Genomic DNA, 72,089 nt, shown 5'->3' with positions numbered 1-72,089 from the left:
CAAAGGTGCACAAAGGTTGCATGATGGGACAAATAATGAGGTTGAGGCACAAGCTGCCTTATTAGCAGTGGAGTTAGCCAATAACATGAATATCCTGAGAGTGCATCTTGAAGGGGACTCTCAAGTGGTCGTGGATGCAATTGTGAAAGGTGTATCTCTGAGTTGGCGACTAAATAAATTTATATCAATTATTTGCTCAAAATTGAAGGTTTTTTAAGACTTTTCATATTTGTTATATTAGGGGGGGAGGGAATATGGTGGTGGATGCTTTATCCAGTGTGGCGTGTGAATTGGATAGATGTGTGACGAAATGGTGGGGGGGTGATGACAATATCGTCCAATGGCATTCTTAATCGGTATGCACAGTTTCGTACTTGTTTGTTAATGAAAAGTGTGTGTTGTGGACGCCTAGTTCTCCTTTTGAGAGCATAGGCTGGCTTGCTTGAAGTTGGCAATTAATGTCGATAATTTATGCAATGGCGGTGGAGTCTGAGGGGAGTGCATTTATGGAGAGAGTGGGGAAGTGTGTGTCGGTCCTTGTGTATTCAAGAATATTTTTGGCCTGCGAGCGAGGCTTTTCATCATATAGTTTTGAGTTTGGCAACCTGGTTTTTCTGATCACAATGGAGGCCAATTTTACATTGAAGACATACAAACTTCTCATTGCCTTTTAGAGACCGGTCTCGGAGCGGAGGTTGAAGAACATGTTTCGTTCGAAGGACTCGTTGTTGATTAGGAGTGTGCAGTTGGTCCTTGGGGAAGATTTGGGTGTAGTTGGTCATCGATATCGGACCCGCACAAATTTATATTCCCTTAATATGGCATGGGGACTTGAATTGGATTCTTCCCGCGAGCAGGTCCGAAAGGTTTTGAAGGCAATTATTTCAGAGGAGTTTCTTGTAAATATGGAGTCGCTTTTGGAGTGGGTCATTCCAGGCGAAGGGTTTGATGTCTCTGAAAGGGTGTTGGAGGTCCATCAATAATTGAGAGGTAAGTATATCCCCTTTCTCAGGCAACGAGAGGCGGTGAAGGCTATATATAAAGAGGCGAGGAGGAGAGGATGGGAGGCGTTGAAAATGTTCGCACAAATTATGAAGCTGGAGGATGTAATTCAGCAGGCTCAGGTGGAAGTAGGGGACGAGGAAGGGACGAGCCAAAGGCTAAGGCCGAGGTCTAGACGCATGAAGACGATGTTGGCGGGTAGGAAACAAACCCTGACAATCCTTTTGGGTAGTGTGTGATTTGTTTATGTTGTTGGTCTTTGTTTAGGAGTTTATTCCTATTTCTTTGTTACTCAGACTGTTTCAATTTTGGTTTTCATGTTTAATATCGATTATTGTATTTGCGCGAAGCGCTGCTATAGATTGGTGGTCTGAACGGTTGTTTTGGGTAGGCGGTTTTGTCTAGGTTGGGTAGTTTGGGTGGTTGGTGACTGTTGGTGGTTTCATGACAGAGAACTGTTTCTTTTTTTGAAGTTGTAAATTTCCTTTTCCTTTAATAAAATCTAATATTATTGATGAAAAAAAAACATAATACTAATATAAGATAGTATAATAATAATGTAATATTAATTATTACAATATAATAATATAATATTTTTATTGTAATAATATAGTGATAAAAATAATCTAAGATAATATAATAAAAATAATATAACAATAATGTAAAAAATTAATAATAATATAAGATGATATAATAATAATACTAAAATATATTATATAATTATTATATATATATTATAATAAAAATATTAATTATAATACAATAATATCATAATCATGTTTTAAATAATTCATAAATCTCATTGTATTTAATAATATATAATGACACATTGTTTAATTAAAAATAAATAAAATCTCTCATCTATATAGTCCATAAACATTTAAAAAATAAAAATATCTTATAATTTTGTAGTTAAAATTGAAAAAACCCTCATTTTCAAACTCTATCAAATAGATTTAGTAAATAAATACAAAATATTGAAGAATGTAGTTATCATCATTAAAATGAGACCATTAAAAAGTGGAGAGCACTTAACGATAGAATTATATTATCTTTTACTTCGGTTTTCCAATCAAGTATTTCAGCAATGATTATGATGGCGATCGCTTTTCCTTGTAGAGTGATGGTTGGTCATGGGTTCAAACTACAGTGCAACTACATTTGTATCGTACGCATTTACATGTGACCTATTTAAATTATATTTATCAGGAATGCACAACAAATGATGGGGGGAGGAAACATGGAAAAAAAATATGAGGGAAGAACTGGGGTACATGTAACCTATTTAAATTATATTTATCAGGAATGCACAACAAATGATGGGGAAACAGGAAAAAAATATGAGGGAAGAACTAGGGTAGAGACAAATCTTTGAAGGAAGGAAGAATTCGATCATATGATGTGTTGAAGTGAAAATGGTGTCAAAAGAATTTCTTTCTTTTTAGATCGATTATCATTAGAGAAAAGTTTTTTTTTTATAAGTATTACACTATCGGTGCATTTGTAAAGTTTAGAAATTTAGCTTTATTTTGGTCTATAAATAGCTAGTTATCATTTCCAATAAAGCGACCATCCTTTTTCTGTCATGTCAAATTCCTTAGACAACTCTTAATATAGAGTCTTAAGAAACCATTCCCAACATATAGTTAGGTATTAGGAGCCAATTCCACACCTCTTAGTTGTGTAAGATTCAATGCTCAACCAAGATTCTTTAGGCTGAATATATAAGATTTGATGGATCTTTTAGTAGGCACTCAAGAGTTTGTAATGTTTTATTTACAAACTATCGTAAGTAAATTATTATCTTTTTGATAGATACAACTCATATCATGTCGAGACTAATCTATAATGAGGTTTCACTCTTAATTTTGTGTTCTCAATCTTATTAAAGATCTAGCTAACGCTGTATGAAATAGCTAACATATATTTATTCATCATGCAAGTTTACTCTCCAACTTTAGTAGTTACTAAATCTGCACCTTTTAGACATTCAATTTCACCCTATCGATGCAAGAATGTTGCAATCCCTTCCATTTTATAGTCTTGTGCATCAACTTATCCATGCTGATTAAAATTGCTAATTGATCATCACTTTGTTAGCCCAATTTGTTGTCTATGACATTTGATTTAGTTTTTTCATTACTATAAGCTAGTACTTGATTGATGCTTATGATTCTAAACCCCTTTTCTTCTAGATCTATGATCAACCCACCTACCTCCTCAAATGAATCAATCTCCTTAGGAGTCGATGCTTATACTGGATTGAGATCTCTTTCTTGATTGGTACTTTCAAATCTTCTAATCTATTGATATTAAAGACAAAGATAAAAGAGTCTTGACCATATAAGTGAACAAATATAAAAATAAATTATAAATACAAACTATTTGTTTATATTGATCTTATTGTAATACCTTTATCTTGGCCATATTATCAACGATATATTTGACTTGCATTTCATTCTAATGATAAAAGGATGAAATCATTATTAGAAATGCAATTAGTACATGAATATGTAGTGATTTGATAGTATAAGAATGATTGAAAATTAAAGCAAATGATAGTTAGCCGATAGGCTATATATATGGTGGGAACCTTCCACTAGAAGTCAGGTGTCTCACGTCGACATTTTTCCAGGGATTAGGTTTTGATGACACACCAACTATTATTGAATTCCTTCTTGTTGCATATTGTGCACATTTTTATTGTTGTCCTAGTTGGCACACACGTTTCAAGAATGAAAAAAAAACTACTCTCAACGAGATTTGATAGTGCAACATATTAATTAAATATATTAGTTTCATAAACTACGATGCTCTTTCGAGGGTATTAACGCGTTAGAAATGTTGATGAGCTATAGAAATGTTTTTTTAATTTTTTTTGTGAGGCTCTATCAGGAAATGCATGTCAAGTGCCCAACAAAAAACTACATATCTCTATTTTCAAGATGCACATACAAAAACAAAAATTTAGGTATCTCCATTTGTGGAGATGAATATATATGTTCAACAAAAATTCAATGTCTCCATTTTATGAAAATGAATTAAAAAAAAATGAATGTTTGATCAACCTCATTGCATGTTTTCATTTTGAAATATACAAATGGCTATCCCAAAAAACTGGTAATTTTTTTTTATCTATTTAACTTATTTGAAAACACTATTTATAAGGCCCTATTTTAAAGAATGAATATGTTTGTCCAATTGAAAATTGCATGTCTTAAATGATAATTTATTTTATTACAATAATTTTAAACTTAAGCTAACATGTTTTAAATTTTTTATAAAAAATTAACAAATGGATTGTAATATTGAGAAATACATTTTTAAAGTAAATTAAAACAGTTTAATATTTTTTTATTGGTTTGGTTATCTTTTTTATAATAAATTTAAAATTAATATATCTATTAATTAGTTTAATTTTAACTTTATAGTTATTATAAAACATGTATTGACATTTTTTGTTTGTTTGTTTTTAAAAGAGATTTAAAATATATGTACAATTGAAACTTTAAAACTAAAAATTATAACTAAAGATACCTCTAATTCTTATTTCATAGAATTCTACATTTTACCTTTTTACTTAACCTATATATTCTATTCTAAAATTTTACTCTCACTCTATTTATCTGATAATTTTGGTTTGGCGAATTACATATTAAACATTTTTATAAGTAAGATTTATAAAAGAAAAGAAAAAAAAAACATATCTTGAAATCCTATTTCTTACTTTTAAATAAAAAATATTATAAAAAATTATAAACAAATTCGTAAGCCATTTGAAACACCTATAAGAAAACTAATAATTATTAGTCCCTGCTTGTTGGAACTACAGTGAAGGGGGCATCTTTTAAACAGTAATTAATTGACATTATGATAACCAATCAAAATTTAATATTCTCAAAGACTTGTTTCTGTTTCTAAGTTGAAAGAGTCAAACTTGACAAGTTTTTTATACAATATAATGATCATATATTTTTTGCCCTCTCATTGGATTTCATTTGTGGCTGCAGGTGCAAAATCGAGGCAAGCCCCTAGAGCCTAGTATGCTAGATTAGATAAGTACTTGATGAAGTTGGGATTTTGTAAAGGTACTATTGATATTAATTTATACTTTAAGGTTGATAATGATAACATTTTGATTGTTGAAGTCTTTGTTGATGACACTATTTTTGGTAGAGATGATGACTTGAGTGTGAAGTTTTTTGATGATATGCAAAAGGAATTTGAGATGTCTATGATAGGTGAGGTGAAATTCTTTTTAGAATCACAGATTACACAAATTGACAAAGGCATTTTCATTTCTCAATCTAAGTATGTGAAGGAATTGTTGAAGAAGTTTGGGTTAGCTAATTCTAAACCTATTGGAACTCTTATGGTGACTAGATGCAAGTTGTCTAAGAATGATGAATCTCATAAATTTAATCAAACTTTGTATAGATCTATGGTTGGTGGATTGTTGTACTTAACTCGGACTAGATCAGATATTGTGCATGTTGTTTGTCTTTGTGCTAGGTTTTAGGTTGATCCTAAAGAGACTCATGTTACTGCTATGACGAGGAATTTTTAGATACCTAAAGGAAACAATTGACTATGGTTTATGGTATCTGAAGAATGATGATTTTATATTACGTGCCTATACTGATGCTGATTGGGTAGCTGATGTTGATGACCAGAAGAGCACTACCGGTTGAGCTTTCTTTTTGGGGAAGAAGTTGGTTTCATGGGCGAGTAAGAAACAAGATGTTGTATCTCTATCTATTGTTGAAGTCGAATGTATTGTTGTTGCTAGCAACTGTACTTAGGAGGTTTGGATGAAGCAAATGTTGAAGGATATTAGAGTTGTGTATGATGAACCTATTGTTATATACTGTGACAATTAAAGTGCTATTAATATTTCCAAGAATATGGTACTACATTCTAAAACAAAACATACATCTATCAAGTATCACTTCTTGAGGGAGAAAGTCAATGATGAAGAAGTCAAATTGGAGTATGTATCTACAAAGGATCAGATTGTAGATATTTTTACTAAGCCTTTTCCTGCAAATACATTTGTCTATTTGAGAGACAAGTTAGGGGTCTCTGCCCCTCCTAATGAGAACTAGATGCATTGAGATGCATCAATCTGGTGGACTTTAGAGTCTTGTCTTCTTATTTGGATTTTGATGAGTTGGTGCTACTACTCAGCCAAAGTAGTCAATGAGTGATTCAGATGTTCAGTTGTGAGTTTGTCCTAAGGGGGATACATCATCTTCTTTAGAGGGAGAGAAGCATTGTTTTTATTTTGTCTTTGGCATTGTTGTCAAAGGGGGAGAGAAGCATGTGAAAAATTGCCTTATCTTTGGAGCTTTGTGTGCATGATCTTAGGGGGAATTTGTTGGTGATGATTTATTCCTTTGCATTGATTGTTTTTCACATTTATATGTTTCCATCAATGCCAAAGGGGGAGATTGTTGGATATTTTTGTTGCTTGGATATATGTTGTTGTCATTGATGTCAACATATTCATGTGTTCTAGTGTTGCAAAGAGTTGTTTTGGTGATCCAGTGTTTGCAATGAGTTGATCTGGTTGGCTTATCTATTTGCTATGCTGAATCAACTAGAGATACCCCATTCTTTATTGATTTCATGATGATATATGGTGGTTTGATCGATTTGTGGATTCTAGTATGGAAATTGGTTTTCAGTGTTTAGTATTGCAATGTTTTGATGATTGATTCATTGAGTTTTGATATGATCATATCTTTGTGGATTTAGGAAAGTATTTAGTATGTTCATGTGTATCTGAACTTTTCAGATGGTTCGTGATCTGGTGCTCTACAAGTTATCTTTCGTGTTCGAGTTATTGTTGTTGAGTGTTGTTGAGTGTTAGCGTGTTGATCGATGAAGATTTGATTAAGTGGTGTTGGTGCAGCTATTGCAGATGGTTCTAATGTGCTTGTTGGTGTTTCTTGATCGTGTTTTATTTGTTTTGATAGTCCACATTGATTATTGTGCATGGTATTGAAGATCTTATGGTTCTGGTGATATTCTTTGTGTTATGCGGTATTTTTGGTGGTGTAGCATGTTGCGGTTGATCTTGGAGAGATTTTTGGTGGTGTTGCATGTTCGAGGATTTGATTTAGGTCCATGCTATGTTGTCAATGGCATTATATTGGTCTGGTGGTTGATTTATGTATCGTGTGATGTAATTTTATAATTAGGTGTTGAGGGTTTGGCTGACCTTGTACTCAAGGTTGATGATTTGTATAAATAGGTGTTATATTCATGTAAGTTAGGTATGGGTGTTGTGTCTGCATTATTAGAGAGTGGTGTATGTGTGAATAAGCAAATTTATCTTTCAGTGTGGTGTATTGAGCAGAGATTGTTGCAGGGCAAACAAATGAGCTTAACCATAACTGTCATCAGGCATTAGGAGATGTTATTCTTTCAATTCATTATAACCAAATTGTAGTTTGAATACTATTGTAAGGTAGTGAACCTTCCCTGAGGGTTGTAGCCTTTCGGGTTATCATATTTTGAGCAGTGAGATCTAGGAAGTGTCTCTGAATGCATGTGCATTCCCCATTGTAATATTTTCACATACTACTGCAAAGCATCATCTTATTGTGGGTAGGTTCCCACCATGGTTTTTCCCTTAACCGGGTTTTCCACGTCAAAAACTTGGTGTTATGTGTGTTGTTGTCATTGTGTTTATTTTCATTCTTGATGTAGTTGATCAGATATGAGATTGTGCTTAAATTGATTAATCTGGTGAAAATTGATTCACCCCCCCCACCCCGCTCTCAATTTTCCTCCATTGTTGTTGCCAACATGGTTGTGCAGGGAAAAGTTTTGACAATTTATGTGGTGGAATTTGGAAGAATGTTGTGAAGATGCCTCATCTATCAGAAATTGTTGAATACACCCTTGATTAGGGTTGTCCAATTTCACGCTTAGGTTAGCACCCACCTTAGTGTGTTGCATTTTGCATTTTAAAATTCTTCTAATCATTTAATTAAATCTAAAGCCCTCTCTTATCATTCCACATTAGAAAATTGGGCCCTTAACCCTAAGTGTGCCCCTTTTAAAAAAATAAAAATAAAAATAAATTAATTAATTAAATCCTAATAAAGTCTTATTTCAACCTTCAAGGTTCATTTTCGTATATCTAAACACCTTGGATTGATGCACCGAGCTGGAGTTGACTTTGTAATCATGATAGCTTGCATCCCTAAAAATTTGGAAAAAAAGTTGATCGAATCGGTGTGAACCACACTGGTCCCAATTTTTTCTCTTTGAATTTCAAGATCATATTTTGGCAATATTATAATGTTCAAATCTTGCTTTGTGCGAAATTTCATCAATTCTAGGTTAGATTATAATTAAAATTAAAGTTAGGGTTTCATATATAAAACCTTTTCTTTCCTAATTTGAGGGATCCATTCTCTAGCAATTGAAGGAGACTTTTTATGAAGTGAAAGTGCAAGTTTTAAGTGAAGTCTTGAATCAACAAATTCAAGAATTCATCAAGTCTTCATCAACCTTTGCATCATCAATGGAAGCTTAGGAGATATTGAAGAGTAATAAGGAGATCACCAACTATTGATTGACTTGTACCTCTCCCTTAGGGTTTGGTATGGTTTCATGTTATTTTCATATCTTCATGCGAGTTTTCAAATCTACATATCATTCATTTTCAGATTTACATTATTGCTTTAGGTACATATTGAATTTGTGATTTGAAGTATTTACATTATGTTCATTTAGGGTTTTTACTCTAAGCATGGGGTAGAACTCTAGTTTTGCATTCTAGCTCATTAGGATCATATAAACACACGAGATTCTAAGGCACATACACTTTTCTATACTTTATTGGCTATTTGTGGAGGTGGAAATCACCAAAAAAAGGGGTTTGACTAAGGTAAAACCCTATATAGCCACACATATACCTTTTTCCATCTTGCAGGTATATTTGTAGGTTTTCAGTGGAGCTGTTGCAAACTTTCGGGAAACTGAAATCAATGGAAATAGATCTAGATCTAGAAGAAGGCCCTAGATCTTTGGGATTGGGGCGCTTTGGTCCTGGACCAGACTGCCCAACTGCCCGGTCCTCTATATTTTCTTACGGGTTTTAGCAATTCAGGTTTTGAGACTTCAATTTGTAGATTTCTGATTTCCAGTTCAGTACAATGATAAGAACCAAAGCGCCCAACGCCTTGGTTCGACTTAGTCAGGCTCAAATTTTGACATCAAGTGCACATCAGAATTCCCCTCTCAGATCTGCTTTTCGTATCTCATTTTCATTCCTCTATCAGTTTGTTCTTATAGTTTATTTAGTTGATTTCATACATCCTATTAGGTTAGTTTGTTATTACTTGGCATTTAGCTCATTCCTCTTTCAAATTAGCAAAGGAATAAAAACCCTAAAATCATTCCTTGAATCTCTTTCACAAGTGGAAGTCAAAGTGAATCACTTCTTTAGGTTCTTTCATATTCCAATGTATGAATGAGAGTGGAATTAGGTCCTACTTTACCTAATTCTATTTTCATCCATCATAGTTTTGTTGGTCTACGAGGGATGATTAATGTCTCTCTCTCACACATTTAAACAAAAAATAAAAATAAAACTAGGGCAGGGTCAATGCAAACCTTATTTTGGCCTCTAGCACCAATCATAAATGAAAATATGATTTCTATAATCAACAAAGCCTGAGTGCAACCACATTTTTGGGCATGTATCTAACAATATGGCACTTTTTTAGCTTGAATTTTACAGTATCTCTCACCTTTTCAAGACGAGTGAATTAAACAATTTCTGCACTTTGTGTGCTTTCATGTTTAGAATACAAGTCTATTTTTTTAATTTTGAACTCATGATGTTCATGATCATGTCTCACTTGCACCTGTTTCCTAAATTGTCCAAGTTTGAACATTGGAAATTATGGGAGTTAGCTAAGCTCATACCCACCTCATCACCCCTTTTCCTAAATTGTCCAAGTTTGAACCTTGGAAATTATGAGAGTTGGTTGAGCTCATACCCACCTCATCACCCCTGGAGTGTGCAACCAAAATGGTTGCATCCAATATGAATTGTATCAACCTAAATAATTTTCTATGCTAAAGAAAATATCTCAAATATTGGATATCTACGAAAGCACCTCAATTTTTGTTTGCAAGTTCTTTGATTTTCTAGGTAGAACTTCATTCTTCTTGAGATGAGATTCTTTTTCATCTCTCTGTAGCCTTTTCTTCCACCGCTTAAAAGGAATGAAATTAAATATGCCTACACTAATACAATTTTTTGTCAAGAGTGCCTATTTATTTTGTTGTGTTTATTCCACTTAGCTAATGAGGTAGTCTCCACCTCTATGATCAAACAATTATGATAGAAATTAAACTGGCCTTTTTGCTCATTGAATATACTTGGCAAAGGCTCCAAGCCCATGGAAGATAGTTGCTTAGGGACATGCACAAGTTTTATCAATATGTTAGTCTTACCTTCAAGTAATGAGTACTAGGAATATGGATATGCCATCTTCTAAGTGTCCCTCAATCATCTTTTCTTTGCTGCCTCTGTAGCTAGAATGAACTAACTCCATTTAGTGCATCCATGATCTCCCTTTAAGCAACTATCGGAATGGTAACAAGTCTTAAATTATCAGTAGGATATTTTGAATATATGTTATATTTGTTATAAACTTTCCATAAGTAGATGAGATATAATATCTCTTTAGAATGTAACATTTGCAATGAAATCTATGTTGTTGAATGGCTGGAGAGATGACACATTTCTGTTGTGTAGGAGCAGATAGGATTGAGAGGAATGCACCAGCTGAAAAATGGAGGGCTAGACTAATGATGATAGGTTGTACTAAGCATCTACTCAATACTTCTGTAAACAACACAATTAGGTCACAACTACAATCACACTGCAATACCTACAATCTTAAGGAAGGAGGAGGAGCTCTATATTTTGGATGCTTAGACTATTAGTCGTAGCTATTTTGTCAATATAGGAAATGACAATGCGCTACCAAATTGTTCTATTAATCATTGGCAGACACTTTGTTGTCCTACAACTCTTGTTTTAAATAGAAATTAGTGTAGGCATAAATTTCAAAGTTGACCAGTATAGAATATGATAATTAGATACAATAATTAATTGATAGAAAATTTAGAATGAATGTCATGCTGGTTGCCTTGAAAAAAAAGAGGACTGTTAGTGTTGAAATGTGGTGACTGATCAGAAAAGTACTGTACACTCAGCACGTATCCTCACCGGGGTCTGGGGCCGGGTCGGGCCCTAGGCAGGGGTTCTGGGGCGGCAGCCCCCAAGAAAATTGGGGGTTCGGGGGCGGGAGCCCTCGAGAAATTTTTTTTGGGGTATTTTTTTGATGAAAACTGACATTGTAATAAAACCCTAAAAAGGCCGACTTTGTTTTTGCCCTAAAAATGCATGTTATAAGCGGTTGGGATGCTTAAGGCATTGTAAGGTTGATGTACCATTTTTGCTGGATAATAAGAAAGATTGGACGACTGTGTATGGTGGATGTAACCCATTCTGGGTGAACCACGTTAAATCTCCGTGTTATCTGTGTCTTGTTTTATTTCTTTATCTTTTGTATTTAAATCTGCATATAATTGTTAGTTCATATTTGCTTTGGATCTGCTTGAAACCCCAACAGTTAGTTAGATTAAATTTTTGACTAGGAAAAATATATGTTTATTCTTTATATAGTTCTTTTAGATTTTTGTTCGTTCGTGTATTTAATATTATAAATATGAATTAAATTACACCATTTATACTTTACTATTGAACAATGAGATAAATAACTCTTTTTTAAAAATCAATATTTGTGTGAATTAATTATAACATTCAATGTTACAATTTATTTACTAATCTAAATATAATGCATAATTTTTTAGTGTAGATTGTATGCATACTTTAATAGGATTAAAAATTCAATTATGCAAATTAATTCTTTTTTTTTTTTTTTTTTTTCATTTTTTAGAAAAGTGATGTTACATTTCTAGATTTTATAATTTTTTCTTTAAACAAAATTATATGTGACATATTCTAATATTTAAAATAAATACTTTTGAAAGTTGACATTATTTAAGTTTTTTTTTCAGTATGTGAAAAATATAAAGAAAAATTTTAGATTTACTTTTTTATTCTTTTGATTCTTTAAAAATGTGATTGAATATGCGTCACTTTTTTTTTTCCACATATATATGAACTTTTTTTTTGCTAATGCAATTGGGTAGGTTAAATATAAATTTGTATGTTTTTAGCTTATAAAACCCAAAAAGATTTTGGAGGACAAGAGAGAGGATGAATAAGAGTACATATTATTGAAGTTAATAGTACTAAATTTTGTATGGTTTTTTATTTGTGATAGTTGTAAAAAGGATATCTCAATAATCAACATCACATATATTTAATGAAGTCTATCTCCGAAGCTAATGAAATGCATGCATTATAAAAAAAATTGTATTACAAAAACATTTTTTATTGACATTGTTACATTTCAAAATCTATTCATTTTTATTATAAATAATCATTGCCAACAAATGCACTTTTCATTTAATTTGTTCCCTCCAATATATTATTTGAAGTATATTTTACTATCAACATAACCATTGCACCTCTTTTTGGTGAAGTGCTACTTTAGATAAGAAATTGGGAGATGAAAATGCATGTCTATGTTGTAGTGAGACGATTGGAATAAGATATACCCACTGTGAGAATTTAGGATTGTTATCCCTTTAGATAGAAAAGTATATTTTTTCCCTTAAATCTGTTGAATTATTATATTCAATTTAATAGTAATATTATTGAAATTGAAGAGAGTTCAATTATATCTTATTCTTCTCTTTTGATGATATATAATTGACGTCAAAAGAGTTTTTCCATATGACTTATAGATTGAAACATAGTAGTATTGATTTATAATAAATAAATGTATTATAGTTCACCATTATTAATACTTGCCCATGTTCTAGTTGGTAGCTAGGTCAAGGAATTTTTGAAGGGGTAGGTAAGAAAATTAGCCCTAGGGACTATCTTCTTGTTAGCATGTCTTGGTTAGGCTTAGAACTAGTAATAGAGGAGTTTTGCTTCATGCTTGGATGAAACATTATAAATTGGGGCTTGAACTAAATAATCTTTTATGCTTAAAGGAATAATTTGCTTTATAGTTAAATGACCCTTATCCTTCTATACCATTATCTTTAGAATCATCTTTGAGTTAAACTATCATGAGAATGGATAGAATTAAGCTAATTTACACTTCATTCATTGAATTTGGATTACTTGAATAAGAATTAGTAAATATATTTTGCATGTTATCAAGGAAATTAATGCTTATCTATACTTCGTTTATTTTACATGCATTTGAAAGCCTTTTATATGTTCATGTGCAAATTTGATAATTTTGTTAATAGCTTTCTTATTTAATATTGTGTTTGAACTAGATTTTATGTGTGTATTTAAATATCCAGTAGATATGCATAGATTGAGCTTTTACTTGTCAATAAGAAAATGTTTTGATCTATTATCTTTCATTACATATATCAATGTATATTTAATTGTCATGATGCTTTGAGTGCTCAAATCAAACAATCTTGACTTCAAGAATAGAGTACATGGTTGTAATCGTGTGACTTCATAGATTGTTTTATGTGTTTTTGGACAGTGGTAAATACAAAGGAACAAATAAGGATAAATTATCACCTTAAATCTATCTCTCGACAAATGGCTTAAAAAGATGCTTTGACCAAAGCTTGTTTGATCAATTTAATATTACTCTATGTTGCTAATTTTGATCGTTGTCTCATATTATTTGCCAAATCATGATATTGTTACATTAACATTAGAATGCAAATATATCATTCTACACTTCCATTACTCCTAGTTTCAGATTGCTACCATCCTTATGCTAGGTTGGGTATTCTTCATATTAGGAAGGATTCCAAGGGAGTGTTAAAGATTTGTGGTTGGGTGGATAAGTGCTTTGACAATGATCTCATCCATGGTGTGCATGTGGGAGATAGTGTGTTGAGAGTCCCTATCAGGGTTATCTTCAGTTCTATCCTTTATATACTCTTGTATTTGACCTTATGGTCTCATGTAGAGGAATTTGTCTCCTTTTGTCATGTCTAGTCATTAGATTTTATACTCTAACATTATATCAAAATCAAATGTCATGTCTCTATTCTTATATACTTGAGCAAGTTTTATTATATAATTGCTTAATTGTGTGTTAATCTCATAAAATTTTAGTTTAAATATACGAAGATTCACTAAAAAACCCATCATTAATAGTTGGTGTTCACAAATATATAATTATAGAGAAATAATCAATAAAATTCTCAATGGAGTACAAAATAACATTTCATTAACTTACAAATTTATGGACCCTTAAATAAAATGACTACAAGTGACACTTTAGTCTTTGATAGTAGAAGAATTCTAGATCGTCACCATCTTTATGTAGGCACTCACCAACACACTTGGTGAAGGGCCACACCAAAGAAAATATAGGTTATTCTATTTTAACTACTTCATTCCTCTCGATTTGAATATTCAATATTTGGGAATAGCCTATTTGTAATAACTATTTTTTACATAAACAATTCATGAAGCTTAATTATTCTACTTTAACTACTTCATTCCTTTCGAGTTGAATATTCAATATTTGGGGATAGCCTATTTGTAATAACTATTTTGTACATAAAACAATTCATCCTATTTGTAATAACTATTTTTTACATAAACAATTCATGAAGCTTAATTATTCTACTTTAACTACTTCATTCCTTTCGAGTTGAATATTCAATATTTGGGGATAGCCTATTTGTAATAACTATTTTGTACATAAAACAATTCATGAAGCTTAATAGTATATAAAGTGAAAAGAGTTCTAACAATTTGATGATCATATACAATAACACTAAAAAAAATTCATTAATAATTAGATTCATAACTAACACTTAGTTACTTTACTTATTTAACTATCTATATTATAATTCAATCTAAATACTATATATTAATCTTGTATATAATAACACAAAAAAGAACTTCAATTTCTAAAATCCTTTTAGTTAATTTTTTTTACATGAACTTCATCAATCCCTGATTGAACTAGCTCTATCATATTACAATGTTCAAATACATCCTTCTTTATACAATCATATAATTAGAATTTTTGTTTTAAAATAAAAATAATAATAAATAATTCTAATAAAAATTGAAGAATCTAAACATAGACAATTGACTTAACCAATAATAAAGTATTATAAACAAACAAGTCAAAATAATAGTAAATAATGCTTAATAAAAAATGAAAATTGAGGATTGTGAGATACCTCAATGGAAATAACATTAATTTTTTTTAAAAAATACACAATTTGGAAAAAAATTGAAATATTAATGAGATATAGAAGGCAGTAGGTATGTAGTCCCTATACACATGTTTCAACAAAATTAAAAACAATGTATAACTACCAATTTTTTGTTAGACTGAGATACATCAGCAAATAGAAATTTCAATACTTCATCTTCGAACTCGGAACTGTCCTTTTTGAAGATGGTTGTGATTACTAACAATTAAGGTAAACATTAAAATATATAAATGTGCCTTAGAAGCTCCACCACAACAATGGTGCAAATCTACTCCTGTAAATGCCCCACAAACTTACGTCACTGTGGTGTAGTTCCTACATCATTCATCTGATCTGGCTTCATTTTACATAATTGTGTATGTATATAATGCCACGTAGACAACTGTGTGTATGTGTCACCCTAAGGACAAAAGCCCATATCTAAAACAGTAAATGGCGAATATAATACAAGTTTACAGCTGTGTGTATATGTCGTATCCAAGTCAGAAGAACACGTACCTAAACATTAACAATCTTGGTTAGGAAAATGAACACAGTTTTTAAATTAATACTTTATTATTGCACGATCGTTTCTTAATTGAAAATTGAGCTTTCAAAGGAGTGGGTTGATCCAAATGGGTTGAAATGTGAAGTTTTCTTTGAGAGTGATATCGTATACAGTCTCTCACAAACGGATAAGCACGCATTTGGGGTCACAAGGTGTTTTGGTACAGACCCACAAGAAATCTAGGCAGCGGCTGCGGCAGCAGGAGGAGAGGCAGCAGCAGAAAAGCATGAAAAAGTGCAAGGAAAATGACGGCGACGGTAAGGTTTCAGACACTACTATTATTCCTGGATTACCCAATGAAATTGCATTGGATTGTTTGGCTAGAATTCCCGGATTGATGCATCGGAAATTCACAAGAGTTTCTAGGTCATGGAAAACCCTACTAACATCCAACACTCTTAATTGGAATGCATCACCTGGACTACCCACAAACTATGTTTATGTAAATTTGTTGTTCTCAATTGGGGACCAGAGATTCTTTGCATGGAACCTAGAGGATAGGGCTTGTTTGCCTTTGCCCGCGTTTCCGACAAATCTCACTTGTGCCAAGTTTGTTGTAAGCAGAGGGAGGCTTTTCTCCATTGGGGGTTTGATTAACTCTGCCAACTCAGCTGATGTGTGGGCATATGACCCCTGTGTCAATAAGTGGGAGTCTGTCGCATCCCTAAAACTTGCAAGGTATGAGCCTGCAGTTGTTAGTATTGGGGGAAAGATTTATGTAATGGGTGGTGGGGTGGGGGGGGATTTGTCAGATTGGGCAGAGGTCTATGATCCCGAAGTGGGTGCGTGGACTTCTCTGTCGATTCCTTGTTGGCACTTTTTTGGAGATGTGTTCTGTAGGGACAGTGCAGTGGTGAATGGGAAACTGTATGGTATGTGTTATGGGGGGTTGGGGTTTATCTTTGATCCCATTTCATCATCTATTACCATAGTCAGTAGTGAGGCTTACGAGTCGAGCCCTTGTGAAAACATCCATACACTGTTTTCAACATGGAATAAGCTAAACCAGAAAACAGCAGTAGTTAAAGGGATTCTTTTCGCTTACTTTGATGGCAAGATCAGGGGCTATGATTTCGATCACAATAGATGGCTTCCCTTGCAAGGCACTGGAAAACGTCTGCGAAATGGGATGTCCAAGGCTTCATTGGTTAATGTAGAGGACAAGCTTTGTGTGATTCGTAAAAATGCAAATACAATTATATTTGCTTGCTTGGATATTCTTAAGATCCCTGGCATTCTGCGCTGCAATGTGCTGTGGTGTCACTCAGAGGCTTCTTCTGGCAGACCGTGGAGTATTGATGCGTGTGTTTCTCTTGCTGAGTCAGGCTCTTGAGGTGAGTGGGTAGTTTTAGAATTTATATATTTTGTCACACATATCTTTGTAATAATAAGCAGATTGTATGCCAATTTTTTTGTAATTATTCTCACTTTTCTTGAAACTCAAATACAGATATTTTGCAATGCATTCATAGCACTTCCACTTGTCTTTCCTTTGGTTGCAAAACTCTAGTTAGCAGTGCTTCTACACTTATGCTTGAGTCAGAAAATTGAAATACATAAATAATTGAAACTTGAATGAGCTCTGTCAGAAAATAGACATTTTCAAGAGAAAATGGACATCAGTCTGTTTAAAGCAAGGAATTTCCAAACATGTTCTGCAAGGTCTGAGAAAGAGGGGTGTTTTAAACCATCAGCAACATTGCATGATTGTATTCGGTACAAAAATAGTAGATGCGCTTTCCTAAAGCTGACTAATACCAAAGAAAATACATCTGTTAACTTTCAGGACACTTTAAGTTTAATTACAGTTTGCATGAAGACTTATAACGTAGTATTTTGAGCTGAAAAAGATAATGATACACTTTATCCAGGATTGATTATTGGAATACTGTTACCATTTTTTTAGTAAGTGCACTTTTTGTTGCTCATAGACTTTATCCAGGATTAATTATTGGACACCTCTTACAATCTTTTTACTAAGTGCACTTTATGTTGCTTGGAATATGGTTTTTACTGTCCAGTAATTATCTTGTTGCCTGTCATTAAATCGCTCTGAAATGCTCTAATGGTGCTAAAATATATTTATTCTTTATGCGTGTTATATTATGTTAATCTTGTACACATGATATGGTTTCATTGTCACTAATCTTGCAGTTCTCAACACACAAGAAGCTGTTTGAAATTTGATTTAAAATAATCACGGTAACCATAGTAAACAATTCCTACTGTATCATAATTAATACTGTGCATCTTAAACTTCGGAAGTGTATTGAAAATTTTGACCACAAAAAGAGTCAATTCTTGCTAGAAACTCTCTTTAACATATTGTGTCAAGAGACTCAATGATTCAACAATCCTCTATATGATTATATTTGGCCTTTTTTCATTGTTTGAATCTAAAAGCATAACAATAATATTTCTGAAGGATGCATGGCTTAATTATGAATGTTAATATTTCCTTTATTAGAAAATGTAATCAAATCAAAGGTTTTCTATATTTTTAATTGTACTCTTGTTCATAGAAGAGCTAGGAACCATGTGCGGAAGGAAATAATTGTAAATTTATACATGGTACTTTACCTGTGTTCCACTTTGAATGCTTACAGTATAGAATTCCAAGGACAAATGTTCCTTTTTGTGTTTTTACTTTGGTGCTCTACCATATTTAGAACATTTGTTTCATGATCACAATTTTTCCTTGTATAATTTGCATTATACTCTAATGCTGTTGATTAGAGCCTGCGATATATGGCTTTGTTGTTATTTTCTATTTAGGATGATATTTGATAAGATTAATGTTTATTGGGACAAATATTGCATTGTGGTCAATGTAGGATTTCTTAACAAAATCAGGTGCTACTCCTGGGTATGTTTGTATCATCTAGAGTTTGATCTTGGAATGAGTTGCTTTTTCTTGTCATGTATATACTTTGGAAACTTGTCTATCTCAAACAGAACCTCAAGAGTTGGCTTGTCTGGATCAGAGCATCCTCAACAGGTGAAGGCTGCCTTGCTGTAACAGATGTTTTTGAGGAAGCTGCCATTCTGTAATCTGGCTATTGTAATATGATGATAATAATACCTTCCAACTGTTTTGACCAGATTATTGTTTGAATTTCACTTCAGTGATGATCTAATAACGGTTTTTTCCCCTTTTATAACAAATATATGAATTCTAAGAGTTCAGGTTAGAGTACACCATCCTATTGTATCCTATCGTGAATATTTAAGTTCTAATGTAGAACTAGAGATGGCAGATTCTACCCCATGCCAAAAATGGCAGGCACCTTGCATGTTCTTGTTAAGTAACAGAGTTGTATCAAGCATGGTTAACTGTGAATTTCCTAAACAAATAATGGAGGCTGTAAAACCAAAGAGCTTGGCTATTTGGTGTAATGGCATAATTTTCTTATTGTTAAATATGCAACAAGATATAGGCATGGTAATCTCTTCATTATTTGGAACTGGCCTCTTTTGCCTGTGGGCTTTCCCACCTACTGCCAACTACCCCTTTCCTCTTTATATAGTAGAAGGGTGGTTGAGAGGGAGAGGACTGATACTGATGGACTGAACTAAGTGATTGGCCCTACCTAGTTATAACTGGTAGGGGCTGAGTTAGCCAATCCAAATAAATGACCTGCCTCCCTCGTCCCTGCTGGCTCTAACTGGGCGCATAGCCTCTGACTGCTGTCTACATGAGAGAAATGAGAGTGTTTTTTGCCCATAACATAATATTGATCGAGTCCTGAGAACCAGTATTAGCTGATTCATACATAATACTTATTCATCGCAAGTGTTACAGAAGAACATCATACTTTATTGTCTTCCTTATTTTGGACTGATCCTCTTTTTGTCTGTCACTGCAAATTTTACAGAAAGGCTGTCTATTGTCTTTCTTATTTGGGACTGGCCTCTTTTGCTCACTGCAAATGTTACAGAAAGACAGTTTATTTTCTGCAACTGGAATTTCAGACATAAGTCAATAATTGCATTTCATTGATCAATGCTAATTGCTACTTATGGACATGAAACTCCTTTTTCCATTTGGCCGCTTACTCTTGTTATATGGGTTACATCAAAATTTTACTGAATTTATAGATTGCTTTCTTTCCAAATGTTGCTTTAACCTAGTATGGCATCAGTTTGTAGATATATGATACCTGCATAAATTTGAGAGTAGGATTGATCCACTCATTTTGAGATTTTTATGGCTATGGTCGAATTATTGAACTTCTCAAAGCTGCAGATTCCTATGCTTATAAGAGTGATCGAAAAATATGTTGTTCAAGTGGGTTGAAATCAGACATGCAAATAATTCTTCTGCCATTTTGTAGCCCCAGTTCAATAAGCTGAGCACCAACAATCTGTTTGGACCCTTTTTGTACTGTCATGAGACAAGAAAATGCATGCTTCAGTTAGTAGGATTAAATTTGAATTATTTTGGTAGTATCTCAAGACTCCATCGAGACCAGTTTTTGGGTCCATTAGTGGTCTAGGTGGATCTGGCACTTTAATCATCTCAAATCTCAACAGCCGGGCTCCACCAAATTAGCCTCTCCTTTCAATTGAAATCCAAAGGAAGGAGAAAGAAATTTTATTCTCAGATGTTGACTGATGGGTAACAACCTGTAATTTCATTGTTGCTATTGGGAATTAAGCAAACCTGATTTTTTAAAGTAGTTTGAAGGTTGAACCTGCCATTTACACCTCATCCACAAGTACAACCATACACAATTGGATGCTTTAGTTCAGGTTTAGAGAAGTCATGGTGTACAAAATCAAGCGTTGTCAAGATACAGTTCTTTATGATATAGTATTATTAGAGGTTTATGCTGTTTTACTTCAGAGACCATATCCTTTCTAATGCCATGCAACCTATGGAGCAAATTTTTGGGATGTTGTCATAGATGTTGGGGAGAATAGATACTGCACAGTAGTAGTAGTTCCTAAGCTTTCACTTGTGAGTGCCAAGCAATGCGATAATCTGTGGTGCGCTCTAGAAGAATTTTGTGCTCTTGATGGTGAGATCTAAATATAAGAGATAAACAGCCGTACAGTACAAGCTGATACTCAACCTCTTTCAGTGAAGAAAAATAATCGACCGATGTGCTGGAGGAATAAAGAGTCTTTTCTAGTGCCCAATCAGAGTGTCCAAGCAGTGAAGTAAGGCATACTATTTCTTTGATTCTAGGACAATCTCTTCCTATTATGTCACTATAGAGTTCTTTTTTTGAGAATGGAGAGATCAAATGATAGATCCTTGTACTAGTAGATAAAGAAAACACCAGTGGCGTCTTTTTGCCTCACAGCAGCCTAATTGTGTTAGTAGCAAAGAAGAAAGGCACATGGAGCTTGTGCATCTTAACTACAAAGCCTTGAACAAGAGCACCATGAAGTACCATTATCCTTTTCCTTGTATAGAAGACCTATTGGACCAGTTTTGTAGTGCCTAGTTTTCACTAAGATTAACTCAAATCAGGCTATTGTGAAATTTATGTTGAACCCTTAGATGTTTGATGAAAAGTTAAAACCATAAAAATAGCCATTTTTGAACATAATATACAAAATTCATTGCAGAAGACTGCTGATAATTGATAATTTAATGTCAAATGATAAGATAAATCAAACCAGTTTCTATATGTTCAAAATACCGCAATACTTAGGAAATTAATTTTAGGGCTAGTTTAGAAATTTTTATTTTTATTTTTTACTTTTCTGTTCAATTTATTTTTTCTTTTCTGGTTTGCGGTGTGTGGTACTCTAACATGACCCCAGTGTAGATTCAGCTGGGGTCTGTCCTGGGCTGGACTCACAGTCCACGGCATATACAGACAGTACCTGTTCCGAGTACAGATCTAACACGAGTACTGCCTGGTTGCAGGGCAGGCCTGATAACATAGCTTAGCACATGTAGAGGGTAATGGAATTGATACCTTATAGTCTTATGATGCAATCGTGAGTTCATGACAAACAATTTCATAGCCATTACTAAGTACTAAGAATTTATGTTGATATTTTTATTTGTTTACAAAGGACTATTTAGCACATGTAGAGGGTAATGGAAGTGATACCTTACAGTTGTGATGCTAGCTGAACAAAATGGGGATGATCATGACAAGTAATTTCATAACCATTACAAAGTACTAAGAATTGGTCCCAATTTTTCAATTGTTTTTATAACATACACCTACACTGTTGCCTATAGGTAATGATAGTTAGCTACTCTGGCAACTGTAAGTGATGATTGTTGCATACAGCTCAAGATTATTTGCATTGCCTAGATGCTTGACTAATGATGACTTAAAACATTGAGATTATTATACATGTTATTAATGTTGACGAGGCCTGAAGTTAGATCAAAATATTTGAAATATAAATAACTAGTACATAGGGAAGCATTATGTCTATGAATGAAATAGAAAGTTGTCTATGCCAAATTTCTCCCCTGCTTTGTAGCAAAAACTTCAAATTATTTAGAGATGTATATTCTAGGGAACAACATTTTAGGCAGGACATACTTTAGATATGTATTTATATATGCAAAGTAATGGAATTGTTTGAGAAACAGTCTTTCGTGAGATACACATGCTATTTGGGCTGGCAGATTTCAACTTTAATGGAATTTTGGTGGTTGGTATAAAGTTCTACCAAACTCACCAGTGAACAGGGCAAAATACGGTTTTTAGGAAGTAGAGAAATAAAAGTAGAAATTGGAATCTGTGATCTTTGACTTCATTTCCCTTTGTTCTCTGTGAATTGTTTTGCCTTTTCTCCTTCAAATGTGAACCTGTGAACTTGCTGAGTCATGTCGACTTTGATTTTCTTTTGGAGCTGCAAGTTTTCCAATAGCTTTGCAATATCAGCCTAAGATCAATCAATATGCTACAATATCAGCGAGTTTGATGAGGTTTCTCTGAACAAGTGGTTTCATTGATCTGATCTATGGTTACCAGAAGATGGAGATGGAAAGAGGAATGGAAGGCAAGGACTAGGGATGAGTTTGTCAATTTTTGAAAAAATAGAATATGACCGTTCAGGGACACATCAAAATATGATTTATATACATTTCAGAAAAATAAAAACACCTTTACAAATGAAAACAATTAAATTGAAATGATCTAGAAACATGTAAAAATGCATGCACCATGCATACTTAATCTAGAGCATATTACATGAAGTTCCAAGAGATTAGAAAATAAGCTGATTCAAGAGCTCTTAAGCAAGATCAATATGGTTACTGAAGAAGTAGCTCCATTCCATAGTTGAGGAATCATGTAACTGGGAATGCCCAAAACAATTATTGCTCTTACACTTCATTGTATGCTGCAGTCCTACTAACCTGCATTGTCTGGAGTGGTTGAATAATCTTGAAGGCCTTTTTGTAGAAGCTGGTAGTTACAGACATTTCCTTTTTAATGTAATTTTGTTAGTTACAAGAAATTTGCAAATAAAATCAGGCAATGCTACTGTTTATTTACATAAGGTACTAACATGTACCAACCTTCTTTCCAGTTTCAATCAATATATAAAGCTTCTCTACACGGTCATTTTAACCCTTCCCCCCCTCTTCCTTTGTGCTACCTTTCGGCTTTGGTAAGAAAATGCTTTAAAGCATACTTAAAATTTTCATGCAAGCATCAGCAAAGAAATGTCTGTTGTAATTTTCTTTAGTTTTTCTCAACTCAATTCATTTTTTACCACGAGAAGAAAATCCATACTGTTTTATTTATTGTTGTCTAATTTTTATTAATGTTTATTTTAAAAATCCATAGTATTTTATTTGAGATGGCAAAACCTCTAGTTAAAGTTTTAATTTTGAAATAGTTAGCGGTTTTATTGGGGTCACTTCCCTTGAAACTTCATTACATAACTGAAAACATTTCACCTTGCAATATTAATTTGTATAATAGAAAACAAGGCTGCAACACTATACATTGCCAACAGGAGCAAATACTAGCAACCTGAGCCTCTAGTAGCCATTCTACTTATACAAGAGCAGTTAAAACATAGACAATGTTCATATACTCCTTATTACCAGAGGTACAAAAGAAATCCTATTATTGCTCCTTGTTACACAAGAACCATGTGTTCCCTTCGTGCTGTAGCAGCTGCTCCCTCGATAAGGTTCTCTATAAATCATGTTTCCCTTGGTGAGCCTCGGCCAGAGAGGGAAAGTGGATGCTAAAACACAGTTTTTTTTCACGACATGCCCTATGGGCCAAGCCACCATAGAATCTACCCGCCTCCACTCAGTCTCAAGCAAATAAAATGAAGTCTCAAGATGAAAGATTAGGCTACAGATGGTATTTTAAAGGATTATGCTGGTATTTGCGGTTCTTTAAAACTTAGTGATATCCTATATCATGAACATTTTGTTGTTAAAGGTTTTACTTAGAAGATATAATTTAAACAACTCTTTTATTACGATTGTGGTTTGCATATGCAAGTTATTGCAATCAATAAGCAGTGCTATGTGTACATCTTTATGGCTTTGGCCTTAATTTAATATAAAATTAAATTGCTTTTTAACTTACGAACAAAAAAGGGCTTACCTGTTAGAAGATTTCAGTTCTCAAAGGAATATGGTATCTGGATATATTTGGCAGAATGCTAGGCATAAAGCATTCAGAAGATGCATGACCTCCTATATGAATGCATGTATGATATGATGAAAGGAGTCATCATTTGCATCCGAACTTCAAGGAGACATGTGGTTTTTGGCCCATGGATGGTATGACATTTTGTGAAGCATGCATATGTGAACCTGATTCCCGATGGGGATTGGCAAATGAATTTCCATTGGTGTGAAGTCTGAACCATGAGTGTTTTCCTCCATGGAAGGCTTGTTGATGTTCATGTCGTCGTTGCCAACATTCTTGGTTTCCTTTGCTGTGATTCATATAACTTTAGAGGGTTGAAAAGATGGATTGCAGGATGACCTTACAACCAAGGAAGCAATAATCGTTTGGGGAATTAATCGGCAAAACTAAAGTATAAGATTTTTTCAAAAAATGGGGAAAAAATCGGATTTACAAAAAAACGTAAAAACTTGCAGAAAAACAATCAAAAACTACTTTTTTTTAATATTTTAGGGCATTTCCATAGCATAGAGACATTGTAGGCAAATAAAATAGACACTTGAACACATGAATTGCAGGAAATTGATTTCTGTTGTTTATATTCATATCATTGATTACGTTGCACAAAATATTCTACACCATAAATAATATCTAGATGGTGATAGATGTCAAAATGTCAATTACAATATAGTTTGTGACTTTGAACAAAGTCAACTTGTAAACTAAGTACAAAATTCCAAAATATCAAATGTAAGCAATGACATGCTAGAGGGCAGGAGGCCCTGATGATGAAGATCCCGGGTGATAGCCTGTCCTAATTCGTTCAATCCATTGAGGACCAAAGTTGGCTTGCCTCATGATATCAAAATCTTCAGTTTCAAGCAGACGATTAGCAACAACATAATCATCATCAACAACATCATCATCATTATCAGCATCATCAGCAGCAATCAACTCACACTCTGGATGTATCTCATCAAGGTCAATTGGCAAGCCATCCTCAATAGTTCCTGATTTTAGCCCATGTAGAAATTAGTGTTTCCCTTACAAGTGAAAAACACAATGAATAGTGAATACAATCTCAAAAACTACAACTATATATTAATATTCTCACCTTGAGATTTCCTTATCTTTAAGCAAAGGTTGTGATGAACAAATACCAAGTCATTCATTCGTTGTTGTGATATGCGGTTGCATTTCTTGGAATGTATGTGTTCAAAAACACTCCAATTACACACTCACAAGTTGATGAGCTGCATGGTTGACTCAAAATGCGCACTATCATCCACCTTAAATTTAGTATTTCGTCTCCAAAAGAAGCCCACCATGTCGCTGAAAAACACATTATATGGAGATGATATTGTAAGACTAAGAATATCCTATGTTACCCCAAGTTTTCGGGACGGGGGGACAGGGGGACGGGGGGACGAGTTTCTGGGACGGCAAATTTTTTTCCCAAATTTGGGGACGGGGGGGACGGCAAAGGGGACGGCTGTATAAAATATAGGGAAAATTTAAAATATATAGGAAAATTCTAAATGTTCATATGAAAACATGGATAAAGCATGCATCTATACATTATATTCATATGAAAACATGGATATAGCATGTGTATGATACTATGAAAACATTTTAGAATGCAAACATCGAACATACAACATTATCAATAGACTCAATACTCAATATGCACTCATAATTCAGAATTTCAATTCATTCACATTGTCAATATGCATATCATAATAGATATTAAAGAAATAAAATACATAATGGAGCCTAATCAGACTCAGAGGTTAAATTTTCACTACTTCCATCAGCGCAGTTCCCCCCTATATTTTTTGACGGGGGTTTGGGGGCAGCGCCCCCAACTTGGGGTCAAGGGGCATTGCCCCTTGCGGGGTCAAGGGGCAGCGCCCCTTGCGCGCTCCTTGTTGCGATACAGGGCGGGGTCGAGGGGCAGCGCCCCGCGAGGCTAAAAATACTTTTATTATTTTATATAGGCATCGGGTGTTATTTTTCTATTGGCAAAAAACCCTTCATGAGATATTTCACTCCCTCAATTACGCAAAAAACATCATTAAAAAAAATTGAAAATACGACATTTTTTATTTTAATATTTTTCCCTAGCCCTAGATGTGGGGGACGGCTGGGACGTCCCCGGGACGGCTGGGACGTCCCCAATCCGTCCCCAGCCGTCCCCGGGACGTATGGACGTCCCCCACAGCTAGGGAAGCCGTCCCCCCGTTTCGGGGACGTCCCCTCAAAATTTTGACAATTTGGGGACGGGGGGGGGACGTCCCCTGGCCGTCCCCAAGTCCCCAAAACGTCCCCGGGACTGGGACGGGGGTTTTCAGGTAGGGGACGCGTCCCTGGGTTTCGTAGAGAATATCTTATAATCTTAACAAACTTAATGAGCATGTTGGCAAAATAAAGAGATTGCCAAAAGTTTATAGAGTCTACCTGGTTGAATGGTTTTTCTGCTTTGTATAGCAGCCCTAGAAGAGAGAAAACCCTTTGAATGCTTGTACACTTCCAACTCTATCGTAGCCGCATCAAATTTTTCCTAGTCAAGAAACATTTTTTCCATGCACTTGAAGAAGTTGTGTTTGATCTCAACATCAATTTCCATGAAGTCAGTCTTATAGAATAACAAAAGGATTGAGCAAGTATCCCGTAGCATGGAGAGGTGTGTACATATGTCCATCCCATCTCCTATCAATTGTGTCCCACAATGGCATATACCTATCCTTGTTATTTTCCAGCTTACTCCTTATCACCTCCTTGGCCCTATCCATGGCCTCATACACATATCCCATGGGGGGTTTTTCCCTATCCACTTGTCTCAAGACTTTTCCTAAGGCTCTGAAAATTCTACAATTTGCTCAATTGATTCCCAAAAGGTGGTAGAATACATATACTCTGCCACTTCTATGCCATTTGCTTGAGTTCTGAAGCCAGACTCCATCCACTCAGCTGAAACAAACATTCGCCTCAAATTACCTTTCTATTAACATAATGTTTGTAATGCAAGGAAATATGTTGCAAATCTTGTCACCCTTGGTTGAACTAGCTCCTTGCCTCCTGTGAAAGAGCTCATTATAGCCAAAACCCTCGTGTGATTATAAACAAATTTGGTAACTTTGTGAGCCTTCTGAAATGCTGCCTTAACCCATTCAATTTTTCCAATGTCCTCTCGGGTTAGATCGAGGCAATGTGCTGCACATGGTGTAAAAAACATGGAAGGGTATTTATTTGTCATAAGTCTCCCTGCAACAACACAAGCAGCAGGATTGTCTGTGATAAATTGAACCACATTTTGTGGCCCTACATCCGTAACTACCTCGTCATACATCTCAAACAATGCATTTGTGGATTTCATCATATTAGATGCATCCACAGATTTCACAAAAACAATGCCAATCTCACAAGAGACAAGGAAGTTAATGAGAGTTTGGTTCCTTCTATTTGTCCAACCATCTGACATGATACTGCAACCAGTTCTAGCCCACTATAACCGATGTTGTTTAACAACATCTTGAACATCCTCTACTGCATCTTTCAACATACCAACCCTCAATAACTCATAAGATGGGGCTTGAAACCCAGGTCCTATAGCTGCAATAGCATCTATCATGGGTTGTTAATATGGATTTCTGGAAGCATGGAATGCCATGTGAGAGGAGTACCAAAAATTACCAATGGCCTTCTTTGCTTGTTCAGTGACAGTTCTCCTCCGTCGTGTACTCTCCAAAGTGGTTTGTGATCATGGTGTAGTACGAGGTTTGAAGAAAGTATTAATGTTTCTTCCACCTATGTTTGGTCCACGTGCTATAGAATTAGGTGTTGACCCACATTCCCTGAAACTCCTATCTTCGCCATCCTCCTCACCCAAATGGTTCGTCCTGGGATCTACAGAACTAAAACCTAGTTCAACCCCAATTCTTGCCTTTTTGGCCTTACTCTCAGCAATCCTGTCAAGAGATTGCTTTGCCTGATATGAGACATCTGCAGGGCATGCTTTGCATATCACGGTGTTATTTCCTCATTCTTTGGACAAATGCCATTTGAAACGATAAATTCCACCACTGATCTCTTCTAGACACCAATTGCACTTGACCTTTGTGCTAATAGGAATTGTTGTGCAATGTGTCCACGCAAAGTCTTTTTGACGTGGCATTTTGATCAAGAATTAGTTCTGCAAAAACATTTTAGTTCAGTCTTTTAGCATTTAAATGTTATAGTTGTATGTTCATAAGATTACTATGTTTAGAAAACCTAATTAAATTAAAAATTATATTTCACATGTGAGGTTCTCTAAATCAGATTGGAGGTTTTCTAAATTAGAAATTATGTTATAATCAGCATTATGTCAGATGTGAGATGTTCTAATCAGAAATTATGTTTAATCACATCTTCAATGATGCAATCCCAAAGCAGAGATACAATACCCCATAGAGCAGTAGTCTCAGATAAAGGCAGTAAGGTTTAGTGACCTCAAGGTATACTGACTTTTACATAAAGGAGTGAAGTCACAAACGCGGTGAAAGCTAAAGAGCAATCCCATATCAAAGAAAAATTGAAAGCAATGATGAAAGGGGCGTAAAGTGTTATATCTCCAATAAATTTCTGCGATAAACACTCTTTGTATCTTTGAAGAGAACCATATCAGGTGCCTAATCTAATTTCCTTTGTCATAAAATAGTCATGCTAACCCCAAACATGACAACTGATTTCAAATGGCAGAAAACTTGTCGAGAAGAAGCGGGCATTTGTCAAGAAGAAGTAGGCAAGCAAACAAGCTATGAAGTTTAATTTTTGATCTCAAAAGCCCACACTTAGAGCCTATTGACTAATAAAAGATAATACTCAGACTTCTCATTTTTTGATAACAAGAATAATAATAATCATATCAAGCTAACTGAGTTAATGAACCTTTAAGCTCTATATAGCTATTTGAAATTGTCTGAATTTAGTTTAAATTGTCCATGGAAATTAAGTTCCATAAAGATTATGTCTGAATCTGAACTAATCATCAAAGTTGAATTCATTTTATAACTCTAAATGACAACTCATATCATTGTATTATTATTGCTAAACCAAAGAGAAACTAACATAATGCATACAAATACCCACAAGTTGTGGAGCAAACTTATGGCAACGTGGAGATAAGCATGCAAACTATAATGTTTTACATCCACTATGAAGTCCATTCCTGGATAAAAGAATAAGAAATTCAAGTTTAAATCATGTGAAGCTAGACTTATGAGCTTGTCATGTTCAAATTGATTGTAATAATTATATGAAGGTAACATTGCTAATCTGTCTCACATAACAAAGAGTAGTATTAGATTAATTTCGCATTTGATACACATCCATGTAATACTATACTAAATGGTTAGGTAATCTTAGATAAGTAGTTTTTCTAACAACTAGATGGTTTATGCTCAGTTGAGAAGTTCTTTCCTGGATGGAAAGAGATATAAAGTTTAATTCACACTAAAATTTATAAATGTTAATGGCATATGAATTTTATTTATTTATTTTCTAGTGGTAGAGCTTCAAAGTATAAATCCCAACTTTAAGCTACATATCCTACAATATTTTAATTTTTCACTATCTATAAATCCCAACTAACCATCAACTATTAAATTTAAAGCTTTGCTTTCTTATGTTGCAGAGACAACTAAGACCAATTAAAAAATAAAAACCTTCTGCACTATCGTATACACTCACAACATTATTGTAATCTTTGAACAACATAGGTTTGACAGGTAATTTCAATCTTTCAATCTGTATGTGTGGCGTCTACAACATAGTAAAGAATGTGTAGATTGAAAGGAAATTTCAATCTGTATGTGGCATCTAGTAGCAAAAGAATGTAGCTAATTTATGTGTTGATAGTTGCCAAAAATGAAAGGAAGTCGTTCAATCTGTGATTTGAGTAAATACCTCAGAAATAGAAGTCGCCATTAATGGCTAGTGAAGCCTCTGTCGTGCGACCAAAAAACACCACCTATGCGATTGATCTTCACCCTCGACTTCAACTTCTGGTGCTATGCGATTGATCTTCACCCTTGACTTCAACTTCGACTGCAACGCGACGCCTATTTATTGAATTTTGTGGGCATTTTAGGTTTTTGCAGGGTTTTGTTTGGGCGATTAATCGCGATTTTTTCCGCGTTTTAGTCATGAATAAATCGTTGAAAATCGAAAAAAAATCATCGATCGATTTTTTCCAATTTTTTGGGGGAATTGATCACCTGTATCACCGACTCACGATTAATCGGGTATAATCGCGATTTTTTCCCCTTTTTTGCTTCTATGCTTACAACAACAATTTTTTCTCTGTGGGCCGCCCATATTGTTCTTTCAAAATTAGGAGCTTAGAGCAACTTGGCTTTATAGAAATTTTTGAGTCATGCATGCATTCATTCAAATTATCTAGAGAACTTAGTGAGGCTATTTATTGAACCATAATGGGACCAGAGGGATGAATGGAACATAATATACAAGGTGCCCTAAAACTCTTTGATTCTTTTAGTCCAGTTGGAAGGCATGCATGGAGTATTAATAATGTGATGCAAGAGATGGCCTTGGATACAAGAATCAACATGTGGGTTTTGCTTCGTAAAAAATGGTTATGCATACAACATGTAGTGTTTGCTAAATTTTGGAAATTCACGCTGTAATGTCTCTCTTTGGAATTTACCTGAATTTAGTCCTGAAACAGTAATTCCAACTTAAGATGAGAATTGCATTATCTTTATTAATGTTAACTTAGAATAAAGTTGCCAACTATAAGGTCCCTTTTAGAATATTTCTGATTTAGGGCTTGCACACACCATTAATCTCTAGAAACTCATATCAGGACATTAAATATTTAGAATCCATAATAACATTTAAAACCATATGTATTCATCATTAGTATCTAATTTAATACAACATTTACATAATTACTATTTTGATCTAGGCATATTCCTATAGTCAATCGTACTAGGAATTCATTAGGAATATTTGCAAACTGCATTCTCAAGGATAGTTGTCCTTGTATTGCAAAAGCATGGGTGGATTTCTCGTCCATCCATCTAACGATGGTGGACTTGAGAAGACCCTCAAGCCCAAGGGCATGATTGGATTTCCAATTCTTAACACCCCTTGGCCCACAAGTATGGCAAGATTTTAGGTCCACTCCATCCCTTGATCTTCTTTGGAGGTTGGCCGTCCTCCTCAATCAAGCCCAAGAGCACTCATTCACCTCCTAGCTCACAAGCATTGCAGGACCTCCAATCCATCCATATTGGGGTGGCATGCTTGATAAGACATGAAGACTGCCTTCCTCAATAAGCATATATATATATATATATATATATATAGTATATACTTATTTCAAAATAATTTATCTCCAATAGATATATTGTATCTCAATTTCCTTTGTATATATTTTTTTCTTAATTTTTGCTGATTCCATTGATGGCTTGGATAGTTGTTGTTTGAATGATGGATATTTGAATGATTCATATTAGATTGATTGAATTGATGGAAGAATTGATTGTTGGTTTGTTTGCCTGATTCCTTTATTCCCAATTGATCATTGATGGATGATTGAATGATTTCCTTTGATTTGATGATTTGATATATTGGTGAATGATGGTTGAATGAATGTTGAATTCATATAGTGACGAGTGATGATTGAACGAGTGCTGATTTGAAGTATTGGTGAATGATGATTGATAAATGATCCTTAAATGCTTGGAATTATTTGCCCTTTATATTTTATTGGTGAAAGGGTCACCACCTTTCATAAGAATTGAGTCACCGCACTCTATTGCCGCCTTTTGAGTTTATTTTTCACATTAATCTCTCCCTTGGATGTGCTGAAATGAAACCTCCCTTGGATGTTTATTTTTATTTTTCACATTGATCTCCCTTGGATGTGCTCAAATGAAACCTTCTCCATTTTATATCTTCCAATGTGAGGGAGAAGTCACACCTCTTCATCATGTCTACCCTTTGCAAGAGTCACGACCTTTCATAGTTACCACCCTTTGAAAGAGTACAACCCTTCATAATTTTTGCCCTTTGAAAGAGTCACAACCTTATTGTCTTCCCATTCATTTCTTTTATTAATCCTTCCTTGATTCATATGCTCCATTCTTTTGTCCTTTCTCCATATCCCCTTTCAAATAAATTCTTCCCCCTTTTATATCTCATGTTTGAGGGAGTCACAAGTCTTCATTTCATGCTTTTGACCTATGCTCCATGGAGTTTTGGGGACGGGGACGGTGGGATGTGTTTCTAGTATGGGGGTACTTTTGGGCCATCTTTTAGGGGATGACAGGTGATGACTATTAATAGGGAAATTTTTAAAAATATAAAGGAATTTCAAATATTAATATCATAACATTAATACAACATTCATCACAAACTTTGTAGAAGCTTAATACATAGCATTAGACTTGAATTGAAATTTCACATGATAATCGACAAACAAATTATCAAAATTCAAATGCTTTCATTGTAAATGAGCATACATATTATATAACTCCTTTCGGCCAATGAGAAAATTACAATACTTTGGGTAACCAATGAGAAAAAAGAAGCGACGAAAAATCATTTAATATCTTGCACTTGCTATGTTTGGTTCATTACACTTGGACGTGCCTGACTTGGAACCCTTGGATTGGTTGATTGATGATTGGGATGCCACTTTAACTTGCCTTGCAGATTTGATTTCCCATCATGAAGAAGTGCTGATACTTTAGGCAATATCTTTTGGATGATCAAGTTTCTAACTTTGATTAACTCTCTTGAAACTATCTTCCTTCCTTGATTATAAAATTCCTTGCCTTGGACTTGGATTCCTAGGTGGAGTTCTTGACTTCATGCTGCAATGTTCCTTAACCAAGATTACCTCCTTGTATTGACCCTTACCCTTGGATTTCCGAAGGAAATTCAAGATGATTAGAACATTTTCTTCATTCTCATTGTGCCTTGAACTTATTGTCCTTTGGTGTGGAATCCTTTGATTTTGGATTTCCAAAAGAAATCCAAGGTCAATGTAGAGCCTTTCATCCTTGGATGACTTGATCTTCTTGAATGTCTTGATGAAGTGCAAGTCCTTCTTTGTTCCTTTCATCCTTGGATTCCACCTTGAAGAGTGAATGTTGTCCTTCCATGCATTGCCATTTACCACTTGAAAATAATGAAAACTTTCTAAGTTAAAAAAAAAAAACCAAGAAGGGGGTTTGATGTTAATTTTCAAATGATAATTCTTAGCCATAGTAAAATTTTTGGAAAATTGAAGCATTTGCCCCTAAAAAAAAGCATAATAAAAAGTGATGATTTAAAGTGAAAGCTGTCTTGCAAGTTCGGAATAAATTCTTTAAGGAATCACTCAAGCGTAGAAATTGGCTTTGAAATTCTCCCGGAAGATGTCTTGGAAATTTGCAACTTTGATCACGCAAATTTTCAAGAGTTTTGAACCTTTTCAACACTTAGGCAAATTTTCATTGTTCATTTAACTTTTTGCTTTATTCCTCAACACTTAGGCAAATTTTCATTGTTCATTTAACTTTTTGCTTTATTCCTCAACACTTGGCCAAAATTTTCAAATTCTTCTCTCTTTGATTTATCTCTTTTCTTTTTTGCATTAATCATCTTTACATTTTCCTTGGGCAAATTTCTTTCTTGTTCTTAGCCCTTTGCTTTAACTTTTGCTTGTCTTAATCCACCTATACTTAGCCAAATTTTCCCCAGTGCCAACACTTAACCAAATTTTTTTTTGACTTTTTCCCTTCTTAAAGTGCTAACACTTAATCAATTTTTTTGACTTTTTCCCTTCTCAAAGTGCCAACACTTAACCAAATTTTGTAACCCACTCCTTGGGTGGACTTTGCTTGTGAACAAGGAACATTTTCATCCCCTTGAGCAGACTTTGCTTGATGATAGGAAATCTTCATGATGCTTCCATACTTAACCAAAAATTCTTATCCTTTTCCCAACACTTGATCACTTTTCATACCCACTCCTTTAGTGGACTTTGCATATGGCTAAGGAAGTTTTTAATCATGCTTGGGCAGACTATGCATATTCACACGTATGAATGCCCATCTAGAGAGGGCGGACTTTGCATATGCCCACATATAATTTAGCATAGAGAGGGCAAACTTTGCATATGCACGCGTATGATTTTACCTGCCATGGGCGGACTTTGCATGTGCACGTGTATAACTTCACCTTCCATGGGCAAACTTTGCATGTGCACACATATAATTGCCCATCTAGAGAGGGCGGACTTTGCATATGCCCACGTATAATTTAGCATAGAGAGGGCGGACTTTGCATATGCACCGTGTATAATTTCACTTGCCATGGGTGGACTTTGCATGTGCACGGGTATAATTTCACTTGCTACGGGCGGACTTTGCATATGCATGCCTATAATTTCACCTACCATGATTTAAACAAAGAAATTCTTGATTTTGATTCCAGATTTAACCATTTCCTTATGATTTTCAACTAGCTTTTTAGGAATACATCTTCTGTATTCAAAGGCCATTTCATACTTGGTTTGCTCTAGATAAATTCTTCCAATCTTGACACTTCTCCTAATCCTGAAACCATCCATGATCGAAAAAGCAAAAAGCAACTTTTTGAAAAAAGCAATTTCCTATGTTTAGAAAAAAGCAAGCCGAAAACGCAGGGTCTCGGATTCGCCCCAAAACCCCAAAAACAAAACTTTATAAATTTAGAAAAAAACAAAAAAGCAAAAAATCCTAAAAAAGCAAGTTATCAGAATTGAGCTCGGGAAATTGTGATTTTATTCCTTCGATCTATCTGAGACCATCCGTAGCATCAAAACATTCTTTCGGCCGTTCTTTCACTTTGACTGTGATGACTCTTCCAAATTTCACAAAACTTGACTCATTTGTAGAGGCGAGAAATTGGAGGCAAAACCCTAAGACGCCAAAACCCTACCCTAAAAAGAAAAAACAAAAAGAGGGGGTCTTGTTGTGACGTTTTCACACATCGCCCCATTGCAAATGGGGACCCCTTTTTTTTTTTGCTTTCTAGGGTTTGTTTTCTAGGTCTTTTAGGGTTTTGTCTGTTAGCCTTTGCATTTTGAGTGTCGCCAAGGGGATCACTTGGATAGCAGGTTCTGCTTGAGTTAGGTCAAGTTGGTGAGTGATGAAGTCTGGAATGTCTTGGTCCTAAAATTTGGCTAAGTTTGAAAGTCCTGATCCTGAAATTTGGCTGATTCTGAAAGCCCTGATCCTGAAATTTGGCTAAGTCTGGAATGTCCTGATCCTGAAATTTGACTAAGTCTGGAAACTGAAAATCCTCTAAAAACTAGATTTTGCAATATAACTCTTGGAGGTCTGAAACCACTCTCAAACATCCTGAAAGTATATATGGAATATAACTTAAAGTATAAGAAAGTTCTTATACTTAAATGTTATATTCCATAAAATTATCCTGATAGAGAGTTCAAAAAGTCAAATTTCGCTCCTGACCCTTCCAGAGGGTCCAAGGCGAAAATCAATCTAGGACTCATTTCTTGCCTTATTTGACCAAATTTTGATTTGCAAAGCATTTTGTTTGGACTTTGGAATTGATTGAAAACCTTGAAGAAAATGATGGATTTTGACCAAGATTAGGAATTTCGCTCCTGACCCTTGCTGAGGGTCCAGAGCGAAATTCATTATAAACTTCATTTGCCATCTTGTTTGAGCTTGAAACCTTGTTCCTGGCCTTGAAAACGATCTTACCTTGCCCTGTGAAGTGATTTGAAACTTGAAGATTGAGCAGTTTTGCCTAGATTGTGAATTTTGCTCCTGACCCTTGCTGAGGGTCCAGAGCGAAAATCCTATTTGTCACTAATTTTGGCTAAATTTTTATGTGCAGGGTCTCTTGGAAGGAAGGTTGATCATCATTCAAAGGTTTGGACGCTTGAAAAATGGTGATTTTGGGCAACAAAGGTAAATTCGCTCCTGACCCTTGCTGAGGGCCCAGGGCGAAATTTTGAATAGCTCTCATCTTGCATGGAAAAAAGTCAAGTTTTGGACATAGATGAAACAAGGACATCTCCCTTTACCCACCTGAGAAAGTGTCAATTTGAAAAAGTGAAGGATTTTGTTGAAAATGCAAAATTCGCTCCTGACCCTTGCTGAGGGTCCAGGGCGAAAATCTTGTGAGAGATGTTTTTTGCTTAGTCTTGGTTGAATTGGAATGTCAAAGAGTTTTCAAGGTAAAAAATGAAACATTTTGGTCTAAATGGCAAAATTCACTCCTGACCCTCTCTGAAGGCCCAGGGCGAAATTCTCAAAAACACCTTTTTTTGCAAAGTCAAAATGATGTTCTATGATTGGAATGGATGTGAAAAGGCATGTTTTACCCTTTGAAGATAATTTGGGTGGCGAACAAGAAGCGAACAAGCTAGATAAGCAAAAATCGCTCCTGACCCTTGCTGAGGGCCTAGGGTGAAAAACCTAAAATTGGACTTTTTCCTCCAGAATTGAGCAAAGCTAGGCCTATGAATAAGCTTGAGATGATGTTCTAATGCCTTGGAAAGTGATTCAAAGTTAGAAGGATGAAGGAGTTGTCCTAAAACCAAAAAATCACTCCTGACCCTTGCTGAGGGTCCAAGGCGAAAATCATAAAACCAACATGTTCCTTTCCAGTTTGTGCTAAGACAAGGCTATACCAAGGTAGAAATGTCCTTCGAAAACATGATGAATGAAGATTTGCTTCCAAAACTTGATGATTCTAAGCCAGGGAGGAAAAATCGCTCCTGACCCTTGTTGAGGGTCCAGGGCGAAAATTTGAAAAACCTCCACTTTGCCCTGCAGAAACAAAACAAGCTTGAATGAGTGGATGAGGAAGGACATTGCCTATTGATGAGTGAAAGTTTCAACAAAAATGATGATGGATGGAGTCTAGATTTGCAAAATCACCCCTGACCCTTGCTGAGGGTCTAGGGCGAAAAAATCTTAAATGCAATTTTCTTCCAAAGTTCAAGTGAAATCAAACCCACACTCCAGTGAAAGATGCCATTTAAGATGCCTAGATGAAGTTTTGGATGTGCAAAAATAAGGTATTCAAGGCCTAATTTGAAAAATCGCTCTTGACCCTTGCTAAGGGTCCAGGGTGAAGTTATTGATATTCTTCATTAATACCTTAGTCAAGCGTTGATATCCCTCAAAATCACCAAATTTGCTAAATTCCAAACATTTGGGAGGATTAAAATAAATTCGCATTAATTTTTTTAATAAATTAATTTTTAGGCCTTGAAATAATTAAAAAATCCACCTTGGAGGCACTAAAATTAATTTTTAAAATTTAACAAAAATACAAATTGACCGCTCAAACACATTTATTGGCTTTTGCAAGCAAGTCGGCCTCCTTTTTAATGGATTATTATCTTATTTTATTATTAAAATACTAGGTTGGCCTCATGGTTGAGTGAGGTGAGCGCTCTATATAATGAGGGAGTATTGCCTCAAGTTGCAAATCATTCATTCATCCTTCTAAGTGCAAAATTGAGGAGCAAATTGGAGAGGCGAATTTCTTGCTAGATTGGAGGATAATTTCTAGATTTTGGAAGGTATTTGAAAGCGAATTTCCAAATTTTGAAGAAGCTAGTGGAAGGTGGAGCTCTTTTAAAGACTAATGGAGGCGTAATTCATCCAAGGGAAGATTATAATCTAAACCTTGTCTAGTAAAATCCAGTCTTCTTTCATCATTTTCAGATGTCTTAGAGTTAAGTACTCAAGAGGAGGTATGGCGAAATTATCCTAATATCCTTGTTCAAGACTTGATTTTTGGGCACTTTTTTTAGAAAAGTCTAAGTGTTGATTAATTAATTAGGAAATGATAACTCTAGATTTATCATGAAGTTTCCTAATTAAAATCTTAAATCTTCCTTTTGAGTCTTATTTTCTACCCTTTAATGCTCAGGGACTAATGTTGAAATGTTGTGTAGGTATCAAGATGGCGACTCCTAAGGCTGGAGTATCTACAAGTCGGCAGGTTCTCATCAAAGAAGATCTGGTCCAGGACAAAGATGATCTCCTCCAGCTCAGTATCATCAAAGAAGATCAAGCAAGGATAAGGGCGACCTCCTCTAGTCTAGCATCGACAAGGATGGCCTTCTTCGGTCAAGCATCATCAGGAATAACTTCTTCCAATCCATCATTCCAAGGTGAGGTACATCAATCATCCTGCACATTAAAGACAAAAGAAGTTAGAGCAAGGGTTCGTTGAAGAAGCAGATAGTTTCAGAAGAGTTAATTAAAGCTAGCTTCTCAGCAACATCAAATTGGCATCAACCAAGTGTCAGACAAGGTGGCATCCCAGTCATCACTTCTCCAGTCGGTGTGGTCCACCTCAGCATGTCTAGATTCAATGTACCTAACTCATGGGAGATGGCACAAACTTCGATGTACCTACCCCAGCTATCCATTGGTTGAATTTTCCAGAGAAGACATGTCCAATTAATACAATTATTTCATTGGTCAGAATTGAGTTTGTTGTAACAAACCCTAATTAGGGTTTTCATTGTAGAATCTTGGCCATTGATCTCAAATTGATCTTAGCCATTGAATTGTATTAAGGGCACTATATAAGCCCTAACTCTTCATTTGTAAAGGGCTAATAGAAAGGAGTTAGTGAATAGAGAGTAGTTAGAATGTGATTAGTTAGTTGATAGAATAGCAATTAGAGTAGAATAGGAGGACAAGGCAAGAAATTGTTGCCATTGATTGTAAACAAACTCCATTTTCATTGAAGTAATGGTGAAGTGTGTCGTTTCTTGCAATATGCATGGTTTCTTGTTGAATCTTCAATTCTAGATGGTAGATGATTAGATCGAATGAAGGAAATTGTTGAATGCACCTGTGTGGAATCCGTTTAATCCATACCATTAGCCTCTTACTGATTGTAAGGATGCCTTGTGTGGTCAACTGGAATGAAATGAGCTTAATCATAAGTCGTTACACGTCTATTGTTTCATGCATTTTCTTGAATGGTGATCATTGTCAGATGGTGTACGATTTAAACATATTGGAAGCATCCCTTAGAAGATCGCACTGAGTTGGTGTTGAATTGTTCAGCTTGATGGTGAGACCCAGCCCAGTATGAATCCACCTAGTCATTCATCCATCTTCTCGCATTCTAGGTAGTAGAGTAGACTTCCTGAACCTTGCATCTTTTGCCATTTGTTTGTCTTCCAGTTAGTTAGTAGGACTTGTGATTCTAGCAAATCAGATGTTCAGTCATCAAGTGTAAGTCCCCTCGTGATTCCAGCAAAATCACATCATACCACAGAGAGCTTATCCACACGTAGAGATCCTACAACGAAGAACCTTGAAGTCATCCTGATTGATCCTTTTCGCGATATCTTCAGCATTCAGAGACTTTATTCAAGAGAGGATAAGGTACCCTTTAGGTATTTTATTCTGTGTTTGGTTGTGTACAAAAAACACATCAACAGGTCCCCATTTGCAATGGGGCGATGTGTGGAAACATCACAATAGGAGGGTACATTTGAAAGCCATCTTCGTGTCCCTGTGCTGTACCCGATATGGGAACATGGGTACCAACATAGGGGACTCGTCCCTGTGGAGCATTTCTTTTGACCATTCATTAAACTTAATTAAATTAAATTTTTATTCTTTTATATTTTAATTTATTATTATTATTTATTATTGTAATGTGGTGAAAATTGAGAATTAAGGTTTAAGATAATAAAACCACTAAGTAGCCCAATTAACACACATACTTTGAAAGAGGATTGAACCTAATAGATCTAGCCTCAATCCTGAATAGGAAGGAGATTGAGATTTCTGATTGGATTCAATTGGGTGAGGGGGTGTTGATTAATCCTCTTTCTAAGTTGAATTTGATTGATTATGAAATTAGGGTAAAATGAGGGATTATTGAAGTGATCTGACAGAAACAGTAACCTATAGGTGTCCCACAGAGCCACTGACTTGGATTTGAGCAAAATGAGATGTCTAAAATCTGTCCTTCAAAGTTTGGCTTGATTTTTTGGGACCAGATAACACAAATCTGCCCTTTTCCTTCTAATTTTCCACTGTCGAAAGGTGAGGTATTCGGCATTGTTGACTCTACTAGATTTCTCAAGTATAGCTTTGCACCTGTTTCTTGCACATAGAAAGAAAGAGAAAGATGTTGGGGATAGGGGTTTGCCTTAGGTCAAACCCCAGTTTTTTTTTTATATTCACTATCATGGAATTTGGAGGTGTCCTTGCCGAAGCGAGACTAATCCCCTAGTGTGTATGACCCGCTCACAAGGTAGCAACAAACACAGAGTTAACACAGCCGGGGACTCGAACTCAAGACCATGGGGAGCATACCCACGCCTTAATTTGCGATCCACGACCGGGCGAGCTAGGGCCGAAGCCCTCAAACCCCAGTTTTGGAATTAACCATGAATGAAATAATGCGAATACTGAAATAAATGTTAGGGAGATATACTTCAGATCTGCAATTGTTGATGATGATGTAATGTTCTTTGAATGTAATCACAAATGTTGAATGTAATGGCATGACAAACACATGGACATGAAAAACCCTAATCACACACACAAGCTTGCATGAACATTGATGTAACTTTGCTCCACAATGGTTGAAGATGAATATTCAGCCTTGAATCTCTGAATATGCTTGATAATGAATGCTTCATAAATGCATGAATGTTATAGATAGCTTATGGATCTCTTCTAGGTCTAAATAAATTGATAGGATGTCTTTATATAGGGTTCCCTAGGTAAAGTTTTGATTAGGCTGACCTCCAACGGTCATGTAGCCTCGGGGATCAAATTCTGTCAAGGAGATATAACACCTACCCCATTTCAAATTGGGGCCCTTTTGAGAGGGACAAGGGCATTTTGGGGCACCCTAGACCATGCTTTGGTCCTTTTGCAAAGAGGACTAAAACAAGTAGCCAAGGAGGTGGGCATCTCACAGTGGGACCCACCAAAGGGTGTACATGACATCAAAGTTGAATAATCAGGCCTGAATGGACCTAGAAAGGGGATGAGGATAGGACACGCTAAAGTGGGAGCACAAACATGAGGTGTAAATTGGATTGATGACAATTTACGATGCTACAATTATTAAATCCCATTTCAAGAAGGGGACATTACACATGCACATGAAGTTCAAAAAATTAGGATATGAAAGAATTCAAAGTACTATCTATGTCTTCCTAAACAAAATCTAAAATACCATGATGAACCAAGTGATGATACTTGATATAGAAAGGAATCTGTAATATCTTTATGTTCAAACCTAATTTACTAGTTTAGGTTTGGGTTTGGGGGTTCTGTATGTGGAATTGGCCAAATTTTCTTTGGAGGTGTGTTCAATTTGGGTTCATCCATACAAAAACATATAAAAATCGTAACTATATACAAATGTGTAGCCTAAAAATAGGAGTTAAGTATAAAATACTACTTAGCATCATATAATAAACAAAACCACCTTAAGAATCGAAAGTACTAACTTCAATGTCAATTAAACTTGAATGTTATGATAAATATTCAATCTTCAATATCAAAAATTAATAATTTGGCAATTAGTGGCATAGAGGTCTTCATCATCATCAACATTGACATTAGTGATGTAGGTAGATCAAAAGAACTACAAGTAGTGCCATTGCCACTCTCACTAAAAATATGTTGGCTATTTGACTCATCATCAATAAGTGAAGTATTTTGAGTGGAAGCATTCAAGTTAGTTTGCTCTAGTTCTATATCCAACAATTTTGTTTTCCGTTGCTTGTACAAAGTCATTGTGGTTGCGTAAAAGAAGGTGCAAGTTGGAATGTATGTACACTAAGCCCTCTACCTTTTTTGAGTTCAATTGGTTGTACACTAAGCCCTCTACCTTTTTTGAGTTCAATTGGTTGCAACTTATTGGGTGGATGGATTATGCTCTTTAATTCCATTCAAGTGTAGATGAGCTAACAACTTATTGAGGCAAGGTTAGAGAGTTAGAGTTCTATAAACATATAAATGAAACTTCAAATTAAAAAATATTTTAGTTTTTTAAATAAAAAATAAAAAACTTGTGATGGAATTTTGATTGAAGATTCAAGAGGTGTTTTCTAATGTTTTGAATATGCCTTGCAACATGTGGTGATTTGTGATGAACAATTTGGATCTTTTTGGTCTCGACCTATAGTTATTTGATCCAATCAATTTCGTTGCCAATCGTTTGTAGCATAAGATTGAGACAGTGGACAACACACAATGTCTAAAAGATGTGTAAACAATGTGTGTCATTACCTTGTGCATGCATTGGATGGTAACAAATGGAATGGACTGGAGATTTTGGTCTGAAATCTCTTTTTGTAAAGACTATCTTTGGTAAAGCTTTTGACCTTTTACAGCAAGATTTCATCTTGAACATGTTGGACTAGGTGGCCTTTGGATCCTTACACAAGGTAATGAGTATGTTTTCACATGCTTCTAGAAGGGTTACTATTAATGGTATTCTCATATCTATCATTCTGTAGTAGATACCCATTAAATAGGAATGCCCTTTAGCTCCTTATTTCCATGTTATCAGCGTCAATGCTCTTTTGGGTATTTGTTGGATTCAATCAAAATTCATAGTAAAGTTAGAGGTATCTGTTTGCTAGATGGTAGTCAATTCTATGTTCTTCACTTTGACGATGATGAGTTTAATTTGTGATCTTACTCAACAATTAGTTGAAGGTAAAATATTGTTTTGGATGCTTTTGTGGAAGTTGCCACCACAATGATGAGTAAAGAAACATAAAGGTTTGCTCGCTGGGAAAGATGACCCTCCTCCACGATTGAACAAGGGCACTGTGTATTACAAATTTGGAAAGAAGTTAATTTGTTGGAAGTTTTGACTATTGATAAAATTTTGATAGGACATATTTTCTAATGTTGGCTATTTCCCTCTAAGGCAAGAAGTGTTGGAGAAGATCTTTAGAAGTTTCTAATGAGGAAAACAAAGGACGGAAGGCTTCTTCTTGTGTCTTGGGATGTTTGCATTCTTCCATTAATCTACCAACAAGCAATGTATAAACTACTTAAGAAGATAATTATAATTTTTTAATGGGAAAAACAAAGGAGCAAAGCCTCCATCTTTTGTCTTAGGATGCCTTCATTTTTCTTTTAAGAGATTGTGGGATTAATGATTCTAGATATAAGAGTGCAAGGAAAATGTGTTGTATGGTAGTGGTGTGAAAGAGTAGTGGGGGATGAGATGTGTTGGCAGGTCCTCTGGTGTACAAAATCCTTGATTCACAACAGCTACAAACATCGGGGGGCCTGTCTAGTTGTGTGGCATGATTGGGAGTGCTAGAGCATTTGTGATTGTCCATTTAGGACCACTTAGAAGAATTTTGGCATCTAAGAGAACTAAAACTCCGACTATAAGAAATAGTCAAGAGTTTCATTTACTTGGTTAATGCCAAAATACATGTTGCACCCACTTAGATAAAGCCAAACAAATAGTTATGAGAGGTGGCTAGTAAATACAAAAGGGGGTGTGCTACTCAACTACCCAAAGTGGGTGAGAGTGACACATTTAATTGATGGATTATGTCATGTGCTCTCATAATAACCATGTCTAGTTAATCTAAACAAGCTTAATAATGTGTAGGAAAAAAAATCATCGAACATAAGGAAAATAAAAAACCTACACTAACACTCTCCCTTGACTGCAACTTCGTCTTGACAACTGACAGTTGATGAGGCATACATATACATAAACCCCCCTCCCCCTGCCACCCCAACCCCTTCATCCCCCCACCCCCCAAAAAAAGAGATAGTAGCCTGTCCTAGAATAAAGAGAGAAGGATACACTAAGAAGCCCCCCCTAGAAGATGAAGCCTTCTGTATCCTAATAAAGCTCATAGATGAAGATCCTTGCTTTTTGTAAAGGATTTGCTGACAATATCAACAACTTGCTTAGAAGTAGGGCAATAATAGAGGTCAATGACTTGTCCATGGTAAAGCTCTTGAATGTAGTGCACATGAACCATTATGTGCTTGGTTTGTTGATAATGGATTGTGTTTTGTGAAATTTGTATGGCACTCTAGGTGTAACAAAATATGACGAACTTAGTGAGAATGTGTTGAAGTCAAATGGTCTCAGTTGTGGCATTAATAGCACCCTTGAGACTCAATGGAGGATGGAGCAATAGAAAATTGCTTCTTGCTTGAAAAACAAATAGGACCAAAACCAAGAGAGGAGCTGTAACATATAGTGGATTTGCAATTCTGAGAATCATGAGTCAAGTGAGGCTCCCAACCATATTTGGAAAACTCGGACTTGGTCTGGGCACCCAGACTTGACAAATTGAAAAAATGATGAAATATAGAGATTTTTAAGTGTTAAAGTTTTGATCAGATTATAATAGGTAGGTAATATTAAATTTTATCTGAACTTTAATCTCCGTTCGATGTCAATTCAAACTATATGCGATGGAGATCCAATGTGCAGAATGTATATCGAATTCACTGCAAGTGAATATCACAAACTAAATGTGTATATGTCAAAGCACTTGCATATCACAAACTAAATGTGTATATGTCAAAGACTGCTGTATATGTATCCACCTTTTATTGCTTATAGTTCTCTATATGAACAGTGTATATTTATTGCTAGCTGCTGATTATATCTCTGCCTTATCGTATCATTTATATATCGCTGTCTGCTTATTATATCTCCGCCTTATCGTATCCTCTATATATTCCTCCCAAAGGAATTGCATTGTATGATATAGGATACCCAAGCTCGTGACTCTACACATAGGGACATGATACCTTTGGAGGCAAACTGATCCATTAATGTAATTGGTATTTATAACTAAACCAATTTTAAACAGAACCAGTTATGTGCAATAACACACATCAGACAATACAGTGCTAATAAAGATCGATAATGTAATATAGATGTCGATAGTCGATTATACATATCGACAGCAATCATTTGCTAATGTTTTTCATATTGATTATATATATAGACATAACTAATATCAATTTTAATATTGTTTAATAGATTAGGCATTTAATATCGGTTTTCATTAGTAGCTGGTATACGTAATTGTCTAAGGCCGATACATTGTCTCTATCGGTCCTAATAGATTCTGACCGTAGCTATTCTATCATCAACATTAAGGATTTAAAACTTGATTCATGCACCCTTTAATAAATAATCTTTAAAGACACAATAAACTAATCAAATAAATGCTACTTTGGCCATATACTCAAGTATACATCAATCACATGAATTTAAAATATAAAAAATGAATTTTATTTTTTAGCTTAAAGAAGCAGCATTGTTAGATGTATATATTAAAATTATATCTATCTTCAAATGTATACAAATCTCATGGATTATGAAATCTATGGCATCCAAACAAATATCAAAACGAAAAATATAAGTCTATGGCTCAGAGGAGCTTGCATAATGCGTCCCAACGTTATGGCAAGTCTTGCGCTAGCATCTAAGATAGGTCCTAGATGATGATGTAACCATGATATCTGCCCATGTCCCAGTGATACCAACATCCACGGGGACTCCTCGTGCTCTATCCTCTGTGTCCTAACGTCATGGCAAGTCTTGTGCTAGCATCTAAGATAGGTCCTAGATGATGATGTAACCATGATATCTTGTGGCTTTGATTGTGAAGATGCTGAAATTTGCCACAAGGGATATGTATTTTGTAGATTTTGTGATCATGATTCATCATTGGTCTATTACTTGGTTAGACTTATAGTTTGATGGGGGTTTTGGGGTAGTGACCTTTGCAAGGTTTGGGAGCAGTTCCTCTCATGTGTTCCTTGTTGCGATACAAGGTGGGGTTGAAGGGCAGAGCCCCCACCACCAAGTCTAGATGAGGATCTCGAAAACCATACAAACCTTCACGGCACACGCCAGTTTCATAGTTTTTTGTAAATCCTAGATGGGCATGTCATAAACTGAACAAGCATTGGAAAATTATAAGTTTGTTTTTTAAACTAACTAAAATGTTGCTTTTTCTTTCCCCACCCCATTTGAGTCTAGCTCATGGGACTCATTGGGTTTGGTGAGTCTCCCAAACTTGTTGGGTGCTTGAGTCTCGAGTCCCCAATACTCAATTGGGGTCACTTGCTTCAAGATATGCCGAGTCTTGTAATATTGCTTCCAACAAGTTGTCGATACAAGGTACCATCAACCAAAGGTGAAGAGCACCGACTCAAGTTTTCCAGAAAGTGTATCTTCATGCTTGTAGTTAGCCATCTGAAACTGTGAGAGGAAAGAAGAGAATGCTTGTACTATGCAATGGTGAAGCTTGAAGCAGATTGAAATATTTCAATCCTACAAAAATTATGTAACAATTTGAAGTCACTCATCAAATACCTATCATGAAGGGCAATTTTCATTACTGCAATGGATGGAGAACTACTTGTGATCAATAAGTCATCAACATAGAGAACTAGAAAGAGGAGAGAATCATCTTGTTGCAAAATGTAGATATTTGGATTTGATTAGCAACGAGAAAACCCAAGTGTGAGAAGGAACATCTTGGCATACCAAGATTAAGGGGCTTGTTTCAGGCCATAGATAGATTTCCTAAGTTTCCAAACCAAAGAATAATTTCGTAGAAAATGTTATGGCTGCTCCATGTGTATCTTCTTGTCAAGGCCTCCGTGAAAAAAACAAACTCTTCACATCCATTTTGTGAACCTCCTAGTGATGTGTTGCAGTGATTGCAAGTGAGGTGAATGGAATTCTTCTTTGCAATAGGTGCATAGGTTTTAGAGTAATCAACACTAGGGATCAAGAAAAAACCTTTTGCAACCAATTGTGCCTTATACATTGACTCATTTTTTAATTCTGCTTGATACATCTGATTGCCTCAACCAAGTTTCCTTACCTAAGGTAAGGGGACAAGATCCTATGTGTTTTTCTTAATCAAGGAACTATACTTCTATAGCATAGTAGCATCCCTTTTAGGAATGCTAGATGCCCGTAGAGAAGACTATGGATCAGAGGTTGTGGTAATATAGATATGTGGAAGTCCTTGAAACTATGAATGTGTCCAGCTAGTGTCTGATGGATCCCTAACATGATCACCAACAACTTGTGGTTTCTGTTGAGCCCAAAGTAGGCTGAAGTTAAATAATTTGGAAGAGAATCATCAAACTTTGAATGATGATTGGGAGATGGAGGAGGTGTATCCTCACCATTGTTAGTGTGTGCAGTGGAGGAAAAAGAGTCCTCATCATCAAGAATTTGCTCAAGTGAATCTGAATCTTTAGAAGAATTATCATCTATTCCATGTGACTCCAACGTGAATAATAAAGGAGAAGTGTTAGGGGTGGAACTCAAAGAGCCCTCCTCAAAACAAACAATCTTGTCAACACTCGTGTGTAGTAGGGTGGAGCAACCAAAAACCCTTAACACCATCTAAATATCCTACAAATAGACAAAGCCCACTTTATGGATCCATGGCCTGACATTCTCTATAGGAATATGGGCCCATTGAGGAGAATCAAAAACTTAGAAGGTGCTTAATTGTTGGTTTTTGACCACTCCAAGCTTTGAAATGTGTCCCTTCAAGGCTCAATGAGGAACATGGTTCTAGATATAACAAGCACAATTAGTGGCCTTTGTTTAATACTAAGGTACAAGAGATTTGGAGTGTACCGTGCAGTTTGCCATTTCCTTTAAGGACCTATTTTTTCATTTTGTGGAGGATTGTATGAAATTGTGCATTGAAAAACAACAATTCTCTCTTTAGTGCAAAACCACTCAAAATGATGGTTGACATTCTCAATTCTCTATGCTCAAAAATTTGATGGCTTTCCTTGACTATTTCTTTGCAAAAGATATGAAATAGAAATTACATCCAAGCATACGTAGAAAAGTCATCAATGAATATCAAAACATATCTAGCCCTATTGAAGGAAGGATGTGAAAATGGACTAGCCCAATCACTATGAACTAACTCTAGTATCAACAAAGCCCTACATACCTTGCTTTTGTCAAACTTTTTTTTTGGGATGCTTACCAAGGATGTAATCCTGGCAAACGCCATCAAAAAAGTGAACAAAAAGCAACCATGTAACCATGCTTTGTTAGTTGAGTTGAGATTGACATTTTGTTCTACCCACTGCAATCGTAGGACCATAGTGCATTTCATTGACCACCGCTGAATTGGGAGTGAACTCGATTGGCTTGCTTGAATCGGTGTGGGTGATCTAATAAACATTTAGGAGATTAGCTGACATTGGGGGCACACCAAGAACACCCTTAAATATGTCATCCCCCACATCAACACACCCTCTTCCACCTTCCTCAATAGGAGTGTTATCACTTATCAAAATAGTTGTCATAGTAGAAGGCTCCAAGGATATGAAGTTATTGTGAGATGAAGCTATGTGATATGGAGCACCCAAATCAAGAACTCAAGTGGATGGTGAAGATGCAATTGTTATAAGGACCGTGTCCTTGCTTCTTGTCATCTTTTTCCTCAGTAGACCTCTCATGTGAGTTTTGTTTATTTGACATATGAACAATAGTATAATTCTTGTCTAGAATATGTGTCAAGTGATCTACCTGTTTCTTCAAACATTTGTGTTCCTAATGCCTAGGTATTTTGCAATAGGCACATTTGACCTTTTCTTTCTTAAGTTTCTCATCTTTTGAAGAAGAGGTCACAAAGGTTGCTTTAGAGGCAATAGGCTTTTAATCCTTTTTCTCTTTCTTTTCCATGTTTCTTTGTTTCTTATCTCTATTGCCCGATCCTCACTATTCTTTTTTGTCTTGTTTGCAACTAGGGTATGTGACTTGGAGGACTATAGAGTACCCATCTGAATGAGCTTATCTTGTTCTTTGGTAAGAGATATAGAAAATTCATCCAGAGATGGCATAGTGAATTGAGTTCCTAGGGAATTCTTTGTGACATGGAAATGAAGAATAAATAATTTGAGCCAAATTTAGAGAGAATATCAAGGATCAAATGTTCATCTTTATTTTCAATTCCACATTGTTTTAATTGTAGTCTCAATGCTTTTAATTTAGTGAAAAACTATTGCATATTGTTAGAATTCCATGGGCTCACTAATGAACTCATTCTCAAATTGATTGCCCCTCATGGAATCTTGTACTTCAAACAAATTAGCCTCTTGGTCGAAATCTCGTTGGGAGTATTCAAGGATCATATTCAAATGTGCAAAAAAAGATCAGGAGATACAAACATATGCAACAATCCATAGGGCTCATTGCATTTGTCAAGCCATTTAGTTTTCTTTGCATCTACAGTAGACTCACCTTTGTACCCATTGTTATTTTGTATAGTCCTTTGCCTAATGTGATTATCATTTTAGATTCCAATCAAAATAATTATATGGTGTGAGTAGAGGAGTTATACCCTGATCCATAGTGCAAGAAGGAAATGAGAGTGTAGGAAATCAAGAGAACACAAGACAAACCCCCCACTACTAGTTTCTGAAATGAACCCTGTTGAGATGTTAGTGGTTGGCACTTTATTTTAGTATATGTTACAATACAAAATACTAGATTAATAGAGCTTACATAGGGCCCAAATGTGGCTGAAATACTGAAAGTAATATGTGCTTGCAGAATAAAAACCAAAAAACTACATTTACATAGAGCTCAGAAAAATACCAACCTTAAAAGAAAGTGACACTTATAAAAGAGCTTGTTTGTGAAAGTAATGAGCTTTTGAGTTCTAAAAGACATGACCAAACAATAAAATCTTTGATATAACTCAAATATTGGAAAATGAGTGAAGCCTAAAAATTGACCACACCAGAGGTAGCTTGTGAAAAGAACCCAAAATAGAAAAAAATGTAGATGATCTTGTGTTCATTTGACCAAGATACTATCGTTTGAAACTTTGAAGTTAGGGTTCAAAATCAAAATAGCCAATGGAGAAGGGTTCCTTTTTGAAGCAATGATGTCAACACTGCACAATAGCAAAAAACTCTGCATAATATAGAAAGGAGGACGGCATGATTGTAAGAATCATAGTTTGAGGACATGGACTTGGACTTGACTTCGCAGACCAAAATTTTGATTTGGACTCGGCACAGACTTTGCAAAAAACTTGATGCAGATGGAGAAGGGTTCAAAATCAAAACAGCCAATGGAGAAGGGTTCAAAATCAAAATATCCAATGGAGAAGGGTTCCTTTTTGAAGCAATGATGTCAACACTGCACAATAGCAAAAAACTCTGCATCATATAGAAAGGAAGACGGCATGATTGTAAGAATCATAGTTTGAGAACATGGACTTGGACTTGACTTTGCAGACCAAAATTTTGATTTAGACTCAGCACAGACTTTGCAAAAAAATTGATGCAGATTTGGCAAAAGGAAAAAAACCTCATAATTACACAAAAAAAGAAATTAATGCATTTAGAGAGAATAAGAGTCTAATTTGACTATCATTTTGTCATAATTCAAACATTATACATCATATGATCCTCAAACTCTCAAAATTTGAAATGTCATACTTTCAAAGTCAAACAATACATTGTAATACAACAAAATCATAAATAATAATTGTATAACAGCATTATAACTGTTTACATGGTATCAGTATATATGGTATCATGGCCAACTTTTATTCATACAGGCCATTTGTCAAATACCAGAATGTAAGTTGTAGCGTCTTTGGTGCATTTTGTCATAATTTTTGACAAAATTGTGTATTTTTGTAATTTCTCTTATTATATAATATAAATATAGGTCAGGCGTAGGCTTTTTTGTTTAAAAAAAAATGTTTACAAATGCTGATATATCAAAATGAATAGAACAACCAAATACAATCTACATCTTCGTCTTTTCCCCTCCTAGTGGAACTTAATTTTTCAAGCCTTGAGCTACAAGGTAAGTCAATATCAAAATGATGATAGATTGTTTCTTCAAAAGTGTTTTGTTTTCCCTCATTGCATCCAAATTTTGCTGCTTCTGTTTGTTGATTTGATCAACTTTGAATGCCTATGTTGATGCTTCACTGGGTGGAATGGGTGAATAAGGTCAAAAATGACCAAAAAGATTTGAAATTTTACTTAAAAAAGTGCAGTTGTTGTGTCCAAGCACGGGACATAAGACTTTGAGCTCAAAGACTTGGGAGTTTGAGCATGAGACTCAGAGAGTCTTGGAGCAGTACTCGGTCTAGTACTCTCCAAGACTTGACCAGACTCGATGCAAGAGTCTAGTCAACTTGGCTTGGCTAGCTGAGGGACTCGAGGGTTTGCAGAGTCCTGCAGAGTATTCAGAGAGTCTTCAAACAATGGTTTCTTAGTCATTGTATGACTGGATGAATAGTGCTAGGCCAAAAAAATTCAACCTGCTTGATCATGAACTTGAAAATTTATAGATTTTATATGTAAATGGCTATTCTTGGGCCTTTTAGAAGCAATTACAAATGTAGGGTAATCTTGACATGCTTTGAAAATTGTGGCACTTGTGAAGTTCACACAATTCTACAACAAAAAATACTTACATGAAGTTTGTCTCCGATTTGAGCAAAATGAATCCAGATCTGACTTTCTTGTGTATTCTACATGTAATTGAACAACTGGAAATGCTACCAAGATTACCGAAATGATATATACACATAAAATCATCAAAACCAAGATTGATTAGGTGCGTTTTTTTTTTTTAGATCATTTAGATTCTCCATATCATCTGAGGATGCAATAGAATAGCATATTGGGTTTTTGAGGAAAATATTTGCAATAATTAGTCTCAAGTCTCTCAAACAATAGGACAATAAAATGAATTATATCATACAACTAAGCTTGATACCATGCTAGATTCTATGAGAAATGATAATTTGAATCGTGATCTGTTGTCAGTTGTAGATCACATGCACTATGGTTGACAGACGATCAAATAAACATAGCAAAATGGAGAGAATATCTGTAAAGAGAGAATTCATGAGACAAAAATGCAGAGAATTATGGCAATACTCACATAGTTCCTCTGACTAGCAGATATCAGAGATGAGTGTTGCACTAGCAAAAATGGAGACATATACATCCAATAGAAGTAATAACTTTAACTGCTAGGAATAGGCGGTAGTTTCACGTATTTGGTTAATGCCAAAATACATGGTTGCACCTACTCAGATAAAGACACAAGCAAATGTTTATGTGAGGTACCTAATAAATCCAAAGGGAGGTTTGAGACTCAATTATCCAAAGTGTGTGAGAATAACACACGTAATTGATGGATTATGCCATGTGCTCTCATGTCTAATTAAACCTGAGCAAACATAATAATATGTGTAGGAAAAATAAATATCCTTTGAACATTAGTAAAATCACCTACAAGAACTATGTGAAGTTTTACCCTTAGTTGGTGTACTTGTTGAGTACTTGCAAGTTTTTGGAAAAGCTGAGTTTTTACAGTTTTAACTTATCACTTGCAAGATTCAAGTACTCACATGTTCTAATGCTGAACTTCATGGTGGGTACTGGACAGGTTTGAAACTGAAATTCAGGTACTGGACGAGTCTGAGACTAAAACTTGAATGACGCTATTAAGACTCAAAAGTGTCATTTTGATGTAGATTTTATTTGAAAAACAAGGTATTCATGCAATTTCATGATTAATGCTGATTGTCTTGGCTTTGTCACACATGTTAGAGTTCACTGTTGGTGTTTTTATGTTTGTCATTTAGAATCATTTGTTTTGCTAGTGCTCTATTACCAAACAACATGAAATAGATGTCCTTGCAATCGCTTTCGAAGGTATTCACGCAAATTGACAACTTACACTATTTCATATTTGTTATGTCGTTTGATCACAAGGTATATGCCACTCAAACATTCACAAATGGTGGGCCTTGATGATCTCCATTGACAACAATTGTGTTGCTCAATTTCTTCCCTCATATCACTTTGAGTTTGGTTGCTTTTTTTTTTCATTTACATCACTAACATTACTTTTTTGCACAATTCTATTGCTTGTGTAGGTGATTGTTTACTGATTGCACACTGTGGTATTCGATTGGTAAATTCGTTTCTTAAGTGGGTCTGCAATTAAACTGTATTTTGCATAAAAACCAAAATTTTCAAAGAAATTTAAATAATTTTTAAGTTTGAGTTTTGCCCAGTTTTTGCCAAGCTGGAATTATTTAGTTTGTTGAGTCCTAGTATGTACACTACGATTTTCCTTGTAGGGATGCAAGCCCATGTGCTTTCTTTCCTCTTATATGTGGGGGGTGTTTTTATTTGTAATCGTGATGCTCAGTTGACACAAATATTTTAGATGGACCTGCTGAAAATAAGATATGCATAGCATAATATATTTTAGTTTTTACATTAGCGAATCAGGAACAACATACTTTGTGATCTGCATATATATGCAGATTCTTTGCCACATGCCAGAACTGACTTTGACATGTGATAAGGCTTTGGAGTGATAAGCAATGTCACGTCCTCCTGACTAAAGAACAATACCTAATTAAAATGAGAAGCATACATTTCTACATCAAATGCTTGCTATATGTTGAGCCTAGAGCATCTTTAAGGCATTGGGGGGTGTTTTCTGGCCCAAGCTTCCATTAAGGTGTAAACTATATCATATTAGTAATGGGTGAAACATTCTACATGCCATCCAAAAGGCTAACGTCTCTTATGTTTGATGGTGTGGACTATTCTGTAATAACCTTTGGCTTTTTCATGATCTACATGAACATTGTGAGGGGCAATTACAAAACCATAATGATTAACAGACTCTGTTTTGGAAAATCAATATTTTAGTTTTTCACTGAGCCGTTTTTCTGTAGGTACTCCAAGGGAGCTTTCTGTTGTGGATGATCCTTAGAGGTTATTAGAAAACCAAGATATCGTCAAGATATATTATTAAAAAAGATTCCAAGGTATGTATGCAACTGACTACATATTTGCATGAAGATGGTTAAAAAATATAGTGAATCTAAATGGCATAGCCAAATACTCAAGAAGCTCAAATATATTGGATGCTCTCCATACATCATCGATCTCCATAAAACATGGTGGACGTTTGAGCGTAAGTCTAGCATGCTAAGTTATTTGGCTTATTTTAGGTGGTCATTGAGCTCATCAATCTAAGGAAGATTAATCATTATCATGACATTTATGAGGACTTTGTAGCCTGTACACTAACTGCCACTGAACAAGGGACTACAAGAGCTGGGGATTGACAAGGAGATGTCTGAGATTGAATCTGACATCATCTATAGACAATTTGAGAAATCATTCCATTTCTTGGCTTTCAAAGATATTTTTTATAAATAGGTTGATTGGGAAGCCATGATCCCCGATGGGGTGATGAATGGGTCAACAGGAGGAAGATCTTAGGCTTATTAGAGCATAAAAGCTAAGTTACCGGGTTCGCCCTTGGACCCCCTTGGTACTGGTTCTGGTTCGAACGGGTTCCTGGTTCGAATTGGGTTCAACCAGGGTTCGAAAAACCCAGAGGTGGTTTGCCCCTGGTCGAACCCAAGCGAACCCAGGTTGAACCCAGTCGAACCCAGTCGAACCCGGGCAGCTGGGCAGCCCAAAAAAGAAAATTATATGCAAAATTTAATTTAATTTTGAATTCCGCCTGCTAAAAAGTGAAACTTATACCCTAAAAGTGACTTCTAAAACATTATATTTACTCATTTCACCTCTAAAAGTGGCGTTGGCTCATCTAATGTCAATGTCAATGAGGAGGAGGATGAATTAGATGACCCATTTGATGATTAAACTTTATGTTGTTGAAAGTTGAAACAATGATACTTGAATATTTTGTCATTTTGATATTAAACTTGATGTATATGATGCTATTATGGTATCATCATGATGCTATGATTACAAGCTATTGTTTGTTTTGTTGTTTATATGATGCTATGTGACATGCAAATTTTAACTCATGCTTATAGGCTTCACAAATATTAAAATATATATATAAAATTTACATGTTATTGTACTAACGAACCCAAATGAACCCAAACCCCTTTTCAAAATTTTGCCATACCGGTGTACCGGGTTCTTCGAACCAAACCAGTGCCCGAACCCGAACCAGTAACTTAGCATAAAAGAAAGCACTGAACAATTAGTTCAGTCCTTCTGGTGGAAGATATGTACAATTCTGTTTTTTAGCTTGATAGATGGTACAAAGGGCAAATTGCGTGGTAATCTTGGCCAGCTTGGCTGGCACATTTCCAGATATAAATTTTTTTGCGGAAGAATACATTAAGTCATAGGTCTTGCCATTGTTACATAGCTTGTAAGTATCCTGGTAGCCATTGTTGTCAAAATATCTATCATAATGATACTGCTGGGTCAGGATGTCACAAAAACTGTTGGGGACAACATCACAGTTGCACTTAGTTCATAACAGTACCATAACAAAAGCAACGTTACAACCTTGTTGACATGTGCTGGTTGCTCCGCCTTCATGATCCATCCAGGGTTAGTTGAGCATGGTTTGTAAGTGAATTAAATTGAATCATCCAAGAGCTCTGAAATAAGATTCTTCATCTTGCTATCGTCAGTGGTGCAATGTTCTTGTAAGAATTTTATGTGAAGAATGCTTCCTTGTGAACAACACTATATTGAATTGTGAGTACAAATCTGGATAGGAGAGCAAGAATTGGAGACTTAAGTGGTCTCTCTTCCTTCCCTTCTCTTCTCTCTTTAGTAGGCAATGCTTTGGCTTTCATTGCTTTTGTCTTGAGAATTGAGCTATGCCAATTGTTTGTGGTACCACAACATTTCAAGGCATATATATATTGAGATTTGAGCTGCACTTAATTTTGGAGGTGCATTCTTTCTTTGGTTGAGGGCCAGAGAAGTTTGACTGCTTCATGTGCATTCTTGATTGGGGCTTGGTAGATAACATGTATTCTTGCTACAGTTTTCAATGCAAATTGAAAAAGCTGTAAGTTTATGACAACATAGCTATGGTGAAGATATCTATTTGCCACTAGGTGAGAAGAATTACTTAAATAGATGTAGATTCTTAGTCACATTTGTCAGTGAACTTCTGTCTAATTAATAAAATGATGAAATGGTCGATATAATTTTCCATTTTAACTGACGAGTGAATGTAACCATAATTTGGCAAGTTTTTAAATATCAGTGTGATAGCAGTGGTCATAATTACCCTTAGAGGATGGCACACATTTGCTTGCTAGCATATAAGGGCTTGATCCTCCTCATGACCTTCAACAATAATAATCTTTTTTATATCAGCATGGGGGGTCAAAGTTAAATTGTTCAAATTTCAAAATATGTGCATCAGAAGCTTTTAAATAACTCCTCTTATTTATGAATTATTGTTACACATCCACTTATTATTTGACCATCTTTTACACATTACCCCAATTTTGACAGTTATACCCTTTCCAAAAGTCATTAATAAAAGTTGCCTCTAAATGATTGTACAGTGTGGATCAACAAGTTGCTGTGCGTGGACATGAGCTTCAAACTTCTGATCAATGAGTCTAATTTTCTGGATAATACAGTTTTATGTGTCTAACTTAAGTTTGGATTGTTGGATGGGAACTACTAGGGAGACTTGTTGGAACAGTATTTATAAAAACATGGCTAATAACATCATGTATTGATTTAGTTTGAAGCTCTTTTCTGCTTTGATGTTGTTTATAATGTAGCTCTTGGGCAAGGAGGTGTACACATTTGGAGCCTGTTGTTTTTTGAATTTTTACTTATTTGTCGGTGTATTTGATGGGTATGCTTTGTGTCTCAATCTTATCGGTATATACTCATTTTAAACAAATAGAATTTAAAGAACGTATGGTTCTTATAATATTTTATTGATGGGCTCTTGTCCTCATTTTGGCTCTTACAAACAAAAGACTTCTAAATCATGAGTTACTCCCACCTTTTTCACCCCTTAAAAGTACTCTTTTGAGATCAAAATAAGACCCCTAAATAGCAATAATATGACTCATGAGTTCTAAACTTCGGGTTTTCAGTTACAAAAACCTTGACAAATAACTAGATAAATGATTTTTGCCCTAATTTAATAATCCCTTTTTGTTTATAAAAGTCTATAAAGTTATTGCAGTGGGGCTCAAAAGTAGAAAAAGATATGTTATCAGGAGGCATGTTGAACCTGACCCTTGTTATGTGTCTTTGAATTTCTAGTATAGTGGATGGGGTTGAGGATGCTTGGTGATTCAAGCAGATGTCTCGTTAAATCTCCCATTATCACATAAGTGTACTGTAAGCATCTCTTGATATCTCTGAAGGTAGAAGAAAATGAAAAAAGTTAAAAACCAAAATTGAACTCAAGGCTAGATATTTTAATATAATTTTGTGCAAATATACAAGAATCAATTTAAATGTTTGAGTCATCTGTCAGGATTGAAAAAATATCTTGATTCTTTGTTGATTTGTGGTTTATCAGATCTCTACCTCTTACACGTGGACATTTTCATATCTTGACCTGGTGTATTTCTGGAAGAGCTCATTTTCCTTTGGCTGAGTCATATTTCTTCATGTTTAAATGGTGATCTATGAATTTTGTATTGCATATGATCCGCAGAAAGATTTGTGGTTACCTTGCAGGAGTTACGTATGCTGACTGTAATTACATCAAATACTGATTTGATCTTTTTCTAATGAAATATATGGAAACAAGCTTAGCTAAAGGTTATTGAACTGACATAACTTCTTTTAAATAAGGAAATCATTAATCTTAGCATGCAAGACTGTTTCAGCATTTTGCTCGCTCACACTCACATACCGTGAGACTCAATTTGGAAATGGCACCTGTAGTCATGTTTCCTGTGAACTGTGAGAAAAACCCTACGCTTTTTGTTACATTCTCAAGAAAGGTTATATCTGTAATAAGCAAGCTCATAAGTTCCAAGTCAGAATATGGTAGGTACTTGTAAGGTCATAATGGTGTAATAATTTTTTGTTTTTACTTTTTAATTAAGCATTTATTGAAGTTGAAAAATATGGTATCTTGGCAGACTATGCTCTTTTGGCATTCAGGCTTTATCACATTCTTAAATATGGTAAGCTTGGACAAAAGTTCAAGATCTAAGCTAGGTCATGCTCGAGTGTACTCCACTAAACCTGGGTCATGTTCAAGTGTACCACTTTTTCATTATACAACCACTTCACTACATGTTTGCTGGGGTTATGGGGCTCCTTATGGTGGTGAGAGGAATCTGAATGTACGTGATGCTCTTGTGAATCGCTTCATTAAATAACACCTCAGCCTATTGGACAGCTACCTTATATTGAAGATTGCACTTGTCTGGAAATTTCATTATGCATCTATCCAGATTGCAGAGTAGTTTATAGATTATAATTTGTCCAAAAAGATTTAATCTAGTCAATCTGGGGACATCCTCAGTTCTTAGTCTTTCTGTTTGATATTCCTATAGAGTGAGTACAATCATATATGATATTCCTTAGGGCAAAGGCTAAAATGCATTAACTCAGATATATGCTTTACTTTCTGCATTTTCTTACCTTTTTCCAAAGATAATTTCTATTGTGTACATATTCATACCTTTTTTTCCTGATAAATTAGCAGTCTATTTTAAATTTAGATGCCTTTTTCATTTTGAAGTTCAAAAATCATTTCTTATTTCTACATGTTCTGGCCTTTTTTCCTAGACAATTTCTATTGCATGTACATGTTCGTAACATTTTCCCTACCCAGATAAATCAGCAATTTTTTTATTGTAGATGGCGCTTGAAAATCCAAAATTCATTTCAAATTATGACGAGGATTGCTATTTGTGGGCTTATTTATATCACACCTTTTTGGCAGCAGAATAGACTAATTTATCACCAGGATGTAACTTATTTTTTGTCCTCAATTTTCTATCTATGTGCAGGTGCAACTTTAGATTGTATCATGATCTATGCTTGATTTTATTTCTTTGGTTTTGTGTTTGGGCAAGCTATCAGGTCAAGTGTTAATTCCCCATTATTGGCAGTTGTTGGGAGCCTGTAAGAGGTCCTACAATTGTTGGCATTACTTATTGGCAAATTTTCAAGAGAAAAGTTGCTAGCACATCGTGAAGTATTTGCTGTTGTCAGTTGGATGCTTGTGCCTTTCAGACGAGAAAATTTTCCCTATTTCCAAAATGGAGAAAGCAGAATCTTTCTAATATAGTTATACGGCTTTTGCAGCTACATTTATTATACTATCTGGGTTCAAATGCACAAAGGACCTAAACTATAAATAATGCTGTACAAGTTGATGAATATCTGAGGCATTGTGCTCAGAATCATAATCATAGTCATTCTGAGTTCTGTAATCTGTTCATAAACTTCGCCTTTTGGTCATTTCTCTAATGTAAAATGTACAGCTTAATAAAGACAAGCTTGAAGTACTCTCATGGTTTAAAAAAGTGCTCATTGTTTGTACTTTCTGGATGACTACGTAAAATGAGAAAATGACCTTTGGAGGTCCGTCGGAGATTTAAAAATATTTTTCTCAGAAGATATTGTTAACAGAATGCAAGAAATCCACACCTTATTTGGAATTAGTCATGTATCTTTCTCACTTAAACCATTATGTTCCATCTAAACAATGCATGCTTCAGGACAGTTCAAGTAGTTTTCACAACCCTTTATTATTGGTTTTAATACATCTAGTCTCGTTTCAGTGTAGGTGGTGTGTTGCAGCAAACGATATCAATCAAGCATTTTTTAATCTTTCAACATTTATGGAGATACTGATATTAAACTAATTACAGGAAGCACACGTATACATGACCATTCGTTAGCACCCAGTGTGCGCATTTATATGTTGAGATATCCCCCGATAAAATGAAGGTTTCATCTTCTTTCTTTTTTCATCATTGTCTCAGTTGTTGCACAACCATGATCTGCTGTCATGATCTTTATTGCTTCACCTATTTTATTCTTTTTATGTTTTGTGTATTTTCATTGTCCCATTGCTTTCAGAGACCTTCATGCTTTACCAAACTCAAACAATTTGAGCTACCTGTCATCTAGCTCCAATGCTGGGGTGATGATCTTTATTGGATTACCTCGTGCGAATAGGGCAGTTAAGATTCTCCTTGAGATCAGTAGCTTATGATTGTTTATTCAATGCAAAAAAGGATAAAAGAAGCCTTATTCCAATAGGCACTGTATAGAGTTAATTTTTGCTCTTCTATTTATGTCTACGGAGGTAACTTAAAGCACTGCAATGCTTAATTACACTCTATAATGGAGTCATCTGGTTGAGTGTGTCTCTCACACTAATAGCATCCTTAATAAGCTGGATAATTTGCATGGGAATATCTCATTGACATAATTGGCTTGCATTATTCCCCTCGTTCTGAAAAAATCATTCACAACGAAATGTAAAGGACAATAGGCACATTGTGTAATTGGAATAAGTTCCCACTTGCTTGAATTGAAAGAGCCAGCTGAATGAGCAGCGGAGGTTCAAAATAACACTATGCATTTATGAACAGTCGAGGTTTTTCTCTTGTTTATACAAGTACTGCCTTGGTGCGGTAGATCCATCCTTTGCGTTAAGGAAATTTCAAGGTCTAGTTTTTGAAATCATGATTTGATGAAAAAAATTTCCATCTTGATACTTGGTTTTTATTTATAGACCGAAATTTGTGTTTTTAGATGGGTATAGAGTATATAAATAAATATATGAGAGTATTAAATGGGAGTCTTGTAATATTCTCACACAAATTGCTGAATACAGAAGTAAATTGTAAGAATCAAGAACCAATTTGTTTTATGTACATAGCACTAGAAGAATTGCAAAATACAGGTGATATAGTTCTGCAGGAAAATACACTTTCTAACTAGTTTATCCAATTCGATTTAATAAGATACATGCACGATCATAATTAACCCAGATTAATAAACAGGGAGTAACTTTGTGGGCATATGGTTGTAGATGTAAATAATGGTACTTAGTTTTGTGACTCAAAAATGTATTTAATCTAGGAAGGTGTTGGCCAAGTCCACAGATTTGGGTCAGATCCAAGCTCATGGAGATGTCGTGTACTTGTGAAAATGATTAGGCCATTTGTAAAGTTCTGTTTTTGTTTTGTCTTGTTCACTTGTGCTTCCTCTACCTTTTCTAATATCTGAAGACTTCAGAGTATATTATAAATACTCTGAAAATATTGTGGTGTCACAGAAGAACACTTTCTCCTAGGTCAACACATGGAAAAATTAGGTTCATGATCAAGGATAATGCTTGTAAACCTTGAAAAAGTATCCAGAATGGATGAATTTGTTGATTTAGATTTGTTTTAGTGCACTAAATCTAAAGATCAACTCCTTAAAATGAGATGACACTTGAGAATGTGTAAAACGAGTGTATTAAAATTGTGCCATGCAAAAATGATCTTTGACGTGAAAACACATGCAATGTGCTGACATGAAAATACATGCAATGTGCCTGAATGAATGTGATTTATGTATGGACAGTCATTTATGTATGGATATAGTGACTATATTGGGATGTGTACATATGAATGAGGTAAAGGTTGTGTGTGGGATTTGTAGGTGGCATAGGGGAAGGGACTTGATTTTGCACAAAATTATGTCATTTGCCATTATAATCTCTTTTTAAAATGGGCAGAAAACTAAACAATAAAGGTGATGTATGCAGATTACCATTATGTTTGTATCCATTTTGAGATGCATGTAAATACTAAAATGATCAAGCATCTCAAAGTAATAGCACTCACAAATGTGCATGTAAAGTAAATTATTTTGACATAAAGGATAAGGAGAGGGTCCACATAAACTAATGGTTCTTGTTAACAAGCCCAATTATTTTCTGCAAGATTACATGTTACACATAAAGAGAGAATTGAACAACAAAGAATAATTGAAGACAATTAAAAACAATTGAATGTATTGGTTTGAAATTGCTTATTGCTTGATGACAATGAATGATATGACATCTTTATAAAGAAATCTAACTCTAAAGATAGAAACCCTAAATGGTGGAGTCTACAAGATAGATTAAGAGTTGAAACACAATGGATGAATCGGTCATATATGCACAAAAAACATGGTAGACTAATTAATGCATGATACTCTCCAAATTTAAACATAGTTTGCTTTTCTTAGTTTGTATTATGCATGGAGATAAATATTAATTAATTATTCGTAATTAGTTAATTAACTAAATAATAAATTATTTAATGAATTAATGCAATTAAGTGAATAATTAATGTATGGATTATTTACTCCAACACCCCCCCTAAATGGACAATTGGGAGGCAAAGATATAGGAAAAACATGTAAAGATGAATGCATGATGGGTCTCGGCCTAAAGTTTGATGAGGTACCCATGAACAAACATGGAAGTTTCTCAGAAACAGAATAGAGGAGAAAACCCTGAATGGGAACAAAACTCCTCTTTAAAAGAGAAATAAAAGACAAGTATGAAGAAGCTTGTCGTAGTAAGATTGTTATGATGCTGAAAATCTAACCTCCAGAAATAGGAATGCAAGAGTGTCGATATGGTAAGTATTCCATCTCACTAACAATGCATGGGTAAATGGCCGTTGTATCTCATAGTACATAGGAACAAGTACGTAAGTGCTCCATCTCACAAACAATGCATGGGTAAATGGCCCTGCATCTCCTAGTACATAAGAACAAGTATTGAATACATTGAACACTCCAACACGAAACCAAGGAAACATTAGCAACAACAGTAGAAACCCCTTCATAATGTTGACAAGGGAGAGGTATGACAGGTACACTGAATCTGAATGCTATTCTCCATGATGCTAAAAACAATAGAGATCTAAGACAAAAAGATGGAGCTCGGATCACACTAGGGTAGAATAGGGCCAGGAAGTCACTGATTACATCGGAAGGAAGAGACAGTGGGCTAGAAAGCTATCTGCAAAAAATGGACCTGAGATCTGGATAGAGCTCTAAATCACCTTTCCGATGATATCTCGTTTGCGAAAAACAAAGTCTGGATGCACAAGATATGCCCCCAAGAGTGCAAACTGCAACTTCTGACTTCAATTGGTGAAAAAACTTGCCAAATGATAAAATCAGAAAAATATACCTCCATATCTGGATCGGGCTCAGAAAGAGCTTTCCAACGGTATATGGTTTGCTAAAAAACGCCTCCGTATGCTCAAGTTATGAGCAAAAAACCAACCCCCCTTTTTAAGGGCATAAGGAGGGTCAAAGAGGTACATGCATATATTGTTGACTGTACTGCAGCTAGAAAAGTTGCTGAAAGTACTTTGACTTCTTTTATTGATTAAAAAATTAATGTTTTTGAAATAGCATGCACCCACTTGATTTAAAAAAATAAATAAACCTAGCAATGAATTTTTTTTTTCTTTTACATGCCACTTGATTTTTTTTTTGAAAAATATTTCTGACGCAAGTGCAAGTATGACCATATGGATTTTCGTGCCTTGAAAAATGTGCCAATAAAAAATTATGCCCGAGATGCCCCTTTCATTGAAAATAGGCAAATTATACATCAAAATTCATGGAATTAGCCTTATGAATCCAATTGTGAGGTCCTTTTGGGCCCAAAGAGCTCCAAATTTTCAGGTACTCTCTGGAACAAAGAAAACCCTCAAACTTCGAACCCTTGCAAAATGGACTTCGTGTATCCGATTTCAATGAAACAAAAGGCGATCCTTACTTTCTCAAGTCTTCTGGAACTGATGGTGAGCTCCAAATTAACCCAAGGTGAACAATTTGTTGTGTAAATGCAAATAATCTCCAAAAGAACAAACAAGAATCTTCAGATCTGGAGCTTTGATACCATGTTAGGATGCATGAAATGTGAATCCCACAAGTCCAGTTATCTTCTGCAAGAATAGTTGTCACACATAAAGAGAGAATTGAATAACAAAGAATAATTGAAGACAATTAACTATAATTGATCGTATTGCTTTGAAATTGCTTATTGCTTGATTACAATGAAAGATATGACAGCCTTATAAAGAAATATAACTCTAAAGATAGAAACCCTAAATGGTGGAGTCTACAAGATAGACTGAGAGTTGAAACACAATGCATGAATAAGTCATATATGAACAAAAAACATAATAGACTAATTAATGCATGATACTCTCCAAATCTAAACATAGTTTGTTTTTCTTAGTTTGCATTATGCATGGAGATAAATATTAATTAATTATTCATAATTAATTAATTAATGCAATTAAGTGAATAATTAATGTATGAATTATTTACTCTAACAATTCTTGCAATGATGCGATTGGGTAATTTTGTCATTTGTCATGTACAACTCATGCAAATGTGCAAAATAGAGAGATTTCATGAATAGCTTCTAAATTGCAAATATGAACAAGTTCAATGTAAATCTCATTGTTAGTGATTATAAATGAGGAAGAAGAAAAATAAGGTTGGAGAATTTTTTTACGAAAAGTATTGTAATGATTTGTCTTTCTTGGTAGTTGATGGATGACGATGCATAAGAAAAAGGGCATGCCATGTACTCAAGATGAGTCTTTGTAAGCATCTATAATTGTTTATAGAACTTAGAATGAGAGTGTGAAATAAAACTTTCCCTCTATGGTTGGTTACACTGGTTACATTTGTAGTGTATAAGGAATTAAAGGAGGAAAAAATAATGCTCAAAAAGTATATGTAAGCTTATTACATAAGTACATGATTGTGTAAAGTAATAATTGGAAATCATTGCATTGTTAACAAGGAATTAAATGAGGGAAAAATAATACTTGAAAAGTATATGTAAGCACATGATGGTGTAAAGTAATAATTGGAAATGATTGCATTGTTAACAAGCATGCAATCATACCAAATAATAAGCATGGTAGTTGTATAAGTTGGAAATGATATCAAGGAATGGTGATGTTGGTCCTAACATGGGTAAATAAAGGTGTTGATGTGACCCTTAATGGCCTCATTAAACTCATGTAAGTATTTATTATGATATGTATATATCCCTAATGTGGTAATATGAGCACAACATAGGCAAGGGAAGGTAACAATTTCTCATTAGTATCATACACCTAGGTAGGAAAAATGTAACTTTTGGGAAGGCATGTCACCATAGTGTGAAGGATAAGGGAAGACATATACTCACATTGGTGCAATATTAGCATAGGGTGGGCAAGGGAAGATGATAGATCCTTAGTGGTATTTGTAGACACATAAATTTGTCCACCAATTAAATGAACATTTAATATTTATTTAATGCGCTAATATTCCTCTATTACTTAAATTTATATTTAATTAATTCACCTTAGCCTATTCTTCTATTCTAGTTAAATAAATTTCATAAATTTATATAATTACTAATTATAGTCCAAAATATTAAATAAATTTATTTAATTCCTCTTTCCACTCACTTAAATAAATTAAACATTTATTTAAAAATCCTTTATCAAATCCCCATTTAAATAAATTAATATTTATTTAAAACTCCCCATCCACTTGCATTCTCCTACAAATGCAAGTTGCACTCCCTATTTTAATCAAATAAAACATTTAATTAAAAATCCTATTTATCCTCACCCACTTGCCAAACCCATTTTCTCACTAACCCCCTTCTAGATTCTTCTAACCTCCTTCTATATTCTTCTAACCCCTTCTAAATTAGTCTAATCCCCTTTCTAATCATTTGCACAATCTTAAACCAAACTTAACCCCCAACCCATCATCTCACACATGAAGGACTCTTACAGAGTCTTAAATGATTTACTTCTTTAACACACTAACCCATATGGGTCTTGAACCTTTAGTCAAGGCTTAACCATGGGTAAACTTTGCACAAAAGTTACCCATTGGATACAAGTTTTACCCTTGGATAAAAGCTTTATCCTATAATCCCAACCACACGAGGTTACCCCAATGTCTTCTTAGGCATTAAATGCTCCTTCCCTCTCCTCTCAAGGCATCTCATGCTGACACTTGTGATCATGGGATTGGGTTGAAAACTATCACATGGATCATGAATCATGCAATCTTGACCCTCCACAAACCAGATCAATCTTGACCATTTAATCTTCTATTTTGCCTATAAATAGAACCCTTCTCCTCAAGCAAAGAGAAAGTATTAGAGCATTGTTATTATACTGAAATATTGCAGAGATATTTAGAGCTTTCTCATAGCATCACTATTTGCATTTGCATAGCATATGTTTTCATTTCCAACCATCTTGAATCTCCATATGGCATCCATGGCTAGTGCTAAAAGCTGAGAGCTTCATTAATTTGGAACTTGGAGAGGGGAGAAACAAGGGAGAAACATCACAAGGCATCATGGAGGCATCTTAGGAAGACTCTTCACCTTTCTTTATTTGTAAAAGCTTCTTTTATGTTTTGTAAAATCTCCTTTCATATGTTTTGAAATGGTTTTTAGTTCATTTGGTTATGGTTTTTGGTTGGAGCTAACATACTAATGTTGAACTTTGTTTGTGCCTTGTACCCATTTCTATCAACATTATTTGGTGAACCCGACGTGAATCCAACACTTAAAAATTAAAAAAATTCCTAACCTTTTGAAAATTTGCAGGTTTTCACGTGCAGACTGTGTTTTAGCGCCTTTGTCGTGTGTTTTAGCGCTTTCATTGCGCGGTTTCGTGCCCTGCTCTAGGTCTGCTGGGTTTTAGTATTAGCGCTTTTGTTCATTTTTTAGCGCTTTTGATTTGTTGTAGCGCTTTTGTACTTTTTTGTAGCACTTTTAGTTTAAAATAGTGTTTTTGTTCTCTGTTGGCGCATTTGTAACCTGCACCATTTTAGCGCTTTTGTATCGGACATAGGACTACTTTTGTAACCTCAAGGAAATTTTTTAGGTTTGTAAGCCCACCATGTGCACTAACTTTTTGACTATTTTAGTTGCAGGTTTTCTAACTCTTTGTGCAAGTTTTGGAAGGAGCTAGTTAAAACATTTTTTTGTTGTTTTTGCTTTCTTTGATTTAAAACAAATCTTTCTTATTTTTTACAATGGGACTAAAAAGAACCTCACATTTCCATTTGGTGCACCTAAAACAAACCTCATTTTTTATTTTGGTGCATACAAACAACTTAATCTTTCTTGTTTTTCACAAAGGGACTAAAAAGAACTTCACATTTCCATTTGGTGCACCTAAAATAAACCTCATTTTTCATTTTGGTGCATAAAAAGAACTTAATCTTTCTTGTTTTTCATTACGGGATTAAAACAAACACCATTTTCATTTGGTGCATAAAACAAAACCTCAATTTTTTACTTGGTGCATAAAAAAGAACTTCACATTTACTTTTTGACTCCGAAAGGCTACATGACTATGTTTTGTTGACCACAATTTTATTTTCTTGACTAGGTTTTTATTCCAAGTTTTCCTTGAAATAGTTTAAATCATTGCCATCTTGGATAAAATAAACACCATGTCTTTTGGAACAAAACTTTCAAGTAGTATTTAGACAACATTGCGATATTGGTTAAAAAGAAAGAGTGTCTTTTATGAATCAAAGGTGATAGGTATATGCTCTCCCCTTAACTGGGAGATCTAAAAGCCAAACTCACCATTTTACTTGATTTCTTTCATTTTCACAATTAAGATAAATCCTTTAGTAAGCCTACCCTCCTGAGAAGCCCATAAGGCCAGTGAGAGGGGAACGACCTAGGTGCGAAACGACTAACGCCAAGTATTCCAACCCACTATAATCAAATGTGGATGTGATGAAAATCATGTTCAATGATTTTGCTCAATGATTAGCCTTCCCTCGATATCCTTGAGATACACAAAGCCTTTTTTCTAAAGGTTGGGAAGCTCTCGAGGGAGTTTATCACCAAAGACTGAACAAAAGCCTAATTAAATAATTTAGAAGTAGAAACCTTGCCGAGTCAGTTAGCCAAACATTGGTAATATCATAGTGCAAGGGCGGGGAATAATTTGCCCCCAAGACACTCACCATATATCTCCCAAGAATACGATCCAATTGAGGAGCAATTATCTTTGGTTCAAATTATGGACAAAGGCAAAAAAAATGTGCGCACCATAGGGTGTGACAGGGTTGTTTGAGCTGACAGAGCATCCAGTGTGGGCTATTGATATTAGGAATAACCTTTTTGACAATATTAGAGTCTATTTGATTTGTCTTTTGTTTGTTCAAAACCTGTGAAAACAAAAGAGGATTTGAAAAGATCCTAAACATAATCAACAATTATCAAGGAAAAAAGAAGTATTTCTATGTGCTTGTGTGCTTGCCGTGTCTTTTTGTCAAAGAAATCATCAACCATTTGAAACAAGTTACATCCCCACAAAAAATCTAAAAACAAACAAAAACAAACATTTTTGAAAGAACCATCAATGTTTCGTGTTTGGAAATCTCTCAAATACGCCAAGAAGTCAATTTATCGAAAAACCAAAAAGAAGAAAAGTGAAAAGAAAATCCAAAAGAGAAGAAGTTTCTTGTACAAAAACCGTAAGTAGTTGTTAAAACACTGCACCTTCATTTATTGATATCACGGTATTAGTCACGGTTTTACTAACAACTTTGAATTAGAACCACTTGCATCCCAAGCTTTCTTCCAAAGAAGGGCTTTATCGTATTGTCATAATCACGATCGATGCATTTATCCATCATACATTCCACAACCCACAATCACCTATTAGAGACTCAAATTTTACACCTTCCATCTTCTTAAGTCATTCTCATAATCATACTTCAAATTCATCATCTTTCATTTTCCATCAGTCATTTCCAAATCATTTCCAAAAATTCATACATTTCATCTACTTACCTCAATCACATCTTCCATAGTCACATTTTTTCCAAACATTTCCAAATTCACATACCTTTCATAATCATATTTCAAAATCAAGTCATCCAAACATTTCCATATTTCATATTTCATCATCTTTCAAAAAATCATTTCCTAATTTTCCTAAAAAAAACAAACATTATAATCATTTCTTCCATACTTCTACATTTTCTTAAAATCACAATCCAAAATCAAAAGATAATCATTTATTCAATCTTTCACAATCATCACAAACCTCTCCTTCTCACTTCAAAATCATTTCCAAAATCAAAATCAATTAAAATCCATCAGTAACAATTCCAAGGTTCACATTCATTCCAAAAACATAAAAAATCCATTCTACTCTCAGCACACAAAGGTTTTGTCCTTAGTTCTTTTGGGATATTGCTAATCATATCAACAAAAATACTCTCTTGTGTGTCTCTATATAGGGTTTTGCCTTAGTCAAACCCCTTGTTTTGGTGGTTTCCACCTCCACCAATAGTTGGTGATGTATTGAAAATGTGTGTGCAAGAAGCTTGTGTGTATGCAAGATCCTAAATTAACAAGTAAACCTTAAATGATTGTAAATGTAAAAACAAATGCTTCAAATCACAAATGCAATATTGGATCTAAAGCATGAATATAAATATAAAAAATGAATATTATGAAGCTCATACAAAGTCATGAAAATAACATGAAATTATACCAATTCCTAAGGGAGGGGTACAAGCCCTTACATAGTCGGTGATCTCCTATTATTATTTAATATCTTCAAAGCTCCTAATTTATGTTGAAAATGATTGATGTAAGATTGATAGATGCTTGATTTGTTTATGATTTCACATAACTCACACTTTCACTTCACAAGTGGCTCCTACAAAATTGCTAGATCCGGATCCTTCAAATGAGGAAAGGAAAGACTATATGTATGAAACACTAATTTTTTTTTTGTGCATAGGTCAACCTAGAATCAATATAATTTCATAAATCTCTGGATTGAAACATTAAAATACCGCCAAAATATGTTGCCAAAATTCGGGGATAAAAAGTCGAGACCAAGAGGCTGCCTCTTGGTCCTACCAACTTTTATCCAAATTTTTGTGGAAGCAAGATATTGTGATTTTAAAGTAAATTGTAGGACCATGTGAAGATTTATGGTGTTTACATATGCAAAATCAAGCCTTGAAGGTTGAAATAGGACATAATTAGGGCTTTTGATGAAATAATTAATTGGAAGAATAAAATGAAAAGGGGCACACCTAGGGTTAAGGGCTCAATTTTATGATGTGTAGAGTGATGAAAGAAGACTTTAGATTTAATTTAATTAATTAATTAAATGCTTAAAGGGAATTTGAAATGAAAGATGCAAACACACTAAGGTGGGTGTTGTTGGAAACCAATAACACTGAGAGGGGGGCGGGGTGAATCCGTGTTATACCGGAATAGTACATTTTAGCCTTAATAAAACATGCATACACCAACCGGTATACCGATATAAATAGAATTGAAAGAAGTAAAGAAACCAATAAGCCAAATACATAAATGAGAATCATAACACATATTTATATGTGGAAAATATCAAAGAGGAAAAACCACGGTGGGATTTGTGACCCACAATATCAATCCATTGGCCATATGAAGAGATATAACAAAATATGAGGGGCCTGCATTTGCAGGAAGGCTTACAACATAGAGCACACTGCTCAATCACAATAGGAGCCTCACTGACTACATAAAATTCCAGACAACAATCAGGAGAAGTGAGAACTATTAAGATATCATCTTTTATGCCAGAATATAGTTCCAGTTTAAGTTCTGTCTGTTCCGGTCTGAAACCCTAAACCCCTTTATTGGAATAACCCTTACAATAAATTTCTCACATACATAATCTCTCTGAATAATTTTGCATCATATTAAATTCGCATATCCATAATCTCCTATCTCATGTCTATCTCCCTATATATCAAAATGATCTAATCAAACTGCCCTATATACCCTATACAAATTTTATGCTTTATGTTGGCTTATAAAGATATATATATATAATATCAGATTATATGTCGGCTAGATAACATAAATGTATAAACATTAAAACAAGTTGCCAATGCCGGATCCAAGATGTGTCAGCCTCCAATACCAATAACCTTTACTATACCGTGTCGACCGACATTGCCGGTGACCAAAGAAATCTTTCTGACTTGCCGGTGCCGGTGCCAGTGCCGGTGTAGAATCTGTGAAGTGTCTGCCGGTATACCATAGATTCAAAACATGATGCCAGAACACAAAATCATGTTTCCATCAATGACAAAATAGTGAAACCAACCAATACAGCGTCAATTGCCAATATGTGCTAACCTAAGCATGAAATTGTACCACCCAGTTAAGGGTGTACAATTTACGACGCTACATTTAGCCCCCACTTTAGTGATCATATGAAACTACGTGCACATGCAAGTTAAAATATAAAAAGTAAACATTTCATGAAAAAGGATATATCCATAAGGTGTCAGATGAAGACGAAACCCTCAATGGTATCTGTAGTACACTATTAGGAACCGTACTTTACAAAACCACTTGTTAGATAAAATCACAAAATCACCTAAATTTTTACTAAGAAAGTGATGAAATTTGAGGGTAGCTATATGCCCCCTATTTCGGCTTGCTAATTAGTGTGTTGAAATAGGGTATCATGTTTACCACATTGAATCGTGAAGAGAGGTGATGACAAATACTCACAATGCGGCTCAAAATTAGGTCAAAGCACATCATGGAACATCTAGTAAGAAAGAGAATTGAATCACGATTCCAATGCAATCAACGATGCAAAAATC

General features: G+C 34.9%; 1 protein-coding gene across 7 annotated transcripts; it reads left to right on the top strand.

The window, feature by feature from the left end:
- The first annotated feature begins 15,879 nt into the window (after nt 1-15,879).
- On the top strand, nt 15,880-60,049 carry LOC131049153 (F-box/kelch-repeat protein At1g67480). 7 transcript variants are annotated; one of them, XR_009106670.2, is made up of 3 exons: nt 15,880-17,271; nt 57,943-58,418; nt 58,514-58,911. XR_009106670.2 is itself a non-coding variant. In XM_057983188.2 (2 exons), the coding sequence occupies exon 1, from the start codon at nt 16,164-16,166 to the stop codon at nt 17,268-17,270; it is 1,107 nt and encodes a 368-aa protein (XP_057839171.1). In that variant the 5' UTR covers nt 15,880-16,163; the 3' UTR covers nt 17,271; nt 59,466-60,049. The 7 variants fall into 7 exon arrangements, 5 of the variants coding, with proteins under 5 accessions (XP_057839171.1, XP_057839169.1, XP_057839170.1 ...); XR_009106669.2 differs by adding an exon at nt 57,681-57,758 and having other exon boundaries at nt 57,943-58,911; XM_057983188.2 differs by lacking the exons at nt 57,943-58,418; nt 58,514-58,911 and adding an exon at nt 59,466-60,049.
- Nucleotides 60,050-72,089: the final 12,040 nt, after the last annotated feature.

Source organism: Cryptomeria japonica, chromosome 2, assembly GCF_030272615.1.
Source record: "Cryptomeria japonica chromosome 2, Sugi_1.0, whole genome shotgun sequence".
Lineage (NCBI taxonomy): Eukaryota > Viridiplantae > Streptophyta > Pinopsida > Cupressales > Cupressaceae > Cryptomeria > Cryptomeria japonica.
The sequence above is the reverse complement of the archived record's forward strand: the minus strand, read 5'-3'. Positions and strand labels throughout refer to the sequence as shown.

What these genes read in the sequence shown, in the direction of transcription:
- LOC131049153 (XM_057983188.2), top strand. Translation starts at nt 16,164, where the DNA reads ATGAAAAAGTGCAAGGAAAATGACGGCGACGGTAAGGTTTCAGACACT.